General features: G+C 38.7%; 1 protein-coding gene across 2 annotated transcripts; it reads right to left on the reverse strand.

Annotated features, from left to right (window-relative positions):
- Nucleotides 1–14,493: 14,493 nt before the first annotated feature.
- On the reverse strand, nt 14,494–47,324 carry EMC2 (ER membrane protein complex subunit 2). Of its 2 annotated transcripts, none has more exons than XM_015856121.3 (11): nt 47,089–47,324; nt 43,110–43,223; nt 40,766–40,830; nt 39,671–39,756; nt 37,028–37,085; nt 24,958–25,043; nt 24,726–24,785; nt 22,330–22,411; nt 21,040–21,150; nt 19,390–19,494; nt 14,494–14,904 (listed from the first exon to the last, which is right to left on the reverse strand). In XM_015856121.3, the coding sequence occupies exons 2-11, from the start codon at nt 43,219–43,221 to the stop codon at nt 14,818–14,820; spliced, it is 852 nt and encodes a 283-aa protein (XP_015711607.1). In that variant the 5' UTR covers nt 43,222–43,223; nt 47,089–47,324; the 3' UTR covers nt 14,494–14,817. The 2 variants fall into 2 exon arrangements, with proteins under 2 accessions (XP_015711607.1, XP_015711606.1); XM_015856120.3 differs by having other exon boundaries at nt 47,262–47,311.
- Nucleotides 47,325–72,089: the final 24,765 nt, after the last annotated feature.

The raw sequence follows: 72,089 nt of genomic DNA on the forward strand, positions 1-72,089 counted from the left end.
TTATGATTTCAAAAACAGCCAATAATTTTTAACTTCAAATTTCTGGTGAGGAAAAGATCTTCTGAGGACAAAGATTATGGCAAGAAAAGGTCATAAACAAATAAATAGAATTGAATCCCATCATTAAAACCATAGATTTGCCTTAAAAATAAGCTATTCATTTGGAGCATTTCAAGTTGATGTATGGTCACTTTTACCATTCCTCAAGGATGTCAGTCATTCTTGAGCATCACAGTACGGGTAATGGTATCGTAGTAGTATGAGATGGCCTCAACCTCAGCCTTCCACACTTACTTCCATTCAGCAAATACTCACGTGGAAACCTCAGAGCACAACTGCCATGTGGTAGGTTGTGGTTTTCCCTTTTGTGTTTTTAAGATAGAGACAGTTGAGATGTCCATTAATGAAATTCAAACCAAATTCTCCTTGTCTGTACCTGGCCAATCTGAAATCACTGAAAAACCAACAGTGGTCTCTAAGGGGGAGTTCTCACCCTGCTGAGCTTATGTGTCAGTCACTTCATGGCTATGATGCAGTGAGTGAGCAAAGCACAGGGACGTGCAGGTACGGCACTTCATGTTCAGCCATAACCTACAACTTGTTCAGATACCCCAGGACAAAGTACCTGCAAGCAACACTTCAGAAATATATATATTTACATATATGAATATATTTTCAACAGCATGTGAAACCATTAAGACAGTAAATAAAACAGAAAAAAAAATAAGCCAAACCGTTTTCCTTCTCAAGTTTGAAACACAGTTCCTAGGTTGTGAACATCACTGATTTTTATCCCACAATTACATTTTGGCTGGTTTTAAATCTAGACCTATTGCAACCTGTGACTTGGTTTTCTCAGTGTGTCAACTCCACATTGAAACTCAGTCACTAAGTGCAGTATGGCAGGTTGGTTATACCAGCAGTGGTTTATGTTAAGGAAGATCTTAAGAAGAGTTGAGGAACTTTTTACAATAGAAATGCTCACTGCAAAAGTTGAGCAGAGAAAATTTCACGGAATCATAGAAAAACGTAGAATATCCCAAGTTGGAAGGGACCCATAAAGATAATCAAGTCCAACTCCTGGCTCCACACAAGATCACCCAAAAATCTGAGCACATCTGAGAGCACTGTCCAAACACCACCTGAACACTAGCAGCTCAGTGCTATGTCCACTGCCTTGGAGAGCCTGTTCCATGCCTGATCACTCTCTGGTGAAGAACCTTTTCCTGATATTCAACCTGACCTTCCCCTGATGCAGCTCCACATTGTTTCCTCAGCCCCTGTTGCTGCCACCAGAGAGATCAGATCAGTGCTGTCCCTCCGCTCCCCTCATGAGGAACTGGAGGCTGCAATGTCCAGCTAGCTGAGAGCAGTTGAAGAGAGAGAGAGATGCACTCCTATCCCTTTCAAAACTCCTTCTACATGATGTCATATGATACGGAATATCACTTTGGCCAGTTTAAGTCAGCTGTCCTAATTCTATTCCCTCCCAGCTCCTTGGGTGCTATGCTGCAAAAGGCCTTGGCTCTGCACAACACTGCTTAGCAGCAACTATAATTATTGGTGTGTTATCAACATTGTTTTTCTCCTAGAAGCAAATCATAGCATCATACTGGATACTCTGAAGAGAACAATTCCATCCCAGCTGAAACTAAGACAGTGCTTTAAGTTGTTCCTCTCTAAGCCTTCTCAGTGATAGGATCCTGCCTAAGGGAAAAAAATTCACCCCTCCCTCTGTGGCCCTCTGTGTACACCATCTTTTAGAAGGTCAGGCTTTAAAATACTAACAGCTTATTACTTTCACTTCTTTTTCACTTCTACATGGAAAATACTATTTCAAGCAAAGTATTCACAGCTTTTCTTTCCCATCTGAAAACATTCTTCCTGATCTGAGACACAAGGAGCATGGAAAAGATCCAGCCACAGCCTGAAATACAGACCAGCTCCTAAGTAATACCACAGCCAGGGATGGCTTTACACTGACCTGTAATTCCAGAAAAGATTGATCAATTTTCATAACGCCTAAATATTTAGAAGGTCAAGAAAAAGGCAAACGTGCTTTCTATAATAAAATCTGAAAGGAATAAAATTGACATAAAACCACATCACCTATAAAAGCATTCACTCAACAGCTTACAAATGCAGAACTACAGTAAGGAACTGAGGTAATAGTAAGATACAGAGAAGACCCTCCTGGTGCAGAAGGCTTCTGGAGAGCAAAATGCACAACCTGTTTCCATAGGACACTTCCAAGGCATGCCCAAATCCACTCACAAACCTAAACTTAATTGAATATCCTGTGTTGGAAGGGACCTATAAGGATCATCAAGTCCAACTTCTGGCTCCACACAAGACCACCCAAAAATCAGACCATAAATCTGAGAGCTTTGTCCAGATGCTTCTTGAACTCTGGCAGCTTGGGGCTGTGACCACTTGCCCTGGGGAGCCTCTTCTAGTGGCTGATCATCCTCTGGTGAAGAAGTCTTTCTTGACACCCTGAAACTTCCTTCACAATCACGCTGGGTGAGCCCAAGCAAGCTCGTGCTCAGATATAAGGCAACTCATTTTTGTGAACAAATGCTAGGGAGAAAACCTGGGCTCTTGGTGGTGTGGGTCAAAGCATCTATCAGCATATACATGACACATACAATGCAGCATTACCAACCAGCAGTTCTTCAATGCATTTAGGATCTCCTCATCTTTTGTTTGTGTGTGTTTTAGATCATATCTCTAACCAGCCTGCATAGAGTAAATGTTTGCAAGTCTTGGTATCTCTCCTGGCTAACGTCCCGCTGTCGCATCCCATTTGTGCCCCTTCTGGCCAACAAACTGTATTGCAGCTGCAGTTATCCATGCAGTGGTTTCAAGTCAACGTAGACAGAATGGAAATTCATACAGTAGTTTACCCAGTGTAATTACACTGGATTAGGTTTAATAACCCATTTAGCTTACACTGGTGAGCTCAGCAGTGCCACGATGACCTCCATCCATGCATGTGGCATATCACTGTGGGATCTCCTCCTTGGAGGTCTTCAAACAAAGCAGTCTGGTTTTCCTTGGCTACTTGGAGTGGTTGATTTCCTTGGCTAATTTCCTGGGTTGGCTACTACATGAACAATCTGACTGGATAACCAGGACAATGACTTTCCTAGCTTCACCTCTCTAAACGTTCATATATACAGTTAATAATTAAAATATGACTAAATAGAAGCCCTCCATATGGGTTGAAAAAAGCAACTACTCTATGCAAACTTGGCTACTATGCTCTCTCACCAACTACATGGAAAAAAAAGACAGCAGGTAATAGACACAATGAAAAACCAGCAACGTCTTTGAATGACTTTTGCAGAAGTATATGGTTGCAGCCATAACTGCTCAAACTTGACAAGTAGAATCACAGAATCATGGAATTACCCAGGTTGGAAAAGACCTCGAAGATCATCAAGTCCAGCCACAGACATGACAAGTAGATGAAGAGGCTTAGCTCATTCTTAGACTAAAAGGAATAAAACTCTCTGTCACACTTAGGTTGAAATCTTCCAGTTTCCAGCACATCCTCTGAGATCCCACAAGCAGGCACAGAGACATTTCCAGCCCAATATGCAGTGTACAGCTTATACACACTCCATGTGCTCTCCTGGGCACTTCTGGGGCATGTTTCACTGGTTTCACTTCTGAAGGTGGAAAAAACCTGGCATCCAAAAGCTTCTTGGTCTCAGATCTTCAGAAGCTCATGAGGAATCCATCCCCATGGCAGAAAACTCCTCCAAGCTCAGAATCAGGGAAGGCTACCTCACAGTGAACGAGCGCAGAGAGTTCTGATATATTATACCTCATCAAGTAGATGGTCAGGACTTAAACCTCATTATACTCCATAAACATGTCCTTTAAAAGAGCCACTCATGAACTGGAAACAACACATCCTGCTAGAGGAAAGTGTGGCCTACAGTTAACTTCTTTATTCCTATCTAACATAATACAGGCGTCCTGATTTTTACAGCATTACATGTTTTGAACCTTCTCACTAAAGTGGAGGTTTCTCATTTCAGCCTAACTGCTGTTAATCTGTTCCAAATGCTAACATTGTGAGTAAGGTCTGGTTACCATCTCTGCCCCAAGTCGATAATAGGAACAGAACTGATCAGCATCTGGTTTAGTTCAGAGTACAACTTGCTGCCTAATATTGCAGAACTTGGGTTGGAAGATTGTTGCATTTCATGAACACCGCACACAAAAAAAAGTTAAACTAACAACACTCACATACAGTCGTGTGTCATTATTTATTGCTCTATAGGCTTGCTAAAGATGGAATATCGCGTCACTAATTTTGGCAAATTCCAGCACACATAAACAGGCCAGAATTGCCTAATGTTAATAATAATAATTAAAAAATAAATAAATCAGTTGCTGATTTTCCAGACATGAGATGGAAAAAATAGTTTAAAAATAAGAGAAAATTTTAGATCAGTTTCTTTGAAGATGTGAACTGTTCTGTGTCTTATTCATTGCAAGCTATTTGGTGACACCGAACTATGAACACACAGAAAACCATTGTTATGATTGAAAACGGCCTGAAATGGATTGATAAAATACAAATTAATGTTTTAAGGGAATGCAGTCACTGCCCTGAAGTCCCAATACCAAGCTCACAGCTAGATCAAAATAGAAACTCCTGCTGTGTTTAATCAGAGCAGGGTCTGACTCCCAGTGTACAGAATAATCCATCTCAAGATTAGCTGTGAGCCTTCTAATACTCAGGAACACTTCTTCTTTCTCCTCGTTCTACCATTCTACCAGCTGAACATCTAAAGAATGCTGCATAAGGCATATTTCAACGACATTTCTTTTGTTGATCTAGATGGCAGACTAACCTGTATAAACTCAATTAAGACTACAGGGTCAAGAGCTCTTGACATGCATAGAAAATAATCCATGAATAATTAATTAAAGTTTGAGGTTAGCAAGACATGCTAATTTACATCTACCATCTCTTCATAATGAAGCTCAGTTTGAGCAAAAAAAAAAAAAAAAAAAATTAGCAACCACCTGAAATATTAAGATTTAAAAAACAAAACAAAAACCAACCAACCAAACAAACAAAAAAACCCGCAACACAAATGCCTAGAATAAATGTTTAAAACACCTGGAGACTGTATAAACTGCACACGAATTCTGCTGAGGTTACCCTACACTTTCCTGTCACTGTAAGTACTGACTTTGGTGACCCACATGACATTCATTTCTTGTTACCTGTGAGAAGTGGCTGTACACAGAAATTACTTCATTCCCAGAGATGCAACTGGTTGGTTAGCCAACAAGTAATATGATATTTATTATGTTAAGCAGGACAAAACTGATAAGAACTGTATTAATTTCATGGTAACACCTACAAGCAATGACTTCTTGAGCACAACGGATTTCATTGATCCTATTCTACAGCTGAGAAACCTGAAGCAGAAAAGCCTGAGTTACAAAATTGCTTTCAGTTGCAGAGCTAAGTCAACAACGTATCTCACAAAGCAGTGGTTCTCACAAACAGTACCGCCTCCCTCATATTTGTGAAATTTCTCTCATCTTAACAGGTTTACTGACTCCTCTGCCACTCTGCAAGGGGGAGAACGGTTCATCAAAGACCATTTCCAGCAACCTTACCCCTTTTCTGAACTTGGATTTCATGAGAAAGATTTTGATAACCTCACAGGCTGAATGACTCAGGAGGAAAGTCAACTTCCCAGAACAGCATTTACAGCTGTCTTGTACAGAAAGATGGGTGTAATAAGGAAATGTATCATCTCAAACCAGCTAAAATTATATATAAAAAACAAAACCCACTGGCCGTGAGCAGTTAAGAGAGCCCAACTCTTTTATCAGTGGATAAAAGCCATTATCCAAGCTCTGAAGAGGCAGCGAGGAGGTTTTTTTTCACCTAGTCATGGTACTGGTACCTCTCATATTTTCACTTAGAGCTGTTTCCTCCATCACTTGATCTTTAAGACTGTGAGGGAGAAGGTGATGGCCAGGACCATTAGCTGGGTGCTGCATTTATAGTGAGCTAAAGAATGGAAAAGCATATAGGAACCAGAGCTGCCCAGATCCACACACCAAACCTGATCCCTAGCTACTGGAGGAATGGAAAACTGCGCACAGCGGAGGCATACAGGCTGTTCAGGATAAAACAGACCACCTCTGCCACTTCAGACACCCGCAGAGCTCCATAAAAATTTCTATCCCTGGCAGCCTCCAGCTCTCCCTGCTGTCTGGAGCTGCCTCAAAGCCCAGCAGACCCATTCACATCCATACCACACCAAGTGCATTACCAAGCAAAGAAAGGGTGCAAGCACAGACAACCTATTTTCACTTTTTCTTCCTCCGTGTAGTTCCAGATTTGTTAGCTGAAAAAGATGTAAATTACATGACTGTTTTTAATGCCACAGAGCCACTGTAAATTAAAGACATGGTAAAGTCCATGTTCCGGTCATGAAAGATCACAATTTAATAGTGCTGTCATTAGAATTCATGAAAGCCAGATGCTTTTCACAAAAAAGCATTTGTTTCACCGAAGTTTTCTCAAAGTCATGTTTATTTTTGAAAATTCTAGCGAGAGGGAAACACAACTATCAAAAACCCATCTCTCCTATTGAGTTCTTCCATTTTTCCAACCACCAGCGGGACAGAAACTGACTCAGCAACATGACGGTCTCTTGCCGGGAATAAGAGAAATTCAAGTTCAAAGACTCTCTTAATCAGGTGGACAACTAAAAGTAAATCTCCATCCCCTACAGCCCAGGGAAATGACTCAGCCATTAGGTTACTGGTAGTCCTGCGTAGATTTCAGCCTTGTGGGTATGGCTCTTTTTGCAGTGAAAATGCTTCTGTCAGACCTCAGTTTTGTTGTAAAACAAAATTCCTGCATTCTGGCCAGCCCTTGATAATATCATTTAAATAGTCTTCTTTATTCAGGGAGGTCAAAGAGAGATGATATCCTCTCCATTCCAGCCCTGTGGTAGGACTGACGAGTCAGCTCCAGTACCTTCTGCAGACCACTTGGGATCGGACAGCAGACAGGCATCCTCCCAATGCCTTAGTTCCCTTTGTTCCATTTACTTGAAGTGATCAGAAATAGGTGAAGATAGCCAACATCTGGCAGCCTTCTGACATTTTTTTGTTCACTGCCAAAGAATACGCCTGAGTCCTCACCCACCCTTGAAATGGAAACAAAACAACAGGGAAAACAATTACCCTGGAGTGGCTAGATGTCATCTCTCAGTTCCTGGGTCTGTCATGGATGGTTACAGCATAATAACAGAAATCCTGCCCCCAAAAAACACAGCAAAAGATGTCACCAGTGGGAGACAGCAGGAAGGAGACTGCAGCAATGGAAGGAGCATGAAGAAATGACCACGTGGCTCCAGAACCTGTCATAGCACAAACTTTGTTACTTCCGTATTTCAAGCAGAATTTTTACCTCATTAAAATCTATCAATCCAGTCTTCACAACTGTCCTTGCATTAATTTGGTCCAAGTGTTGTTCTTACTGCATCAATCACCAATCACAACCACCACTTTCTTCCTGTGATTCAATGTATAGATGCATATGTCCATATACAAAAAGGTATTTTTCAATAGCTTAAAAATACACAGCTAGGGACTCTTAGAAAACCATCCTGCTTCCATTTAAGAGTCTGGCAAATGAAAGATTAGGAGAAAAACAAAAACAAAACAAACAAAAAAACACCAAAAAGCTGGTGCCTAAATTTAAGAATCAAATCCATGACTAAGCACTTAAGCACTTAAATATGTGGTCTGATTCTCAAAACAATTTGGAATAAAAAATATGCAATAGAGGCCAAATGGAAGCTGATGACTTTGAGAATTCAATCCATTACTTTGTTGTCTAAAAGCTAAGAAATAGGGCTTCTGAGCTCACAAAAATAAATAAATAAATAAATAAACATGTTTCTATGTACATTGGCTAGAGCTGGTTTGAATAAATCATATTATTGATCCCTTCTGAACTGGCAAATCACTATGTGTATATATATATTTATATTTGAAGCACTGTTCATGTTATAAAGGCATTCAGAAGGTTGTACAGCACAAGCAGGCACTGACAGGACACGTAAAAGGTTGCTCATGTCCTTAAAGCAGATGTTAGAGCTGGGTGGCAAGCCCCACCACTCAGCTACAGATGGTCCAGGTGCTCTCAGTCTAGAACCCAAACAGGATCCTGATCCTGCACTATCAGCTGCTCATCAGTCTGCCGGACTGGCACTTGTCAAAATTCACTTTACATTAAGTAGTTAAATAGCTGAAACGCAGCCAATCTAAATGAACCTTCTCTGCAGAGGGCTTTTCCTCCAGCAGACTTTACAAAAAGGGGCCTGAGGGGAAATACATAAATCTCTCAGCAGACTTCTTCATCCGATTCCCTTACAGTGATGGCATCATCCATCGATTTCCTCCCTGAAATTTGTTCCCAAATGACCACATCTACATCTCTGCTTTACTAAGAAGATGGCCTGCATTTGGAAGATCCTTGATGTTCCTTGAAACTACTCTGATATTAGCTGCACTCATATCTTTCATATGCTCAATATTACTTGAATACGGGAGCTTCCCAAGAAGAGTAAAATATCCATATTAACAAAAGCTTCTTCCTTAGTCTGGGTGTGGCCTACACTTAACTAAATCAATGTTTACTTAAAAGCTTATTAGAGTTTTTGGCTCTGTACAGACATCACATTTCTGGGAAGTTTTGATCAAAAAGCTTGGCCTGACTACAATTAGAACACTGTTACAATTCACTGAATGTTCTTAGTATGCTCAGAACAGAAATTCTGTGTTCATTTTACAAACAATTCATCTCAATTTCAGTCATCAAGTCCAAGTTTTTACATTATTTTCAGATATTTCAATTCTCACTCTCAGCCATTCAAATACATTGCCAGCTTACAATAAAGCATGCCAGTAAATAACACCCAAACAATCCATAATTGTTCAATGAAGAAAATGTAAATGAGTAAAAAGGACACAGCATTTACTGACTTTTAATAGACCCATTAATATTTTTTTCACGTTTTTCATTCCTGATTCTAAGAAACAAAACATACTCCAACAGCTGTCCAGGGAAAGAGACAGCGTTCTGATTGTGCTGCTGCCCACATGGCGATCTATTCACATTTACTGATTTCCAAAGTCCAAACTGAAACAATCTGTCTCAGCTGGCCAATGACAGCTTTGAGTGTCATATCTGTATTTAATGGAATAAGAAACACAAACCAACTTGTCAGACACACCACTGTGTCAAGCTCAATTACCTAAATAAACAAGAGTAATGGTTAATTTTACTTGCTGCTCACTTTTCTGAAATTGCTTCAGTGCTGATTTTTGCAGCCTCTTCCCTGGAGGACTACATCTGCCTGGTTTAAAGTTTCACTTCCAAACACCATGTCCAAAAGCTAAAATCCTGCTACAGAAAACAGCCATTTACATCTGAGGAAAAGATCCTTCATTCTTTAGGGAAAACTGGGCCTTAATCCTAAAAGGAATCTTATTTAAGCAAGTACTGACTGTGGGGCAAGCAGTGTTTCTACTGCCAATGCAAATAGGTCATGACCTGAAATGGTGGAAGCCCATCAATAACTTTTCCCCAGGGAGCAGTCACTCTAAACGTGTCTTTCTGCACTGGCAGCCCTGAGGCAGATGCCTATGTGCCAGCCAAACGGCATGACAAATCCTAACATCAACAAGGTCACACTGAAAACAGCTAAAGTAAGATGAGTACAATGATTTTTTTCCAGGATTTTTATTATTTTTTTTAATAGTCTTATATCTTCCATTATTTACACCGCACATAAATGTAGCATTCTTTGTGATCTTTGACAGGAGAGAACCACTGCACCTATGCTGACTCATGCAAACTGAAAAGGTGCCACTTTATCCATCCCTCTGACCTTGGACAAAGGGCTTCCCATCTGGTAAGTTTTCACTCCATGCTCTCACATCCAGCGATCGCAAAAACTAAATTACAGACACCGCAGATAACAGATCTTGCTATAGGACTGCACATGGTTCAGCATGATAAAACCCACTGACATTCTTTATCAAGCGTCCATAACAACCTAAGCAGACTGCAGATGTTTAACAGAACAGGTCTTGTTCCTTGATGTCCTTTCAGTCCAAGGTAAATGGTTCTTTTCTGACCCTTAGGTGTGTACTACTAACTCAGTGCACTGAAGTTAACAAAGTGCAAAAGCTTTGGAAACCCAGGATCTATTCAGCTAAATGATTCACCTCTACCCTCACACCTTGGTACCTTCCGGAGAAAATGGTAGGGTTGCACATCAGCATAAATCATCTGCAAGAATCCTACCAAGAAGAGGCCAAGGGGGATAGAAGTAAAATGCCCATGAAAGTCTCTAGAAGGGCAGAAACCTGCAGGCAGATTGATGGTGATGTGCAAGCCTGCCAAAGGCTGGGTGGAGAATCAGGAGCTGGGGCTCTGGCCACCCACCCTGCTGACTCTGGGCTGTACTGGTCTGGTCTTATTCAGCTCTTTTCAGCTCGCACGGTGCCTGCACACCAGGAATACTAACCTGCACGATCCTAAATGCAGACAAATGGCATTTCATTTCAGACCTGCCACAGAGTTCTAGTATGACATATAGGCTGAACAGGTCTTTGCACTGCTCTCTAGACCTTCTGCATTCCAGGTGAGCATTCAAAGGTTGGCACTGCTTTGTACTGAAAGGAGGGCTTCCCAATCACAGAACAAATTATATTAAAATAACCTATTAAATTTACTGATAAAGGTCTTCCATTTCATATACAGCACCTGAAAAACAACTCTTTACCAGATGTAGATTACTGTCCATTTTAGAAAACAAGCTTCCGGGTTGTTTTACTAACTTCCAGCTGGTGCCTATCAAGAAGATACAGGTCCCTCTGGGTCCAGTCTCATTCCAGATAAGACTAATATCAAGTACTTTATTCTCCACAAAGACTCAAATACCTGTAATTAAATAATAGTTAGTCCTAAAGTTCTGTTCAAGCAGTCGGCAACATGAGAAATGTTATGTCTTGAAACACTCTTTAGAGCAGTATTAATTTCCTAGAGGAAAAAGGTCCCAACATTAAACAACTGTTCTGATGCTCCCCTACTCCAACACCAACATGAGTGAAGGTGGGAGAGTTGTTATACTCTGTCTCCGAGTTCCAGTATAAGTGCACATTGCACAGCACTGTTTAACTGAAATTGGTATATTTTAGATTTTAATGGAGTGTTGGTTTTACAGCTAAATATATGGAAGCTCTTGAGTTACAAGAAGGATTATTATTGCAAACCTGACTACAGCTACAGTTGGTGTTCTTGGAAGATGAGGCTGCAAGTAACAAGAAGCTAACAATTCCATGCCAGTAAGTCAAGTTTAATTTGCTTTCCTTTCCCCCTCCCTTCTAAAGCTGGCTGAAATGCAAGTTCCACTGTAAATGCAGTGACTAGCGAACACGGATGCCATCACAAATACAACGCTGCCAAGAGGAAGTCCTCCGTTGACTAATAACAGTTTCCAATAGCAACTGCAAGATATTCTGGGCTCCAAATCTCAGAGATTTAGGGATATGTTCTGAAGAAGTACTTCTGCAACTAGAGAATATGAACTGTATAACATTTAGACAAAAAGATTTTTAAAAAGTCGCTGGAAATTTGCAAACTGAACCAAAGCTTTTGCTAGCTCTTCCTTCAACAGATAAGACTTCGCCCCCCACATCGAGCCTACTATTAAAAGATGGATGCCCAATATAAAGACTCAAATCATTACTACATACTGATAATTGCAAAGGCCTCAATTTTTTTTTTCTGTTAACTGGAACAATGCACAGCGTTTTATTCTGGAGAGAGGAGATGGCATACTTGATATAATATTTTTATGTAGCATTTGTTGCTGTCAGAGCACAATAGGGAATATAATCAAATTCATTTGTTAACTAAGTAACCTATTCTTTGGAGACATTCTTTAACGCAAGACAGCGCCAGCGACCAATTACAAAATCACTGAGTTGGACTGGAAACTGAATTCTATAAAGATCACATTCTATCAGTTTCATTTCTGTACCCCTTGCTTGCTGAAAGTGCAGGGCATTTCACACAGTTCTTTCCTCTGTGGACAAATACAGTCAGATGCTTTTCATTTAAATACAGAAACAAAACAGTATTTCCATTGCTGCAACTCAATAGTTGCATGAAAGACTGCCCATGCATTTTTTTTATAGGAGTAATTTATTTTTGAAGTAAATATAAATACATCATAAATATTTGCTAGGCTAATTTGTAAATGCTACTACGTAGGAGTTGTGCCAAAACATAAGCGCAAACCAGAGTGCATGGGAAAGGTCCTTAGCAGTAATCAAGACTAGAAGTTTTGAAGTGGTCAACAAGATAATATTTGCCAATAAACCTCTGAAACATCTTTACAGAATGTCATAAGTCTTGCATTTAAATTCCCTGTTATATGTTGCCTCCGAACAAAGCATTAGACACAACGCTTTCCAGCACCACAGTTGCCTGCTGCACAATAATTAGGCACTACCATTTTTTTTCTTTTTCAGTACCTTAAAGTCTCATAAATCCCAGCTGCATAATTCAAATTCATTGCATAAGTGACAAATATATGTGAGCTGTTCATCATTATAAATTCCACACAGTGAAATACTTTGACAGCATTAATCACTTTATACAGATCAGTTTGATAACTCTCAATGTGAAGCTTTACAATACGACCTTCTACTGTACTTAAAACTCAAAAGATCAATTTAGGCTTCTCTACAGCATCTACTATAACACTTTCAGTACAAACCACAGATAGATTTACATTTAGGAAGAGAATATAATATGAGGCTAAATACCAACTACACTGAATAAACTCAGGTTATTGAACTGCTCCTCAGGCTGAGTGATTTCTACAGTACTGCTTCCCATCATTTTTCATTTTAGAATGCAATGAAATTACTGGAGATGTAGGTAAAATAAAAACTACTGAGGATTTAAAACTCTAGATGGCACACTCATACAGTAAAAGAGGAGAAATCTGAAACCTAACGTAGGTTCATGTATGAGATTCGCTTGGTTTTCCACCTGAAATATACATAATTTATCTGCAAACATTAATTCAATAACTGACCTGAAAATAACATTACAAAAGGATCTGTACCATTTCTGCATGTTAAAACTAGGTAATTTGATAATAATACAGCACAGTATTAGCAGTTTTGTAATTCCTAAGGACTGAAACAAGTTAATGTAAGATTCTAGACACAATTTACTCTCAGGGCACAGCACCCATCCTGTCACACCATTATTATTCACTGCTTATCTATTTCATAGATACTAAAAATGAGATCCTATGTTTCTTAAAGGCATAAAGTCATAAAACCACCATTTTCAAGTTTTGAAACCACCAGGTAAGTTTTTGTTCACACTTTGTTTTTAAGCAAGAGCTCAGCTTTATTACTCCAGTCCCAAGGCTATAAAATGGACATTTCAGTGTACAGACTTTAACCTACACACCTATATAGAGAAGGCAGTGTAAACTTGGAGATCTGATCAGCCTGGGTGCTAGCAACAATCAGGAAAATTACACTGTAATTATTTTTATTAGAATCTGTCAGGCCTACACATTACTGTTATGTAACCTGACTGAAGCTGTGATAAATGAATGGTAGCTGTGTTGGCAGCAGGAGCACATGTCAAAATTACCAGAACTGCAAAATCTATGGATTAAGGTGGCTGGTTAATCACCTGAGTAAAGAAACAAGATCCCAAAAGATAAATACGGCACACGTTTACAGTGCATTAGATCTTTCATGCTTATGGCTGTAAAAATACTTGCATTCTCCAGTTAAGTACAAGGCAGTAGAACAAACTGTCTCATCCTTACAGCGCAGGAACACCTGTTTACTGTGGAGAAACTCATATGCCATAGCTTACAGCAGTACTGTAGGTCCAAAATTAGAACAGACCAGCAGGCATTCCCTGTGTTCAGATGGTTTTTAAATTCATGATGTGGAACATATGTACAACAAAGGACACAGAAGGAGTTAAAAAGAAAGAAAGAAAAAAGAAAAGCACATGTATTTACTGATTGGAGAACTCGGTAGACATGGAAGCACTTGCCCAGAAAGCCACGGAGACAAATGTCTTTGGCCATAAGCCAGTATAGGAGACACTCTAAAGAAAAGTACACAAAACAGTTTTCTCCATTTCTACAATACCAGATTATCAATCGATTCATAAAATCATTAATGTTTTCCTCTAATAAATTGTATTCATGCAAAATAATCTCTTCTTGTATAGTAAATAGTTAACAAAGTATACATCCATAGCATGCTTTAGCTCTTAAATATTCTAGTAAGATAAAATTTTCTAACATATGTTATTAATCTCCATATATAAATTTGTAGCTTCCATTGACAAGTCCAATAAATCACTGTAATTCCTTTTAGTCATTTAACAAGTTTATTTCTACAAATTATGGCTTAAAAGCAGGTACTGTACATACAAAATCTAAAGGGACTGTTGTGCAACTCATTATATTTCTTTATGTCATCTGCTTTGACAAGTTACTCATTTCAGGGGGTATTCATCACATTTCAGATAGCAGCAATAAATAGGCATTTTAATTACCAGAAAACATAATTTTAGATAGCCACATTAATCAATAGAAAATTAATTTTTAACAGCACTGGAGTAACATAACCCATAAGTTATTAAAGTTTGATCAAAAAATCTGAAAATTTAATATTGGATCTCTTTGTGCCAACCTAAGACTGAGTGATTTGCAGGGTCTCCAACATGTCTTCCACTGCTTTCAGGGAGTATTTAGTTTCTTTCTTACTGCGACCTGCAAACTAAAAAATAAACAAATAAATATATATTCTTCACTTATAAGAAAATATTCTGTGCAAGCAAAGGTTCTAAGCATCAAGTATGACAGAAAAAGCCCTAAAAATTATTACCTGTATTTACTACAAAGTCAAAAGAACAGCCTCTTTAACGCTGCACTAAAACTCATCACTCTTACTACTACAAAAGTTATATAATCCTTCCTCCAGTAAGCAATGAAAAAACAATAGAAACCTTAATTTCAATCACTTGCTCCGAAGTTACATACTGAGTACTAACAAACAGTCCACTTCGAAAATTAACATTTCCCTAATGACAGAGATCTTCATCTTCAACCAAAAATACAGCTTTTTAGATACTACTTTCCAGTGTTATGGCTTTAGATTCTCTGAGATATGTACAGCCAAGTTTGGGAAAGTAAAGCTAAGAAGGGGAGGAGCTGCTGATTACCCCATGCTAACTTCAAACGGAGTATTCCAACTGTAGTGATGGCTCCCATCACTCATCAGTCACATCAAGAACAGTGGATTTATTGACTATGCTGGTCTTCAGTCAAACAAAACTCTCAGTCATTTCTAATATACCTTCGTTTTAAAAGTTTTGCATTTGGGGCTGGAGTGGTAACAAAACTATGGAAGCAGTAACTGTAACTTCCTGTTAGTAAAATAGTCTATTATTTGCCTAATTGTTAACATCTAAAATCGAAAATTTATTGAGTGTTTATGTTTCTTATTTCAAATACCACTGCTGTCTTGCATAGTTTACCCTTGATTTATAACGTGCCCCTTCTCTCTTGTAATTAACTTAATTTAGCAAACTCTTCATGACCTGCTAAGAAAGATTAAGTCATCAGACCCAGGTAAAATCACACCAGCAACAAGCTGCACGACCTGTTAACCTGCTTTTGACCCCTCACATACAATTTAACAGCGGGAATCCGCATCAGTGCTGATCTTGAAGAAACAGATTCAGTACAGTAAATGAAAAGATATTTCACATTAAACAGGAGAATTAAATTTAGTTATTGTGACAATACTTCATAGGAAACATACTGAAAACTCCATATTTTCATATTTTCAGAAGATGAACTGGCATACTGCTAGAGTAAAAACAGAAACAACACAAAGAAACACGGGAGCCTGAATACACTGGTCAAACATCACGTTTGGCAGGACATACGGAGAGCAGGCAGAGGAAAGCTTGCAAATAAGAATTGTATTTACTTCTCTTTAGAGACGCTGAAAACAAAACTGACACAAGATATTAGCTTAAAAACACTACTTGTTAGTTTCAGGAGTGCCTGCCTTCATGATATTGACGTGCACTTTAAACTGAACAAGTAAAATCAAACTCTGCATCATAACAAACACAAGTATACTTGGACATCCAATCACTTCAAATTTACCCCGACGAACAATTATTTTGTCTATTCTGCCATTACACAGCAATTTGACTGATTGAGCCGGAATCCATTTCTTAAAATCAAGATTTAATTTTCTGTTTCCCAAATGGTTTGTAACAAAATCACTTCTCCAACCATAAATACCACATGGATTGCTAACACAGAAGGATTAAGCAATGTACCAAGAAGCACTGTATATCTGAAAATCTACTACAAGTAGAATCACATTTAAGATTTTTGTGAGCGTTAATCAACCTTCCCTGCCTCTGCTGAAATGCTTCTAGCAGTGGACATGTTAAACTAATTACTTAATTGAAGAGCACCAGAGGTAGCCACAATTTGTTCCAATGTTAAAGTAACAGTGGGACTTGTTCTCAGTCACAAGAATGACAGACTTCTTCACAGGATCAGCAGAAACGGAATAATTCGGAGTTTTCCAGTGATAAATCAATGCAAAAAAAATGGGGGGTTGGACTCGATGATCTCTAGAGGTCCATTCCAACCCCTGCAATTCTGTGATTCTGTGAAAACTAAGCTTGAATTTATAACAGTTCCTCAAATAATCAGTATTTCTGTATTTTTTTTTCTTTTCACTCAGTCAATTAAACTTAAGCGGCCTAGAGAATGACGGTGTTAGCAGCCAGCAGTTCCAGCTGCAAGCGGCAGCCCTAGCTACAAAACCTTTTCTGTCTTCTTCATCTCTCAAGTTAAGCACAGATGAGAAGTAATAGTCAACATGCAAGGTTAGACATATAACACCAAATTCTAACCACATAAAGCACAGCTATTCGATACTCATAAGAAACCAAAAAGTTAACACCACAACCCCAAACCAAACCAAACTACCCTTAACTATTTTTATGATTTTTTTTTTTTTTTTCCCCCCATAAAAACACTGTTTTACAGTCTGGCAAAGGCAAAAATATGTTCTTTTTACTCACAAATATTGATTTTTAAAAAGACAATAAACTAAGGCATTCCTCGGATTTCAAACAAGAATGCACAGGAAAAGCAAAAATCAAGTGCCAAAGGAAACTACCTGTTACAGAATAAACTAAACTGAAAGGAGCAGTAAAAATATATCAAGTAAATGGCAAGAAAAACAAAACAAACAATAAAAAAACCCCACACTACTATGGCCAGTAGGTTTTCAAAATAACTATGTGTACTGCTGGTGCTTCAAATACAAAATCCAGACTCAAAATGGGAAAAAAATCTCACTGCAAGACAATTGCTTGACAGCAACTTTCTGAATAGCATCGGATTTTAAAGTCACAAATGCATATAATTTGACTTGGCAGCCATGTCAGGATTCTAAATGTATCTCATTCTCTAGAACATGACTCAAGGAAAAACTGCATACAACAGCATAGTAAGGTCCAACTAATAAAACAAGTTGATGCCAAGCTCAACAGGCTCGTAATGGTCTAATTTCACTTTGCAGAACGCTTTGGATAATGCATGGAAAAGTGAGGAGAATTTATAGAGACAATATAAGTAACTAGCGTATAACCTGGCTAGACAATTCTCCACTAATGGAGGGAGCCTGTGAGGGTTTTCACAGGCAAACGCCACAGAGGTTTCATCCTTATGTCTGAAAGATGATGTCATGGTGACAGATGACAATTTACAACCACTCAACAAATCAGGGGAGCAACACATCAGTACTGGCTCGTAGAGGAAACTGCCACCCACCTACCACATCACCAAACACTATGTGGTGTAGCAGTTGGGTGCTGTAAGTCCATGACATAAAAGCTGGAGTGGCCAAGCCCTCTGCAGTCATGCCAGAGCAACAAGCTGAGCAGTGGTCACTACAGCTTCTGGTGGTACTCTGAAGATGAAGGGTGTGTCCACATGAGTTACTCACCAAAATCTAGGCTGAATAGATATGATTTTCTACATAGCTACACTCCCTCTGTAAATATAGTTGGATATGGTGTTTGTCACTTGATGTTCCAAACAGCTAAAATGAGCAGTTAAACTATGCAATGCATCACAAAAGCATGAAGTCAAAGAACTCATGACATGTGTTTTAATGTGTGAGTTGTCTTAATGTGACCCGTGCTGCTAAGCATCAACGAAATATTCTTCACATAAATTCCTAAGTAATTTCACAGAAACACTGAAAATATGCTTCCCAGTAAAAAATTCTAAGAACAACACAAGTACTTAGATTTCCTTAGAGATTGTGATGCTAACAGAAAGCCACAGGGAGGAATAATAAAAAAATGATTATTCCACTCTGATTCAAGTAACTACAAGCTATCATTTACACATTCATTATAATAGGAATATGGAGAAAAGACCTAAAAGATCATCCAGTCCAGCTGTGCACGCATCACCAATAGTTCTAACTAAACCACAGAATCATCAAGGTTGGAAAAGACCTCTAAGATCATCCAGACCAACCATCTGCCTATCTCCAATATTTCCCACCATGTCCTTCCATACACCATCTAAACACTTCTCGAACACCTCCAGGGACAGTGACTTCACCACCTCCCTGGGCAGCTCATTCCAGCACCTGACCACCCTGTGGGAAAAGTAATATTTCCTAACGCCCAACTTGAATCAAGAGGCAGTGCCCTCACAAATGTGCTTTAACATGTGATTAAGCTGTTGAACTGGATGACCTTCGAAAGCCCATTTCAATTGAACTATTCTATTATTTAAAACATGATTTTAATAATAATATTCCTTAAGTTTAAATTGAAAGGAAACAAAATTCTAAAATTTTAATTTGATTTCTAGCGATAAGTAGTAATTTTAAAAATTGAGACATACAAAATTTTATTTAAAAACTTAACTTTAGAACTCAGTCTTGCAAGTCAGCATTACAAGAATGTACATACAGTAACCATTTAATTTAAAAAGAAAAGTATAAAGCTTATAAGTAATACAAATTAATAAATGTAAAGTATCAACCTTTTATCAATTAAGGCTTCCAGGAAGACAAACAAGTAAAATGCAAGAAACTCAAACAAATTACACCAATCACATCTAACCCACTGAACAGCAGTTGATTAAAGTGCAAGAAAGAATAATGGAAAATATTAACAGCATCAGAAAATAATGAGATACTAACCTGGTAGGCTCTATTTATTTGATTCGCTGCCCAACTGGCATATTTTATATTATCCTTTTTCATTTTTGCACTTGCTTTTGGATTGGAGGCAATATGGCTCGCAGACTAGCAAAAAAAAAGCAGAAAAGCAGTATAATTAAGAAATCTATGTGCATGAAAATAAATAAGTAAAAACTACTAATTCGTAGACAGCATCCAATTAAGCATTACCTAAACTATTTAAACTACTTTTTGTTCTAACGCACTAAATCAGACTTAAGTCCAGTTAGGTACTGAGTTAAGAACAGAATCTGGACATAATCAGCTAATTTTTGGTGTACTGAAAGATGATGGACAGTCAGCTGAATACAGGCCAGCAGTGTGCACAGGTGGCCAAGAAGGCCAATGGCATCCTGGTACCAGCAGGTTCACCATCCTGCAGAGAAGTGTATGATTTTAAATCCCTTTCAAGAAGTTACCTTCATGCATTAATATTTGTAATTCCGTGGAAAAATGGGTTACACTTACAGCTTAAGAGCACTTCAACTAAGAAAACAGACAAAAAATGCACGGATCAGCTTCTTCAATTTGCATAAAATGCCTACTCTCAATGCATTTCTAAATTAATGTAATGCTCCAGTGATTGGTCCAAGAGTTACTCAATGTAAAATAAGCATAGAAATCAGAAAGGTTAACTCCTGAGGAGACTGCTAAGGAGGAAAGGGGTAAGAAAACACGCATAGCTCTAATAAACTTAAAAAATATAAAAATATGCACAGATGTGTATTTATCTCCAGCAAGGGCACGGAAAGTAATGCAGATTTTATTGTCTGACACTGTGTGAGCAGACTTTGCTGAGGAAATTTTGCTGCAAACTAGTGATCCTCTCTGTTAAGTATAAAAGAACTAGCATATGCTACGCTTGTCACTAAGACATTACACTATATAGATAACAAAAGTGAGTTGGGATCTGGTGTTGAAATTACATTGGGGCACAACTGAATTCAGAAACATGGGGATTTACAGCCATCTAAAGTGGATGAAGATGGATTAGCCTAAGTCACCTACCAGCACTGCACAGCTGAAGCCTCTGGGACCACTACAGCCCAAAAGGGCTTGACATAAAGGAAAATTCTTACAAATAATAAAGATGGTAAATATTTTAAAAATGAACCGATATTTGAGGAAATCGACTTGAAGGATGGTTTGATAGTTTAAGATAGTTAAACTTGGAAGATGGCTATATCAATCAATGATCAAATGATGTGAAGACACATAGAACAAAAAGTAAAAACAAAAAAGTCTGAATATATATATATGGAAAGCACAGGAAGCCGAGACTTTGCTTCCAAAGGAAAGCATCTTCAAAAGCAACTGAAAACCACAATTTAAACTTCTTAATGAAATGCTTTGAAAACTGATTTAATGAAGTATCATTACCCCACTTGGGATTGGGAATCAAGATACACATACTGGAATACAGAAACCAGCTTTAATATCTTTTTATCACTTTTGGTCACTGGCATAATGCTGTTCCTACTCCATAGTTTGGATTATTAAACACAACGTTAAATCAAAAAGAATCAAATACAGCAAACACCAAAGGATGATATTATGCATTAAAGCACACAAAATGTTAACATGGGGGAAAAAAAAAATAATCAGACTCACCATGTAAAGCCCAAACAAAGCTCTCATATTTCTGTTGTTAAGTTTCAGTGCTTGTGCAAAATATTTTCTTGATAGCTCTAGGTTTTCAAGCCCCCCTTGAGTATATTTAACCTGTAAAAACAATAGGCTCCTGAAAGTTGCACATCATCCATATTTTCAGGCATTCACTCTTGATTCAAAGATATTATGAAACTTCTTGTCAGGTTTGTTTGACATGATATTCCAGGTGAGTTCTACCAAAGGCCAAAGACTGGCTTGGGAAAAACCTGAATGCTTTTTAGTGAATTAATGTAAAAATATTTAACTGTGGGGAAAAGCCGGTATTAATTTAAATCAGCTGCTACACAAATAGAAAGTGATTATCTTGCACTTTCAAATATTGGGATAGTCTCTTATGAAACTGCAACGGACTTTCAATCTCAACCTATATTCTGACTGTTACAAATCTGTACTAACTCTAAATTCCTTTAGCACAGCATTACAGCAGTACATAGCACACTGTTTTTCATTAGCTATTTAACTGAAAAATAGTACACAAAGTTTAAAGATCGCTCCATTATTTTTCTATTAATTTTGACTGCTATTAAAGCAACATAAAGAGTGAACCATTAGAAGACATGCTTCATATTTTTTCTACCACAAGGCTATCTAGAAGTTCAAGTTTTGACGTTAACTCAATTTTATCCTTGCTAACAAAACAAATCAAATCCATTCCAAGTAGTTAAAGCATAATTTAGGAAAAAAATATCACACATCTACAAAATGGTTTCAAATGGCCAAAATGCAAGACATATGATTTCACAGGATCCTCTCTTCACACAGAGAGTGCTCCTTCACACAAAATTTCCTATGTGAAGGATTCCAAGATCTGGCTCCACAATAATAGATAATATATCACAGTTTCGTAGTTATGACATATCGTTTTCCAGTATTGTGGAAAAGTTTAATTTCTAATACAATTAATTTGAAAAGTGTATAAACACTTCAACAAGAACAGCCTATTTAAAAGGAATTTTTTATCTTCAGTAATTCCTTCCACTATTATTTATAGTTAAGTCACAATGAGGAACAAAACGGCTTTCTTAACGTGCAAGTTCTTTGAGAAGTTAACATTCACCACGCACTGTCTTAAATCTCCTAGAAAAAAATTAAGTAAACAATTTTTTATTCCATTTTCACAGCCTCAGTAACCTACACACACACACACACACACACAAAAACAAAAACAAACAAACAAAAAAAACCAGAATATCTATTCAAACATAACTGATTTTTCAGAAAAATACTCACTTCAGCATATTGCTGACAATATAAGTGGTTGTGTGGATTAGTCATCATAAGCTCTTCTAAGCAGAAGGCGGCTTTTGCATAGCTGAGGAATATAATAACAGCAACATAAAAATGAAAGAGTACACAGCTTACTTTTGTTTCTTTACAGTACAATAAAAGGATTCTGACTTGTTTTGCAACTCCTCATGACTCACAGTGTAAAGAAACATTTTATTTTTAAGTGATGTTTGAAACCACAATTTTTTTACATTAAAAACAGTGAAAAATATACAAAATGTCTTAGTATATATGGAAAGCATAAATATTTAGCCTTTTTTATTAATAAGTGTCATTTCTTATTAATAAAAGTAATATGTAGAAACAGGCATTATGTAACAGAAAACATAACACAAAGTAGTTCTTTTTTTTTTGTACAAGATTTTGCAGCTACATGGTGATTCATACACCACACTATATATCAGATCATGGTTAACATCATCAGACAGCTACCAACTCAGACCCAACCACAGAAGTGTGGTCAAAAAGCCCTCAGAACAGTAGTAAAAGTCAGACAGCCTAAATATATGTATACGAAAACAGCACTACCCCAGTCCAAATAGCAGTGTGTTATCACTGTAAAAGAAATTCTAGTACTCATTCTTTAGATGAAGGCCCTCCAAAGCAAATTACAAAGACAGTCTTATGTTTGTTTGTGTTAATAAAAAATCTAGCTTCGCAATCTTTCAACTAACAGGGATTTCTTTTGAATTTGTAGGATAGTACAGATATGATAGCATATATGCTCATAGCTTAAATGACATGATACTAAAATTCACAAAGTTTATAACACCAGTGTTGACAGATATCAGAGTGAAAGCAATTCAGCAACAATATTAAACCACACAATCAGTAAAATCTTATTTCCTACAATAAGCAAATAGTGTTGTTTTGTTTTGTTTTTTTTGTAACTGACAGGTATATATCTCAAATGTTTATTTTGAGGTAAAAGGATAACCATCTGACTCTCTCAAAGCAGAAACTACCCTCCTTACATCAGAACAAAATGTGGAACTGAGGATTACACACATCTTGTTAATTTAGGCATGTTTATGAACAATAGTAACACCATGATGAATTAACCAGTAAGACAGAATTTGTGATACTGCTTTTTCTCAATTAGCAATTAGTTGCTTTTCTAGCCAAGATTCATTTTCTTTTATCTTTATCAAAATGATTATAAAAATAAATGATGCCCATCAAAGTAATAGTGAGCACAGTCAGTTTTTTCAATGAAATGGGGCAAGTTCAGCTTTTTTATTTCTGAATTACAGCCCAAGGCAAATATAAGCAAAAACAATTTCTTTCTCAAGTTTTATTATACGATTTTGTAATAAATTCTATAGCAAAAAACTAAAGAAAACAAAACAATCTGTAATGGAATATGGATGTTTGCTCCATTGCATCATGCACAAAGAGATTTCACTGCTTAAATATATTTCTAACCATATACATATATTCAACATTCAATTATTCCTTAAGTCAGCATTTGAAAGAGTTTAGGAGATGCTTTCTTTAAGAATGGGTTAGAAGGAGAGGCAATGAGGGATAATTTTTTCATCATTGTGAGAAAGGCGATTTCTTTCTGGAGAATCTGATTCTTTCACTACTAGAAAGGAAGGAAGGAAACAATGTGGTATAATTCAGGCTGGGCCAAAGAACTAAAGAAGTGAGGGAAAAAGATACGCCTTTGGGTGGAGGTTAGAATTAATACTGTGATATTAGAAAACTTGCACTAAGGCTTTGAGCTAATCCTCTCACACTGGGATTTCCTCCTGTCACTGCAGCAATAAAAAAAGCTAACAAAAACATTAAATATCCAATAAGCAAGTTACAACAACATCCAACATTCTTGATTGCACTGGGTTTTGTACCCAGGCGACCAAATTCCTCCGACTTTGGATCCGTGCTTTATTTATTTATTTCTTAAAGGTTACTGAAAGTTCCTGCAGAGATAGTCTAATTGAAAATATGAGTATTGCACACAGTTTTGTCTGATCAGTGGCTTTTAGAGACAAAGAATTTAAAATCTATACCCAGTAAAAAACATCACTTGAAAAAAAACTAGAGAAAATGTGCTGTTCCTTGCTATGCTTAGAACATTAATTAAAAATAATGGATTTAATGAATGCCTGAAACATACAAGTAATTATTTAAATTCTGTTTTAAAATCAAATACCTTGTTAATGTCTTAGCAGTCTGACAAGGCTGTTAATTATTTCCTGACAAAGTTTGTTATATTGCAAATGAGACTTCATGCTTTCTAACATCAGTTCTTCAAAATAATCACTGAGGTTTTTCACTTGCACAGAACATATTTCTATTTAACATTTTTTATGAAGACTTTGCAAACGACTTACTCATGTTCATTGATGTAAAGTTCTGCAAGTTCATGCCAAGCTTCCTGGTCTCCAACAAATCTGTACAGAAAAGACAAGAGAGAAAAAAAAGGCAAAAAAGAAAGAATGTGTAGAGGGATTCTGTAAATGACCAGCATGGAAGGAAAAGCATAAATCAAATGCAAATTCCATTTTAATTAAAAAGATTTATCAGAATAGCAAAACACAATCTGTATTCTTGTGAGACACTCACTGTTCCAGATACTCATTCAGCTCTCGGATGGCCTCAAGATTTTTCCCCTGGGCTTTTCGAATGGCAATCTTACGCTTCCTTGCTGCCTATGGGTTGACATTAATAAAGGATTAGGGTCTCATAATTCCCTGGGTTTTTGTAAAGAAAGCAATTTGACTGTGCAAATTATTATCTCAATACCAGTGGAATTCCACTGCAGAACAACTGCTAGGTTGGAGTTTATAAACATACCCTATGACATCCCACTGAGAGACTGAAAACCTTTTCTTACAATCACATTATGTATGCTTTTATTCAGAGGCACAAACTGTATGCATTACTTCATTCAAATAAGTGACTGTCCAGATTCTAATAATTACAAAACAGCAGGAGATGCTAATCTTCAGCCATTCCAGAGACCCCCACCTTGTCATTCATGAGGTCCAAGACTACAGAGGAGACGTGGTGACTGAGTTTTGGAGAATCCCACAGATACGTCTGGGTCACCACTGTATAAATATGGCTTTCAGCCATTCTGAAAGATTCTCATCGAAGCGCTAAATGCCATCTTTAATTACTGTTGAACATACACCAACTGCACAAACAAGCTTCTCATCACTTTTGGAGCACAAAGTAGGCTTTTCAGTGTAAACAGAATATAAAAAAAGCTGTTTTTATGGCAAAAGCAAACAGTACTTCAATATGTGGGCAGAATATGTATTTCAGTGCTAACAATGTTAAAACAAAGACTTAATAATTATAATGTACTGAAATGTTGAACCCCATTAGACTTGTTATGAACCACCAGGAGAAAATATACACAGCATTTTAATAGCTAATTATTATAGTCCAGTCTCCAAAACACATTAGTTACAGTTCTCTAAACAGTCTCCTGACCTCTAGGAGTTTAAATTTAAGGTGCACTTAAGGTGTAATTCAAACCAACAGACATCTTCCCAGTAGTCTGACAGAGTTTGGAGCAAATAGCAATACACCTCCACCAGTCTGAAAGTCATCAGATCTGGAATCTGACAGAATAATAGTTCCAAACTCCAGCATAACGTGCCTCAAAGCGCACTATGGGCCAAATACTGTGCTTGTAAGCCGTGCTCCCTGGGTGATCACAACTGCTGTGGTCAGACATGAGAAGACAGATGGTCTGTTTTGCATGATGTATCTGCATGAAAACACACACTTCGATGTCTTTTCTTCGTGAGATAATAATATTCATGAAAAACTTGTACACCGTTCCTGTATTACAGTCCCATTGCTTATTACCCTCATAACTCTCAGCCCACTTCATTCCTTACAGAGAGGTTATTAAGTTGGGTATAGTCTTACAGAAGCCTTGACTGCACAAAAGCAGATAGTTCTCACTTTAGTTTCTTCACGATTAACCTTACTAAGATTACACTCGCATATACCCTGAAAGAGTTTGTGTATTTTTACAGTGTTTTAAACGTCTGTTCTTTTAAACAGTTCCTTATCCTTAAATGTCATTTGACAAAATTCATTTCTCTTGGAAGAACACTGCAGTGCATACATCATTTATGTAAACTACTTCAAGCTGGTCAGTAACATAAGAAACCAGAATAACCAGACATGTTTTTAATGCTAACTGTAGGTTTATTCTTTACTTTGAGTTTGTCCTCTTCACCTCCCTCAAGCACGTATACTCATTGCAAATCCAGTGAAAATAATTCAAGGAAAAAATATCTCACTCTTCAGTTTAAACACAAAGCAGAGGTAAAGAGAATCCCTAAAAATGATAAGAATTAGGATACAGGCAGCAGGGTGGTTTTACCCACAGTCACTTTGTTAGCCATTGTGTCTTTGTCAGACTGCAACCTGTGAAATGACATTCATCTTTCTACTTTTACTGGGAGACATCTGGCTAAAATCCAGAACCGACTCTCAAAGTTTTAACTGCTGACCGCGTTTATCACTACAGCAATAATACACAGTTTATTTTATTAGAGAGCTTTTAAAAGAAAGATAACAGCATAGTTAAACCTTCTTAAAGTTTTTTATTTTTTTTTTTTAATTTTTTTTTTTTAGTGTAACAAGAATCAGATAACATGTTTATCAACTGCTACTATTACTAAACCAAAACCACAAAGCCCAGATCCCGAAACACCAACTCGATGGTTCCCTATCACATTTTATGAAGAGTGTTTCGTGAAGCAGATCATTACCTCTGCCATGGGGGAAGCGCTGCAGCAGTGTCAAACTGCCCGCCCAGGGCTGGGATTACCCACAGCTCACTGAGCAAGAAGCCTCAAAGAAGAGGGAGTGGGATAACCACCTAGGAAGCCAAAGGAGCGCAGCCTGCAATTATGGCTTACAAAGACAGAAGGTTTTTTCCAGGTGACAGACTACCTACTTTCAAATGTAAGTTTTGGGCTGAAAATTCAATTGGTATCTTCAAAATTTTAAGTGCAAAAAGAGCCATCAAGAGACCGATCAAAAATAAGCTGCCTGAGAACTTGAATAATCTGTTTAATATATAAAATCAATCAACACATCTGACAACTTAATTGGCAATGACAAACAGGAACACTCTATAAATGAGCCATCTTCCTATTTCATTCCTAATGCATTCAATTGCATGCAAAGGAAGTCCTCTAAAAGCGACTGCAAACAGATCCTCTCCATGGCTGTTTTATTTCCTAACCACAATAGTCCCAAATAACATAAATCACTGTAACGAGATGCAAATTTAGGACAAGCTACAACTACTCCTCGTCAAAGATTTCAGCTGATGTTTACTTATAACAAACATGTCATGTGATGTGATCAGACATCAAGGGTAAAGGGGTAAAGCACCAAGTTTTGATGGTAACACTTCAGAATAAGACAAATTATAAGTACACTTGATGGAGTTTGTTTCTAAACCACACATAAAATTCCTTCAAAATAACACATTTTGTTTTGTATTCAAGAAAAGTAGTGCTTAGAACTTCCTATTTCAAGCCCCTCATTGAAACTAAAACAGCTTCTGGGCTTGAAATCTGCACTCTCCTCACCCTCATACACACCCTCAAAACAGCTGGGGTAATTTAGTTTATTTACAGAGAACTCTTCTTTGACCAAGGTGCACAGACATTCAAACAAGTGCTAACATTCAAAGGAGAATCTGGCAACTGGAAGCACAAAATGTTTTGAACTGGCTCAGAATTTTTATAAGTATTGAAAGTAGCAGGGAATTAAAACATAATTTTTGTTGTTTTTTTTTTTTTTACTTTTTTTTTTTTTTTTAAAGGAAATTCATATCATTTTTCAATCACAAAATTGTAACAACAACGTTCTGAACACAGAGCCAAAAGACATATATGCAGGCAGGTGCTCAGCAGAAGAGATCCAGATTATTCAGATCTGTGATCCCAAGGAATCTTAGGATTGAGTGAAAAATAAAGACCTGGAAGCAAAACAGCCCTGCTTTAGCTGCATTCACAGACTGCTCTCCCTTCACACTTTCTAGCTCTTCTTTAAATATCGTTAACACTATTAGTTTGTTTGGTTTTTATTGTTTATAAACAAAGACTGAAATTCAATATGACTCCAGGAGTGTCTGCTTTAAGAAAATCAGGTATGAGAAGACCTGCACTAAAATCAGATGTGGGCAATTTTGTACACTGTAAACTTCTAATCCTTCCTCTGATTTATGCTCTGAGTCCCTGTGTGCAACAGCTTCCTCCTCAGTGAACTGGGACTCACGTCCAGGCAGCTTCCTGAGGTGGGTGGGGTAAGTAATGGCGCACAGTGTCATCTTCTCTACTTCCACCAAATTAAACAATTTTACTGTGCAGAACCATCACCAATGCTAACAGTCACTCTGTCAGACAAAAAATGGTTACTTGGCAGAGAAAAGGAAGTCTCATCCATACTATAGGTTTACCTGGTATATTTTATACGTGCAACTCATTACCTCTTTTAATATCAGTAAAGCTTTATTTTTAACAACTCAAGCTGAGATTGTTTTGGAATTTACAGAGCACAGCAAATAGTCGTAACAATTATGTTAAAAAAGATAGAAAAATGACATTCACACCTCCCTTCCCAGCTCTTCAAAAAAGTAAGATTTCTAAGAAATATCTGACACAAAAACAAACGGAATCTATTTCCACCTTAAAGCAAAAAATAACAACAAAAGACAAAACTTACTGTGTTGCAATAAGACATACAGCGCCTGGCTGCATAGAACATACAATATGGAATTCCCCCTGCCTGTTTTCCAGGGTTTAAAACAAAATATTGGAATGGTTATTGGCTGATTCTGTAAATCCAGCATTCTTAATGGAAAGATATATGCCATCTTAAAGAAACACTTATACCCTAATCAGTATCATCTGAACTGAGGTACTTTAGTATGTCACATTTATTAAACCACAAACCTTCCCAAGCTATTTCTTTTTAAGACTAATAATCCCCAATCTGGCACAAGTACTCATCTCCCATTTGTCATGATTCCTTTTAATTGGCATTAAGTAGACTCAAAGTGAAGATTTGAACGTTTATCAACTTCTGCATTTGATTAGTAAACCATACCATAAGTTGTCTTTTTTTATGATTTAACAACACAGAAAAGGTGCATTAGTCTAAGAGACACGTTAAAATACTTTCCTTCGAATTGTAAAGTGCAAATTAAAACTAAGGTGTAAACAATTACAACGGAGTTAAAGGAATTACACAGACGTCAAAAAACGCCACATAATCTGAATACAACCACAATAACAAATGCAGTTACCAGACCTACTTTTTCTTTTTCTTTTTTTTTTTTTTTTTTTTTTTAAAAGTTAACTGCGGAAGAGAGTTGTAATCAGGCCAAATCATGCAGGTGATTCCATGCAGGACCACAGATTCTGACTAGAAGCAACTATGTTCTGAATAGTCAAAGCACAAGTAGCAATATCAAATACAGTTGTTTAATAGGGTTCCAGAAGCAAATCTAGCAAACAGTAGCACATTGTGGCTGCAACCAGCACACAGCAAATTGGTAGAAGCTACAAAGGTTGAAAAGCTCAGGCCTAGAGCTGGAAAACATAACAAATGTTATTTATAAAAGGAGAGTAAGAACAGTCTATGTAAATGAAAAGTACGGCTACCCAGATTTACTGGAGCTCTTCAAAATAGTTGCTAATGGTTTGGATCAATGAAGACCCATTTAAAAGCGAGCTTTGATTTCAAAAAGAATTTCAACAGGATCTCTCAGACAGTTCTACAGGAAACTGCCCTGGAGTAATAAGGGCAGTTCTTTGTGTGGTATATAAGTAGCTAAAAGATATAAAACACAGAAAAGTCAGTTCTCTGCACAGAGAATCCCACGGTCACATGTTCAGCATCATTTTAAGAGATCTAGCACAGACTGGCTCTAGTTGACTGATGATAATGAGTAACTCAAGTCTAAAGAAAAAAAGTCAATTGCAAAGAATAACATCCACAAGAACAAATGCTAGCGTGAATAAACAGCCCTTGAAATTTGATCCAAATGAAGGGAAGCATGCATAAAGGGTGAAACAATACTAACTTAATGTACTCAGCAAAGCTCTGTGAGTTTGGCCAGTTGGGAATGATGCTGGAGTTGCAATAAACAGTTCTATAAAATGCCAGTTCAGTGTTTAGAAGATGTCTTAAAAGAAAACAAAACAGAAAATCTTCCCTTAAAAACCAAACCCCCAGTGATGCTGGGATTATCAGGAAAGAATACAGTGCAACAATTTTCTATGGTAGAATTCCATAATGCTCTTGCATTTTAATACTAACTGTGTCATGGTTTTATAATTTTGTAATTTTGCTATCAGTATTCCACATCATAACATCATATAAAGCATGAATAATTTTACCGAATGTACAACTCACAGAAGACTACATATCCCAGAGAACATCACGGTCAAAGTCACGGGACCTGGATGCTATATTATCTCACTCCCAGGCTGGACTGACATCTTTTGAGTTCTGGCGTTCAGGAGAGCCTGCGGGAGCCTTCCAGTTGTTTTCGCCTAGAGTTACAGTAGGCCTCTCGGTTTTGGGACTTATTCTCTCTCCTATTTTGCTTGATTCGTTAGCCTTAATTTCAATTATATTGTATTATATTTTGTTATCCTGTATTTCGCTATAGTATTTAGTAAATAAGTGTGCCTCCTTATAGCATTGCCGCTGTTTTCTTTGCTAATTAACTTTTTCCTTCCTTTTGGGCTAGCGGCCCCCTGTCACGGACGCAGGTAGATTTTCTGTTAACCCGTGATAAACTGCAGATGTGCCCTCCCGTTCCTCATGTAAAGAATAAATAAAAGTAAAAAGGATACTTGGAGAGAAGCAGGATTTCAGGGCACAGAAAGGTAACAAGAACTGCTCGACAGATTAGGACTTCTCAGTTTAGAGGAAAGAAAAGCACAAAAGATCCATAAAATCATGAATAAAAACGAACCAAGTGAACAGAAAACAACTGCTGATCATAGCAGACAAGGGTAAGAAGAAAAGAAAGAAATTTGCTCCATCAGCAAATAAATGATGAAATTTCATTGCTGAATGATACTGTGGACACATGCACACTGAATTTATTACAAATTTATACAAGTTCAAAAGGCAGGTAAAAAAAAATATCTATGCAAAAACTTCATGAAGAGCTATAAAATATATAGTTACCACTTCTGGCACAGGAAAACCATAACATGAAGATTAATAGAAACTGGCAGAGCAGAGTAGAGCATAATGTATGATTGCCCAGTTCCTATACACTTCTTCCAGTATCTGCTATTGGTCACTGTCAAAATAGGACAAGCTAAATGCACTTTTGGCACAAATTCAGGATAGCTGTTCTTATGTCTTCAAATACTTTATTTCAAGAAACAAAATCTCCACTAAGGTTAAAAAAATAAAACAAAAAAATGCAACACCCACAAAAGGAAAACATGGGAAAAATGCTGGAATGCACTCCCCTATCTCAGCTCACTGTGATTTAAACAAGAAGGAAAGCAAGTTTCACAGAGGCAGACGATGCTCCAACTGTCAGAAGATGAAAACTTTTCTTCAGGATCCCTGTTCTGCACCCCCCAGTTTAATCACCAGACCTCCTTGGGGACTATCCAAAGAAGCAGCTGCAGCTCTTCATATCTCTCACTAACTCCATCCTGTGTCAGGCATAGTGCCAAACTTTCTTCTTCAACTCCCCTTAAACCTACCACCATACAAACCTAAACCTGGGACTAGCTACAACTTTCCCAGCAGGGCCATCAACATCTATAATGAAACATACATGTGACCTCACAAAACTCCCTCTATTAGCAGGTATTTCATCTGGTAAGCAATTCTCCTTTTTCAAACTTAAAAGCCTCCAGTAGACAAACATACAAATCTGCAAGAACTTCAATGGAGGTCTCTTCAAAACGAATGCATTGTTACTGCAGGAACTGTAAAGAATTATCACTGTTCACACTATAAATAAGTATCACTGTTCAGACAGTTCTCATTACTCTCACCTTGATTGATGAACACAAGCAGTTGGAAAAGTTACCTATAAGGTCAAGGTGGTAGTAATACACAATGATAAAAAAAGAAAGCTAGGAAGCTATTTATGATATCTAATTCCTGCCTTTTTAGATGATATACAATCCTAAGATTTTAGTCTGACTTTTTTCCTACTATCTGGACTCCAACATGTCTCCAGCCATCTCAAGATAGCTTGGCTAGTAGAAGAATCTCAAAATACTACAGAATTGTGTTAATTAGTGTGAAATACATTTATTTGTTGTTGATCATTCCTGGAAACAGAGCCGTTAGTGTTCAGGGTGAAGCCATGGTCTTTCCAGGTTCTTAGGTAATTTACTGTCTTTTTCTTTAAACTCTGTTTTTAATTCTTCATTCAGCGAGCCACAATTATTTTACTAGACCATGAAGGTAATGAGATTATCCACATACCCTAAGCTAAGCAAGCATATACAGTGTCCTCTTGAATTAAAAGCTTAGCTGAAAAAGTGGCAAGAATCATGCCAATAAAGACATCAGATTTTCTGGGGATTAGAATTAAGGGAGAACTGTCTTATCTCACTTTCCCTTTTTCTAGACTAAGTGCTCTGCTACCTTCTTGATGGGTGAGCTGAAGTATTGTGACAAACTACAGCTGTACTAGGATGACAGTGGAGTGGTTTAGACAACAGCCCAAGACTTGGACATTTGATCTCAGTTTCCTTTTCACCATTAGTCTTCCTTGCTCTTCTGAACAAGCCATCTAAGGAAGGGCTTAATTCACAAAAATACTTAGCTGTTTTATCAAAATAGATGGATGTTTGTGCAAATTATTCCCCAAAAGCAGAAACCTTTGCCAGGATACACTAATGCAAAAATGCATTCAACTTAATTTGATACACACGGTTTAAGAATTATATTGTCATTTAAAATCCATTACAAGATCACTGGCAAAACTGGAGAGCCATCTACTCTGAAACTGAGTCCTAAACAATTCAGCATAGCTGTGTTTTCATCTGCTCTCCACATGTAAAATGGCAGTACTGTTTCAAGTGACGTGGATGCTGTGGACAAGCAAGAAATAGAAAATCACTCAAGATACTATTTTAATTTGCAAAATTCTTATATAAAAACCTCATCCCAAAAAATTAGGTCTTAGTATCAAATAGAAAAATATGGATATGTCAATTTCCGAGCAGATTTCTCATTACATTTTACAAAACTAATCCAAAATATAACTGCTGCTGTAGTATGAAGACCGCTAATGAAGGCACCGAAAACACTGCAAAAACCAGCATACAAATCAAAAATAACTCGGTATTAATTGTGCCATTAAATTTCATATTACAAAGTTATATATAATTTTAGCCTTTATTGACTTAATCAATACAGCTCAATATTACCTAATAACTCAAAAGACAACTGGTCATTTTTAGAGTTTGCATTTTCAGGCATTTTTAAAGCAGCATACCTTAGTCTTCAGCAATATCCTCAGGAGATACAAAGTAAACCTGTGTTCTCTTTAGTGAAATAACAGAACTGCAGAACTGCTTGCTTGGTATATGCCTTCATTATTCAAGCCTAAACAGTTACTGACAGAACTAGTATGTACCAGGTGCTACAGGGAATGAGACAACTTCCAACAGTAGGTCTCAAAGCTGTTTATTGATAGAGAAAAACAAGTGCTTCAAAGTAAAGTGTTATTTTTATTAGAAATAAATAAATAAATAATAACGGGGGGGGGGGGGGGGGGGGGGGGGGGAGACAAAACTAGACTAAAATGTTAATATAAATAGCTCCTTTCTGATCTCCCACCTACCCTTCAAACCTGTTCCACTATATCTGACATCTGTTAACTAACCACCTAACTTTTCTGTACCTGTCCCTCTCTCTCTGGCCCTCACGATTCTGCTTTCTTCCCTTTTCACTCTTTTCCTTCGGGATGTTCCTTCCTTCCCATACTCACCACCTGGATGCAACTCAAAAGAAAGGAGCCTCCCTGCCTTCTGACCCTTTCCCACAACACTACAGCCATGAGGAACAACAGCTAGAAGTTGTGTTTTCTCTCCGTAGCCTGAGATATATTATGCTCAATACATTTAGTTGATGTATTTAATAAAAAAGTCTAGCAGTCTCTACTGAGATCACAAAATGAACACTTTCAAATACCTGTAATTTAGCCAATTTGGGTGTTTTTCCTCATAGTATACTAAAAGTTGCATTCTACTAAGACTTGTTTTCCTGTTGGTATCCAAGGCTTTGGAGTGAAGTAGAGCAGGATGAGGTCTTCCCAATAAAATAAATTAACGGCAAAAACAAACAATCAAGTCTTTTCTTCCAATCCTTCTGAAAAACAATGTCCCCCTTATTTCATTCTGAGAAACAGGATAAGTATATGCTGGTCTACAAATAACTCGGCCACTGTTTGGCATTAGTTTAAAGACTTTCAAATGGATACAAAATTAAATTTTAATTAATAAAAAAGGACCTGCAATGGAAAATATTATGCTGCCTTAACAACAGAGTAACCTGCCAATTACAGCTCTAATTTGCTTGTATTTCAACTGAAATGGACAAGAAAGAAAAAGGTTGCCATGATGATTGCATTTAAATGCAGAGAAGTTGTGCATTTCATTCAATGATGTTAACCATCTCAGAGAAGAGGCTGACTCCTAACACCTACAAGCTTTGGAAAATGAAATATGGTTTCCAAAATGACCAAACTAACTTTGCTCCACTGTTATATGAATAAACCTTTTCAAAAAGTAAGTCTAGAGTGAAGTTTGATGGCTGAGAGATACTGAGAATTGAGAAGGTTGAGAAATACTGAAAGATTATCGTATTTTAAGAAAACTACTTCAGATTATATCTTTAAAAATGAAATATAACAATTAGCATTAACTTAAATTTCAAAATTTGCAGCAAAACCTCATCCAAAACCATAAGTGCCCATTACATAATTCAATTTCAAGGTTCACTTATAATTTTTTTTCTCCTCCTATGCTTCTTCACCAGTTGAAACTGTCAATTGATGCAATGTATGATTTTTACATGATCTGGGTGAACAAATGTCTATGTTTCATTCACAGCACTTGCCAAACAGTTTAATATAGATAACCAACTCCATGTGTCCACACATCAGAAGAAACTGTTATAAAGTAAGGTGGCTGCCAACACAAACTGAGCAACAGCTTCTTTTTAAAAATCTCTATTATTTTCCTACAGCAGTCACATGTGCGCGTGGAAATAATTAACAGATAAAAGACACAAAGAAACCTACATATGTCAATTTATCCAAACTTTATATTTAATTTTCACTTTTCACAGGCAAGACTGAGTTATATAGCAAGAAACTTCTGCTCTGAATTTTATACTCTTTGCTTCAAGTCTCAGATTTTCAGAAATACAATAAGTGGTGGAACTACTACTAAATTTACATCTTATGCTTCTAAATATTAATGTTTTATGGCTTGTAATGATTTCCGCACACAGAACATCTAAATAAGGCACTGTTCTAACTATATTGTTCTAGAAAACTATCCAACAAGCACCTTACTCAGATGACATTAGCTACATTGAGAACTGAAAAAATAAACAGTAAAAAATGTACTCTTCAAAGACCCGTGGTCTACAGATGTCACTGTATATGGTGCTCCATTTTCCAAAGGCTTTAGCAGAAAGCCATAAATGTGCACCTAAGTGACCTACTCTTGTTGCTTCACTTTAGATGGTTTCCTTCTCATTTTAATATGACTTGGAAGACTTAATGTATTTTTGGTTGTGCATTGCTAAGACACATGAAAATTTATGTCAGTAATCCATACATCTTGTGTTAAAACTTTTTGCTGTAAACATTACAGACTTACTAAGATCAGCTACATTTGTCTTGCAAACAAAGTTCAAGACAAACTAGTTGAGGGAAAGTGAAAACCAGGAGTGAAGAACTGAAATAGCTCTTTTTACCTACACACCAAAAACCTGCTGACTTAAATCAATGCTAAATGACTGACTTTATCACTGTTGTCTGAGAGATCAACTTGGTATTATTTCAAGATGCGTCGCCTTGAAATAATTTGTCATCATCCTCTTTCCAGTAATGGTTTACTTAATGCAAGTGCTTGCACTTGATATACCAATTAGCCTTGCTAACCCCATAATCTGTTTTGACTCCTAAATAACAGAACACATCAAACAAGACAAGTGCAGAAAGGCAGAGGTTTAAAATGTACCAGTGAGGGTTTACAAGAGACTGCCAAATGTCCACAACAGACAAAGTATTTTATTTGCACAGAAGTCTAACCAACAGAGACCCAATTCCTCAAAATCAAGTAACAGACAAACATATACTTCAAACAAACAATTGATAATAATCATTGTTAAGTGACATCAACCTATGTCTCACTAAGGATTACTGGAAAAATTAACAGCTATAATACTTGCTTAAGTTCAGGAGACATAGTATTAAGCCACATCATCTCAAAGAGAATCTTATTTGTTACAACAAAGGTAACACACACATTGATAATACTAGGAAGCTAAAGGAAACAAATACAGTAACACTGACAAACCCACAAAATGTCAGTTTCAAATAAATTGCTGAAGTTAAAAATAAACTTTTTAAACTTACCGTATTGGTCGCATCCTCTTGTAAAATTCTATCATATAACTGGATGGCATCATCATACCTGTTTAAAGAAATCATTCACATTTATTTTTTGCTAAAACAGAACTCTTGGCTATATGACTGTCCTTGCAATAGTTAATAACACTCCTGTACTTTTCATATGGAATATAATTATGCAAACAAAATTGTGCAGGCAAAGTTATATAAAATAAATGGCAATTCATTCATGGAATACAATTTCAGGAACTCATACATTTTACACCAAGCTTTTCATACTCCCTCTTTCTGTTCTTCTGTATCCCACAGATCCAATCACCACAACCCAAGTCTCTCTTCTTTCCTAAGTAGCAGAAACCCCAAAATCTGATAGGCTATTCAAAATAATGACATTTTCACTTCATTACTGCAATTGAGAACTTCTCGTATGTCTGTTCTGTTATGATTTTATAAATTTAAACTGCAATCAGTAAACTACAGGGACTTGTAACACTACAGCAACTGTGACCGTTAACACAAATCGTGAAAGGAAACTGTTTTCCGCCACCACTACATAGGTTTTATTAATTAATTCTGCTATTTGAAGTCTGCTCGAAATAGGTTACTCCAGCTGCTATAAACACTGTACGTCTTCTGGGAAACAGGTTTATCCATTTAGACAGCCACGTGCAGAACACAAACTGGACAAATTAAACAATTTAACTCAAAATACATTGGACTACACAGCTACCAAGCTATCACCACACAACCAGGGCATGCTCTGTTTCTTATCAAATATTTTGACAAGCAGTTTTTCCAAGGTACTGCTGATTTTGTTGCTGCACATCCCCTTCTCACCTCAGACACCCATTACATACTCGCACTGCTTCCTGAACGCTGCTCTAACATGCATAGCTCAGCTTTCCAGTCCCAGTTACCATAAGGTGTAAGCACAAATGTGAAAAGCAGCACAAGAGCAGTAATGAGTAGAAGGTGACTGCTACCAGCTAGTTGAGCAGAAATACCATTAAATGCCATATCTGTGTTCCCCATTAGCTGTTACCTTTATCCTATGTATTTCACAAGGCTGAACACAATGCTCATAACCTCAGGTTAACTAAGTCAAGTTCCAGAAGAGTATTCTCTTGATCAGTAAGTGTATATGAGGATGTTCCTCATTATCTCCCCTTTCTGGTGAGAAAGGCAGAATTTTAACAATTCTCACAGGCACTCAGAATTTAATGAGAACTTCACTTCTACAGAGCATGTGATCACCCCAGACACGGTATCCTTAGGCTTCATTTATAAGCAGTGGAAAGAGGCAGGACTTCCTAGGGCACAGTTCAGAATAATCATAGATGGGCTTCTCTACACAACGACCCACACCCAAAGCCCCTCTTTCTCCTCCAGTTTCCAGTGAAAACCTGTTCACAAGTAACCTTGGCTCCCATTACTCTGCTCCCCTCATAGCTCAGTCTCAAGGATTTAAACTGGCCAAAACAACTTTAAAAAATGCTTGTGAAAAGGTGAAGCTCAGTCCCACTTCATTGCTGAAACAACACACAGTGTCTGGGGGGACATTATCCCCTACAGAGATCTGCTTCCATGCAGTACCATCCTTCAGTGTAGACAAACACACCTGAACAGAATTATGATCATCTGCACTTTTGGTTTTGGGAAAAAGGGGGGGAAAACACACTGCTAAGCTCTCTCAGTATACTCCTACCCTACACCACAAGGAGACTGGTAAGCTTAATGGAAATTTTTCGGGTACACGTAGAGAAACCTGGAACTTCTAATTGCACCAAGACTGCTCCTGTGCTAATGAAACTCAGTTATCCTCCCTTTTTGTTTCAAGCAAATGACTTTCACTCATGGATCATATCAAGCCATACTTTCAATTTTAATTTTGCAAGGAAACGGATAAAGAACATCTGCTTAATAAATATATTATTTAAAAGTATTTAGACATTCATTTCTAAATTCCGATTCCTTTATTAAAGATGGGCCAAAAGCTCGAAATCCCATTAACTCTGTATGGCACAAAATGAAGTTTATTCCTTTGGAAAAGTAAGTTCTCAACTGTTCATTATTTTAATAATTCATATTAAATTTGGTATGTTATAAACATTTTATAAGATATTTTACAATGTTTCCTCTTTTAGTTTCTGCCATTCTTGAATTGCTTCTACAAAGAACTCTACAGTGATTCATATTAAGTTCTACTGGACTTATAAACACTTGGAAAACAAAGAAAAAGAGCTCCATTTTGAAGCAATCAGGAGCACAGAAGTACAGTGAAGCAAAAATGTCTGTCAGTCATTTTCATATTCTGCCCTAGGTCTGCAAGATGAAATGTATACCTCACAGACCCTGCCAAAAAAGTGCCTCATGTTTTACTGTATAATAACTTAGACTGTCAAGTAATAGATCTTTCCAATCTACCAAGTCTGATGGAACACTGCAAAAATGTAACACTGTATAGTACAAGCAAAAACACAATAAAAAATGACTAAACATAACATGATCATGCACACCGTTATTTTCTTTATAGAAACTGGATAGCACTGCTTTGCCATGCTTTTATTATGCCTGAATTCCTTCTTAGGAAACAGCATGCACTTTTCCACATAGAAAATATATTTTTTTTTTGTTAAATAAAGGTTTTACCTTTCCATAGCTTCAAATCTCATTCCAGTTAATCGCTTCACCCTATGGCTCCCAGGAAACTGCCTCCTTAGTTCCTGAAGACAAAACTGTACAAATAAAATCAAAAATACTACAGTGAACGCAGAAGCAGGGGAAAAGAGAAGCTGATGAATTCAACAGCCTGAAACGTGACCTCTGATTAAAAATAAACAACCATTTATTAAATAAGCAATAAAATATATTGATAGATAGAAGTTCAGAAACTGAAACTTTGCGAGAAGACTCATTTTAAGAAATATTTTCCATTTAGTTTTTTAGATCATCGAGGCTTCCTGGAAATAGTTATTTGCCCTCAAAAGTAAACTCATTTACTAAGAGTTCTGATGCTATGAAACATTGAAGTCTACTTAGTTTCCTCATAATAACACAAGACAGTTAAGAAAAATAAAGACAGTAAGAACTTACGTGATACTTCCTTAATAAATGGATATCTTATAATGGAACAAACGATGCTAATTCTGTGCTCTGTGTTTATTTTTTAAATAAAACTTTGAAATCCAAAGAAAATGTTTGTCAGTGGCTTGACTAGAGCCTGTTGGAAGAGGAGGTATAACTTCTAACTCCTGAAATCAATGAGACATCTGGGCTGGATAAAAGGAATTCAACATAGACAGATTGCTCTAGATTAGCAAAAAAACCAAAAATGGCATGTTTGGTAGAGGGACTGAGTTACAACTTCCCCAGAGCGAACTGAGGAATCATATCATAGCTGTGGCTACACAGCAGTGCAAGGTTTGTAGCTCACTTGTTTTAATTTTAATTAAAACACATTTTGGACAACATGGCAGCATCAGTATTTGTGAAATTTAGCCCGTATCAGAGAAGCTGTGAAGATTTTAATAGATTTTGGAAGAGACATAATCTACTTAAATGCATTAAAGAAGGAGGGTGGAGGCAGTTTCTTCTCAGCAGTCTATTTCTTGATATCCTACAAGGCCAAGTTATGGAGTTCAGAATATCCTACAACTGTCCAAACTGCTATCCTGAAGATAGGAAGATATCCTGACTAAGGAAGAAAACGTAAAGGTTGAGAGAAAAGTCAGCTTAAAAACTTACCAGTGCCAAATCATCTCGACTGCAGTCCAGGGCAGCAATCATCACCTGTTCGTATATTATCCAAACTGGACACAAAAGAGACATAAATTGAGATAACTGATTTCATCATTTTTATTTTTTTTTTTTTAACATAAAGGGAAACACCTAGGATGAAAATCAGATCAATGAACTATGTCCATATATTTTTCCCCTCATACTTCTGTGGATCACTACAGAACAATGGACGTTTCAAGAAACTGATGGAATCAATTAAAAATGCATTTAAGTAGTTTTATTGCTTTCAGTAAAAAAGTACCTCCTGACACACCAAAAGGTAAAAAGCTCAAATACTCTGGTATTCCTAACATCATAGCTGCAAACTTTTAAACAGATCCCCATTAGGACACGCTCTCTGAACAGACCTAGAAAACAGCCACAGGTTAGAATGGAAACAAATTTCCCTTAACTGTTTCCTGCCAGAAGTTTTATATTGTTTTCTTCCTGGAATAGAGCAATTTTTCTAAATCAGTGACAGATTATATTAGTTCTATTCTAGGTCCACTATGTTCTTGAATTTGAAGAACTTAACAGAGCAGCTATACAAGCTATATAAAAAACATGTATTAATGTTTCCTTCTGCCATTACATGTACTGCAAGTGCTCTAAACTTACTAGGAACACCTGATTTGATTTACATATGTTTCAGAACAGAAACAGAAGCTAATGTCTTCCAAACTCAGAGGAACAAGATCCTCAACAACTCCTTACTAAAATGTAACTCATAAATTGCAAACAACATTGTAACTTGAGAATAAAACCAAGCTTAGTTTACAAAGGGTTCTTTTTCTAAGTAAGAAGGAAACAGTGACAATTCTTTTGTAGGTATCTGTATAAAGCCCATACTGCAGCCTACCAACCACATTCCTTACAGCTACACTGTAATATCCCTCAGAGTAGAGAACAGTGCCTTCAGGTATTGAATCTCTAGAGGCCCTTCATGACTATGCTCTTCTGAAATAGCCATGTGAATTCTGGAACACCAGATACAGTCAGACACTCAAGATAAAAGTTAACTTACTAAAAGGAAACAAAATTATTAGAATACTGTAAGGTATTAGTAAATACAATGCATTAATATGACTGCAAAAATCCACTTGTTTCCACTCAACATCAATTAATAAAAATTCAAGGACTAGAAGAAATACAATAAGTTTATATTAAATTATCTGAACTATAAAAAAGGGAAATGAAGAAAAAAAATCTATCATTAAAATAAAAACCTGCTTGTGCAAGATTAATACTCAAGCCTGCAAGTACACAAGTAATATTTTCTAATACTTTGTTTTATATCATGCTTATAGTAGTGTGCTACTGTATGGTTCTGACCAAAACAACTTTTTTTCAATATGAAACACTGTATGACAAACTTCTGTCTACTGAAATTAGTATAAGTCAGTTAAACTTACATGAAAATAATTGCATGAATAGTGAAAATGTAGATTTAAGCTTCATCTATAATATCACTAGCGTAACGCTATAAAGAAAACAGCTTTAATATTAATTTCTGCAGGATATATGACTTCATTCTGGAAAATCTTTCTCTGTTTTATAAAATTACAATGATCAGAGGGCAGGAGCAAATGTGAGGAAAAGTTGAAGGAACTGGGCTTGTTTAGCTTGGAGTAGAGGAGGCTCTGGGGAGAGCTCATCATGGCCTTCCAGTACACGAAGGGAGCACATAAGCAGGAGGGGGAATGGGTGGACAGTGATAAGACAAGGGAGAATGGTTTTAAACTGAGACCATTTAATTTACGTTAAATATTAGGAGGATGTTTTTCACTTAGAGGATGGTGACACTGGAACGGGTTGCCCAAGGAGGCTGTGGATGCCCCACCCCTGGAGGCATCCAAGGCCAGACTGGATGCAGCTCTGGGCAGCCTGGTCTTGTGGCTGGCGACCCTGCACATAGCAGGAGTTGAAACCAGATGACCATTGTGGTCCTTTTCAGCCCAGGCCATTCTATGATTACCTTTTTTAATATTTCAGTGCTGCTGAAGAACAGAAAATCAGTCAAATGAAAGCTAAATGAAATATATATGCTGTTTTCACATCATGGTCTAATTAATAATATACTAAACTAACTATTCTGGTGAGTAATTTTTACATCTGTCTTTACTGCAGCCTGTATTCAGGAAAGAAATAAAACCTGGGAATTCTGGCAACATATTCAGACTAAAAAAAGTCCTATTTTACCAATCAGATACACAAAGGCAACAGAGAAGTATAAAAAAGGAGTCAAAAAGTGAAAACCAAAATCAGACAAAGGAAATAAAAGCAATGGATACTTTGACAAACATTTCCTTACTGTCATCTCCAAGCTTAGATGCATATTCATTAATTAACTCTTCTCCAACATCCACTATCTGCTCACTGTTTCGGTAGTTTTCTTCCCTCCATTTCCTCATTTTATCACGCATATCTAAAGGAAAAAGTGAAAAGAAATGAAAAGATTCAGATTTCCAGATAGGAATGGAATTTAACCTTTATTTCCTAAAATATGCATACAAAACACGGTTTAGAAAGCAACAGAATTGAAAAAGCAACTTCTACTAATAGAAGGGAACTACTATAGAACAGATGCGTGTATGTACTGGACCTCTGGAGCTGCATCACTCAAGCCTCGTTCATGCTGTAATATAAATAATTCAACTTCTAGGTTTGCAGGCCAGTGGTTACACAGCAAGCAATAAAATTTAATGGATGTTGCCCTGGTTTTAAGAAAAACAGGCTTCAAGGGTTTTCTTTCACATAGTTTTACACTTATATTTACAAACAACATCAAAACTATTTCTGCTCCACATTAATACATTTTCACTTACAGAAAACATTAGAATAACTATGAGAACTCAAAAGCGGTTCACTTTTTTTGCACCTTCAAACACACACAGTTAACATGACCAACAGGTAAAAACTAAGCACTGAACTTCGTTCTATCTACCTGAAGCCATCTGGGATCACCCGTAAAACTGCCTTTGTGCTACATTTTGCTTTTTGAAATTCAACCAAATGTAATACAAGGGTAACCACTCTGATTATTAACTGCCTGGCTTTAGATGCAATTACTCTTCTGTCATGAATGCAGGTTGGTCTTGATGCATCTTTTTAGTCTTAGGCTCTCCTGCCCATACAAATCAAAACATGTCAAGTGCAAAGGAACGAGGATACTTGCCACAGTGCTTGTTGTTCCCTAAAGACACACAGCAGTTTACAGGAAGCCAAAGGAAACAGAGCCTATTTTGTTCTTGTTTCTGTTAAAGTATCAGGTAATATGGGCTGAGCAAGCAGATACTATGCAGCCTTTTTATAATAACTCATATGTATTCAGGTGAACCACAGGTTTAAAGTCTTCTGTATCTAAAAGCACCTCATGAGATGAAGGTAGTTAGTTCTGTTAGCAGAGGCATACAAAGAGAAACACACAAGACATACAAGACAAAATGTCACCCTGACACATAAAATCCACCACCCTGGCCATTCCCTAGCTGTTACATTTCTGGAGCTCATTTTTATATTGCCCTTCTCTTATAGATACCAAATCTCCCACCACACCTCAGCTCAACTCTCTCCTCTTAAAATACCAAGCAAACAAACCCCCACAGCCACACTGCCACTGGCAGAACAGTCTCACCTCCACCCGCACGGTCTGTATGGCCCTGGCTCCTGCTCTAGGCAGGTCTCCAACCCCAGACCTTACCCTAGCCTGACCGGCACTCTGTGCTTGCAGGAAGAAGAAAAGGAAATTCAACTGGAAGTGCTGGTGCTGCCTTTGGCTGCATCAACTCCGCTTTCAAAGCAGCCTCAACTCAAATCTCAGGATCTCACCTTTGCCTGCTGTAATCACATCCATTCATACATAAAATCCAGAGTAAACTGGTCTGTCCTTTGGTTTTGGCAGAAAACAGAAATACAAAGAAGCAAGCAAACACAGTATGGAACACAACAAAAACATTTCATCATCATTTAATTGCAAACAGATGATGACAGAGACAAAATGTGAGACCGTTTGCTATTTTTGAGTCTTCCCGTACATAGTAAATGTGAATTCAGCATCTAAGTCAGAGGAAGGAAGCAATTTTGTCATCTAAAGTGGATGTCTTTAATGAGTAGAGATGCTGAAGTCAGTGTTCAGCTTTACAATTCATTTGGGCTTTTCTCTTTGTTGTATACAGTGTTCACCAACACACATCCTTGCAAAAAAATATGGCCTCACATGCACAGACTAATCCTATGCAGCTAATCCTGCACACACAGGCTAACTTCTGTGCTACAAAATCGGTCTTTAAAATAACTTTATATAGACTGTATCTTTTCCAAAGAAACCACTCATGGGCCAAATTCATCCTTAATGTGCCACTGAAATAACATTAAATATTTATGAGCGTTCTCCAAGTCCTTTTCAGCCTATGAGGTTCCTGCAGGAGGATGCACATGGCCAGTTGGTACTGACAGGCTGATCTACAGCACTGCACTGCTTCGCCAGACCAGCAATTCCGGGCTCCCTGTCACTGCACAGTTTCTAATTCTTATACGTATTTTAATTCACACCTGTGCAGCTCATTTACCTAAACTACAATTTTATCACAGTTTAACATCTAGCTTTGTCACAGGAAAAAAAAACAAGTGAAAAATAGAGTACAAAATGTACTTCGCATGCCTCACGTTTGTAATTCTTCCATAACCCCTGGTCCCCTTTTGATATTCGAGCAATATTTAAGTAAGTCATCCTGTTTATCAAGAACCCGGTACACAAAGGACACTTTTAAGATAAATACCAACCAGTTACAAAAACAAGCATTATAGACAAATTCAAGATACGCTACAATCACTTCTCAGAGCCGTGTTCAAGTTCTCCCTTAGGGACCAGTTCACAACCCTCCTGGATTGACCCTGTAATAAATATATAATATATAAATATCCCCCCTCATTGTGCTGGGGACCAGCAGAATTAGAGAGAAATGTCTTTTTCTCTGTGAAGAGTATTTCCACAGTGTGTTCAAGAATTTCACTTATCCTATTACACATTTCATAATGACAGAGAAAAGAAATATTATTTTCAGACGTGCATTAGACTTGGGAAAGCCTAACAATACTGCTAGCAGTGCCCAACACAACTTTCCTTCCCATGCAACAGCCTACTCGCTACTACTTCATAGAATCATTAAGGTTGGAAAAGACCACTAAGATCATCTAGTCCAACCATCAAACTGTGCCTGCGACTGCTCCAGACCACATCATTCAATTCCATATCTACTCTTCTTCTTGAAAGCCTCAACCACCTCACTGGGCAGCCTGTTCCAAAACCTCATCACTCCTTCATTAAAGAAATTTTTCCTAACATCCAACCTGAACCTCTCCTGAGGCAACTTAAGGCCATCACCTATCATTGTTACCTGTGTGAAAAGGCTGACAACTACTTCACCACAACCTATAAGGCAGCTGCAGAGAACAATAAGGTCTGCCCTGAGCCTTCTCTTTAGGCTGGACAATCCCAGTTCCCTCAGCTATTCCTCCTAAGACTTGTGTTTCAGATTCTATGCAGTTTCATTGCTCTCCCCTGGATACGCATCTTGACCTCGCTGTCTTTTTTTTAGTGATAGGCCCAAAAATGAACTCAGCACTCAAGGAGTGACAAGAGCTGGGTACAGAGGGACGATCACCCCCTGCTCCTGCTCACTGTGCTATTTTTGATATAAATCTGGATGTCACCAGCCTTTTCAGCTGGCTGTCAATCAACACTCTTTTCCACCCTGCAACTTCCCAGCCAAAGCTTCACAACTGTTGAAGTACCTTCTCGCCGCATACATAAAAGAACTTGCAGAAATAACACTTTACTGAACTGCCCTATATCTACCAAATAGATAATGGCATGAAAGACAGTATAAAGTATGATAAGGAAAGATGCTTTTTTCTAGTCTTTACCCAAATTCTGAATGAAAACAGTAAGAAGCCCACTCCGGAAGATGGCATCAAGAAGCAGCTGAGTAAAAATCCCCCCAGGGACTGCTGTGTCTTCATCAGGGACCCATCAAACTACCACCAGCCTGACATCCAAGCTGTTATTTGGTGTCTCCTTGGCTAGTACGGCTTAAACACAAATCTGAATGCCTGCTCAAACCTTGTTACAGCCCCCAGCAGAGAGGGAACTGATGCAAACTGCCGATTAATCCAGGAGGTGAGCCGAGAGCTATTTGCTCTTAAAGAGCAGCACTGGGACTTTGGGTGAGCCGAGAGCTATTTGCTCCCGTGAGAGCGGGTGAGAGGTGAGAGCGGGTGCGGTCACTCACATCCCGAGCTCCCGGCAGGAGCCGCCGTCACCTCTCCTCACCGCCCGGCCACAGTACGCCAGCTCCGGCCCGCTCGAACACCGAGCAGACCGCGAAGGCAGGACCGCCTCCGCTCCGCACCGAGGCCCTCCCGGTCCGTCCCTAAGCAGGCCAGCGGCCGGCCGCGGCGTTACCTTCCCAGGTCACGTCGTACATCTCCGAGACCTTCGCCATCTTGGCGGCTGCCCGCGTGACGCGGAGCCGTGACGGTCCCGGCCGTCATTGGCCTCCAGCCGCGGGGCACCGCCCGCAGCCCGCACCGCTCCGCCCCGACGTGGGGATGCCGGCGGTCCGCCCTCACCAGCGGGTGGGCCGCGAATGCCAGCCTTCCTATGTACTGAAAACTCGGATCTGTGTTGAGTGGACTGAAGGCCCATACATCTTGTTTCCTGCAATGGTCGAAGCTGGTGCTAAGGGAAAATACGAGACAGGGCAAACATTAACATCCTTTTCGCTAAATTGGAGAGATACAAGTGCAAATAGTAGACTGTACAGTGGATAAGGAATTGGTTGGAAGGTTGCAACCAGAGGGTTGTGGTAAATGACTCTGTGTCCAGGTGAAGGTCAGACACTAGAGGTGTAGCCCACGAGTCTATCTTGGGACCGCTACTCTGTAACATCTTTACCAGTGATGTGGGTGGTGGGTTTGAGAGCAGCCTCAGTGAGTTTGAAGACCACAACAAGCTGAGTAGGGCAATTGATAGAGCAGAAGGAAGAGATGCCATTCAGGGAGACCTGGTCAGGCTTGAAAAGTGAGCCTTTGTAAGGTTTAACAAGGCCAAGAGTGGATGCTGCAGTTGAGTTAGGGAAATCCCAGACTGGGACAAGAACTCCTTGAGAGTAGCCCTGCAGAGAAGGATTTCACTGCCCTGGAGGATGAATGACTTAATATGAACCATCAGTGTGTACTTGAAGCACAGAAGACCAACAGTATCCTGGGCTACAACCAAAGGGATTGCCAGCAGGGACAAGGAGGGAATTGTCCCCCTCTGCTCTGCCCTAGTAAGGCCCAGTCTGGAATACTCCACTTGTGTGTGGGGCCCCCAGCATGAGTAAGATGTGGAGCTGTTGAAGAGGATACAGATGAGGATCATAAAGATGTTCAGGGGACTGGAGCACCTCCTTTGTGGAGACAGACTGAGACAACTGGGCTTGTTCAGCCTGGAGAAGGCTCCAGGGAGACCTCATTGTGTCTTTCCAATACTTAAAGGGAGCTTATAAACAGGATGGAAATCAACAGTTTTAAACTAAAAGAGGGAAAAGAAAAAAGAAAAAAAAAAAAGTCTTAATAAAATCTACAGTGTAATTAAGTTTAATGACTTTGACAGCTGTAAGACCTAAACTGCAATTCAAACAATGGTCTAGAAAGACTGCATTTACCTTATTTCTCCTTTCTCAAGGATCATTTGTAATATTCTTCTAAGTCAGACTATTTAGTCTTTGTGCAGCAACACTCAACTTCCAACTAATTCTACAGCATCTATTACCTTCATGTATTTCTTCTCATAGTATTCCTAGGGAGTAGGTAAGTTTTGCTCCTGCTTTATAGATAAAGTAATGAATACAAAATGGTTAAGCACCAGAACCATAAAGGATTTAGTACACACCTGCTCCACACATTACAATATAACACATATATAATGGAGGTAAAATGAGAAATCTGCTTGCGGAGCGCAGCGCTGCTGGATTGCTGAGCTGGCCGTATTGCCTAATGTGGAGACAGACAAAACTTTATAGGACAGAAATCCAAACTTTGGATCCTTCTAAAAACCCTGTCAGCTGTCACCTGATGCTGAATACACGGAAATTTGAGAAATGTGTGTTTGAAGTGTTTGGGAGGGGTACTGACTTTCAGTTCCCTGGACACTGAGCTTTGTGCTTCTGTACCTGCCCAAAACTTTCTGTCTCAGCAGGACTTACGAAATCGTGTCTCACAAGCATGTGGTCCAGTTACAGTTCTCAGAGATAATTCTGATCTCTCTGTTAGTTACGTTTAGGCAGCTCTCCAGTTACTTTTGATCGCTTCCTAAGACACGCAGCACTTCACCTGCACTAGAAGAGTCTTAAACACTGTAAGTGTTGCCTACTGACTTTTTGGATCTAGTGGTGAGCTACTTGCCTAAAATCACACATGTTGCGTTCTGCTGAGCTCAAAACTGACCCTTCCATTGCATTCCTCTCTTTGTACTGTGGAAGAGAAAACCTTCCTCACTCACTAAGAGCAGGGAATTATTATTACAATATCCATTTATGCCAGATAACTGTTATAGTTGGAAACAGAAACGTTTTTGGTATTAAGCTTTTTCTTCTTGGAAATGAAAGCAGTGGTTTTGAAAACTGTTTTATAGTGCCAGAGAGCTCCATCATTTAATTCAAAGTTGAAAGTGTTTTGCTAATAAAGCTTAAAAGGCTCTAAAAAGGCAATAGTCATGTGAAATCTGTTTTCTGAATCTGTCATGTTTTGCTCTTGGGCTGCTTCTGCAGGAACCAACAGGAAAGGTAGAGATCCAGATTCCACTTAATAGTGTCAATTGCAAGGTTTTTTGAGGGGAATGATTATAAAAGGTAGAAAAGTCACTCTAAGCATTTCATTGTTGTCATAGATGATTTTACATGTAAAAAATAGTAAAAAGCAACAAATGCTTTTTGTTGTTGTTGTTTGCTCCGTTTCTTATTACAAGAAAAACCTTTCTGTTTTATTATGAAACCTATCAGTCAAGTCAATGACAATTCAGCCAGAATTACAGCTCAGAGAAGCGACACAGATTGAGGAGATGATGGTAATGTAATATACAGCTTATCTATCTATCTATCTATCTATCTATCTATCTATCTATCTATCTATATATCTATCTATCATAGAATCATAGAATCACCAAGGTTGGAAAAGACCTAAAAGATCATCCAGTCCAACCGTTCACCTATTACCAATAGCTCCCACTAAACCATGTCCCTCAACACAACATACAGTCTTTCCTTGAACACCCCCAGGGTCGATGACTCCACCACCTCCCTGGGCAGTCCATTCCACTGCCTGACCACCCTTTCTAAGAAGTAATGCCTCCTAATGTCCAGCCTGAATCTCCCCTGCCGTAGCTTGAAACCATTCCCTCTGGTCCTATATATATATGTATATATATAAACATGGAAATCTTTGTCCAGTGTATGAGATATAAGGCATACAGAGATACTTGGGCTCATCACCTAATCAGGTCTAAAAGCTGTTTTAGTTCAGTAATGTTGAGGGTATTTAATGTAATGTAAGAAGGGTAGCATCCTTGAGGCAGATAGCAAGCAAGCAAAATCAACTCTGAGATATTTGTGTTGCAAGAATGAATGTAGATGTGTAGTATCAACGGAAGCTGGGGATTAATAAAGTACTCATTCCACTTTCTCTTCCGTGTTAACCAATTATTCATGTGCCTATTCAGAGGCGTTTCTTGACAAGTAGTTCAAGATTATAGACACGTTTCTCAAACAGAGAATTTAAAGATATGAATAACTTGTGTAATGATGGTAAATATGGGTCACAGAAGATAAATCAGTGGATGAAAAACACAAGAAATTCAAGATACTTTAATTATATGAATTAAGGACTTGGCATTAAGGACTTTTTCATGTAGCTGCCTTTGAACCCAACCCTACCGGACACTCATATATTACATTTGAAACTACACACTACCACGCATCTAGTTATGAATTTCCTAACATGAAAGAAAAATAAGTAAAAAAATCAATTAGTAAACTTGCTGCAGTTTTACAAGTGCAATAGAGAGGGAAGAACATTTTTGCTTGCTTCTGTGTTTTACCACAGCATCACCACGAACAGAAGATTGAGTAAAATTTTTATAAGTCATCTTGTCATAAGTCATCAGATTTTGCATCTTTTTCTTATTTTGATCAGCATAAACAAGTTTAGAAAGCAGCAAAACTGTAACATTTGGAATTTCTAATTCATCACTTGTGTTTGTAGTCAATTTAATTCTTCCTAACTCCTGAGGTAAAGGACAAGAGGAGGTAATAGCCACAGGGGGGTTTTATACATGAGAGATAAATCTTCCTAGCTATTGACACTCATAAATAGAGAGCACTCCCAGAATTACATCATTCAGCATGCCAGGAAAAAAGGCAAAGAGGAGGCAGCTTGGGAGCACTGGGGAAAACAAGAAATATCTATCAACTTGATGAATTGACAGCACTAACAATTCTAAGCATGTCAAATAGTATTTCCTCCATGATGTGATACTCTAAATGATATCCTGGAAGCCTCCTGAGACCGATTTTAAAATGGCAGAGAACATTGTAGATCCAGGTTTCTGTGCTGAGACGATAAGGCAGTACGTGTTTAAATCTTAGCATTTGCTAGCTCAGTGCACACAAGCTTGGGATAGCAAAGACTGCTCTCTCCATGCTTAATTAAGAATTTTTGTACAGTCTTAACTAGATCCTGTGGGCATTAATTAAGTATAGGAATCCATTAATAATAATAAGTTGAGGAAGCTTAAATTAGGTTGGGCAGTGTTGGGAGCTGTGATTTCCTCTAACTAGAATTAACAAAATTTTGCAATAATGAGTAGCTGCTGGAGGGAGCTCTCTGGAAGACAAGCCCGGTGCCCACCCCCCCATGGGACAGCTGCCCTAGTTTTGGTCCTAACGAACACAAGGAATGGGGCCAGCCCAAATGGGAGATGGGCAGAGCCACCCCAAGCTTCCCCATGAAAGATGCTGGGAGGGAACGGTGCACTGCAGTTACAAAAGGACACAGCGCTATCAGTGGCAAAGGATACATGCTAGACTTTCCTTATCTGCTTATGGAGAGTGCTCCCCCTGGAGCAGGGAATATTCCTGCACCCTGGGGCTGCTGGCTGTGGTGGGAGCAGGTGGGGAAGGGCCCAGAGGATCTTGTTTGGGGGATATGCAGCTGGGTGTGTCCTACGGACCTTGTCCAGGCTGGTGGGGCCTTCAGCAGCTGTATGCCTGTAGGTCTGTGGCTGCAAAGAGTCATTTGGTCCCTCCTGCATTCGTCTCTCCAGCTCCCAGCCCAGTTACTCATATCCTCATAGCTGCAATAGTGTGTCATGTACATTTGGAGTCTTCTTTGTCTGACTTGAAATAAATTGTACTGAAGTTAAGGGAATTACAGCGTTCTCCCTGGGCTGAAGTCTGCTTCAGAATGTTTTTTTAACACCCTTCTGACATCCTGACCGTTTAAAACATCTTCTCATTTCTGAACCTCGTGTCTGTCTAACAAGGAATTCTCCTGTGTTTCCCCCAATCCTTAGTTATTAATTCTGTTCCTTCTTCCAAGTTTTCTCCTTGCGTTCAGCTACGTCTCATTATTTCTGCAATGTTTCTGAGACTCTGTTGTCAGGACAATCATTGGCCTTGGAGGGGAAATGATCTCTTTGTAGGGCAGCATGTTTTATTCATGGATGCTCTGGTTTCTGTTTCTACCCTTAAAAAGAAAAGTAATGCAGAGTGGAAAGAAGGGCTGGTTGTCATAGGTGCCTAGATAAATGATGGTGATAACTAATCTATTCTGACTTCAGCAGAAGCAGAAATGACATCCATGCCATACCATGAATGAGGCACCTCCTCACACTGAGAGAAATTATACTTCTCTGTGTGTTTCAGAGCACCCCAGAACGGCATGTTTCATACAGCCACTATAAAGGCCGTTCAATATTTAGACACATTTGTGTTAAGTTCAGCTCAGTGCCAGGTTCTGCTGTGAGCAGTGTAGGCTTGTGAGGTGAAAAATGTCCATGTTATTTTTTCTAGATGTTCCAATCCTGCTCCACCCTTTACGTCCTAGAAATTTAGTGGCACAATGTATCTTGTTATCCATCATTTACCTCTTCATTTTCCTAACAAACTGTTCTGGGCTGCTTGTCCCACATATGTGAATTTCTACACCATCACTGCTTGACCAGCTCATCTGCTTGCTGTTACACTCTGAGTCGATAGTTAGAAGTATGTGGTACCTGGTACCTGAAGCACAGGGAGTGAAGGAGGAGGTATAGTGACCACCACTGTTGCAGTCAAGGCAGAAATAATGCATTTAGTATTTGCAGCAGCCTCCCCTGCTGCGTTTTTACTCTACCAAGCTGAGGAGCACCAAACATATGAAACAGCTCCACAGAAAATCAAAGGAAATCCATTAGAGGGCTAAGAATGCCTTGACTACACACACTGCGACGGAGAGCTGTGTGAGATACTTGCCAGTTCTCCAAATGCTACCCTGCTGCTTTCTTCATCCAGTTCTTCTTCAGCTTCAGGCTTCTTTTTGAGGATACAAACAGTGCACTGAAAAACAATACTACAACATGGAGACTGCAATGGCAGAGCACTGTGGCTCTCACATACTCAGAATGCATGCTCTGAAACAGCCGCATTAGTTGGTTTTGTACAAATCCTTCCAGCACTGCAGCTTCAGCTGCATCCTTGGCTACAGAGCCATCTCATATTGGAAGAAACAGAGTCCTCTGATTTTGGAAGAAAAATGTCTGGAAGTTTTCTCACGAATTGATAATGAAAAAAAAAAGTTAAGGAGGATTCTGGTTTTCATGGGATGTCACTAGATTTGATTTGGGATAGAAACTTCCACAGATGATTTACACATCCTTCCCACTGCCCTAACAGCTCCCCCCTGCTTTGCCACATCCTTGGCAGTATGGCTGCCAAATGAGAGAAATAGTTTAAAAGCACAAGGCAGGCAGAAAACGCCTCATAGTAATCTAAACCGTGATTCTAATTACCATGACATTGTTACACATTGGAGCTGTTATATAAGATTTAAGAAAGAATATACAATACATCATTACTATCTAGTGAGTGAGTGTTAATAGACTGCAGCTTCAGAAAATAAATATATAAACGAAATAAATCAAAACAAGGCTGTAATTTTGCCTGCAAATCAAATGAGTTCTTTTATGGAAAATATTCACATTAAAAGTCAGCAGCAGTAGAATTCATCTCACTTCACTTTATGTTTGTGGGGAGCATCGCATCCTACAGTACATATGCAAGGCCAAAGCTAAATCACAGCGTAAAAGCAACTCTTTCCATTAACTATAAAGGGAATAGAGAGGACTAGCGAAATGCAGATGTCTTCATTGTAAATGCCCATGCTTAGTTAGATGAATTCTCCCTAGAGGAGTATCTCTTTTCCTTGCTTGAGCCTTGCTACAGCCATTGAAAATGAGAAAGACAAAACAATGCTATTAGCATCTCTCTCTCTCAGGGAATGAGTCATTAAAGTTCTTAACACAGAGTTCCTGTGAGTTTTCTCTCTTCTCCAGTGGTGATGGTCTTCCTTTCTTTCACCACTGTTAAGAGGCAACATTTGCAAGCTTTTGTGTATCTAATTTGTGAGGTACAGCAATAACTGTAGAAACACAATATGACTTGGATTGGAAGTGATCATCTAATATCATACCTTCTGCCACAGGCGTAGACCCACTGAACCGCGTGTCTCAGAGCCCCATACAATTGTTCCAGGGATGGGGAATTTGCAGTTTCTCTGGGCAAAACAATCCAGTCATTCCCCATTATTCAGATTTATATTTTGCAGTCATCAGACTTGCAAAAGGGCATTTTTGAAGGAAGTTCTTCACTGGCATAAAGTGGCACCATGCTTTTTCAGACAGGAAACCCATGAAGTATTTTTGTTCTTATCAAGGTTATCAGCTTGGATACTGTGGACTGTGGAGTGTGTCACTGAAGGGGATGAAGAGCAGACAAAATAGGAATGATCACATTACGAGGTAGATTTCGTGTTTCTGAGACTCTGGATTCTATCTGTATGAAAACTAAGAATTTGATATAATTGCAGTTGCTTTGCCTTCCACTGTTAAGCCCTGAAATCAGCCATCATGGATACGTGCGGACATGATAAAACTATAAAATGCAAACTGTGGATTTGTGACGTTAAAGATGGGATGTAAGGGAGAAGGAGGAGAAATATATGCAATAATTATAAAAATAAAATGAAAACACAGGATGGGGTATTTTTCACTGGAAGCACCTGGTGTTTTGTGGAGTGAGCCACCTGCTGCTCAATATGAATATGCCATTGCTGCTGCAGATGACTAGAGGATTAATATTGGTGCTCATTGCTTGAGACCTGAATCTCAGCAGCTACAAGACTAAAGACTAAGGCTGCCTTTTCTTCTTTTGCAATTGTTTGCTGCAGAAATTGGGAAGGGAAAGCAGAAAGCAAAGGGGAACTACAGTACAGGGCATCACTTTGAGGAGAGCATATTCATGCTGTGGATCACAACTAGGATGCAATGCTGATGTAGGTAATTGCCTGCCTACATCCAGATCTATTGACTCATTCCTGAGAACACAGCCTCACTTCAGTTGTGCTGGTGCAACTGCCTGCTGGTTCTCAAGCAGTTACTATAGTCAGGTGAAAAACAACCCAACAAGTGCTTTAAAAGAGGAATATCTGGTTCAGGGCAAAGTGTTCTGGTCCATCTGATATGTGAAACACACTGAATGAGCAATGCACTGTGGGCAAAGATAGGAAAAAATGGCTTAGGATTTTCTTAATCGTGAAATGATGAATCCATTCTGTTTTGGAAATGGAGCCTGATGGTGTGACCATTCTCCTCTTAAACTTTAATTTTATACATACATTTCAGCTGTGCTGAATCTCATTTGCACATTATTTTAGCATTTAAAAGCAAACACTTGTTTGCTTTTGGCGCAGCTGACTGTGGGCTTGTTTAGCTTTCTTTATCACGTGCATTTGCCAGTTTAATAAAATTCAGTGTTTGTTGAACTATTTATTGCTGCAAATGCATTTGCAATGAAACAGAAAGCCTCAAGACATTACTGAAATATTACAAACCACCAAGCAATACGTGCAAGGCCCAGAAATCATGTTTCATGATCTCAAAACTGCAGGCAGAAAGCTGCAATTAAATCAGAATCAGTTCAGCAGAAGAATCAATGTTTTATGCATTTTGAGAATTAGAACTTAGCTGAGATAACATCTGCCTGCAGACCAGTATCTTCTTCAGTGCAGTATTGCCGTGGCAGGAGTACTTAGAATCTGTGGAATAGCACTGAAGTTAGCAGGTGACTTCTTGAAAGAATAACTATGTGTGGCATGAATGTGAACACATACATACTCAGAATGCCATATGGGCTGTATTTATTTGGTGTATATATGCAGAAGAGAAAGAACTGTATGTGTTACATTTCATGTAATAAAGCAGGTGTTGTTGCTTTTTGTAAAACACGTTTTGTCCTTCGCGTGCTTTTCTGTGAAGGCAGAAAAAGTAAGCAGAAAAAAAAAGAAAAAAGGGAAAGAATTTCAATAACAAACGTGCTATAAAAATGCTATTGACCATGAAGTGATCCTGAAAAGTTTGTAAGCATTATACACTAATAAATTTCCAGCATGACTTTCCTAATTTCCCTTGTCTGCTGAACTTGGACCTGCATTGCTTAGGGGAGCCCTTTCCAGATTTTCAGATCAGCTAATGAGTTCATCAGCATCCAGGTATTATCCCAATAAAAAAATTACCTCCACTTTCCCATATGTTGCAACAGATAAAGCAAGTCACCATTGTATATAGTGTTTGGAATACTGGCATCCAAATAACTCCGGAGACCATGTCTTCTTGCCTCCAGACTTCCCCATAAATAATCCACCACCATCCAGCAGCTGTTACAGGCTGTAATGCTATGCAGCGAGTAGATGCACTTTCTGTATATTTGATTTCTTAAGTCCTGGCAGGAAAAACTTGATGAAATTCCTCAAAATAACAGGAGGCACATGTACCCTACTGTGAATGTTATTAGGGAGAGAGAATAAAGAAGATCTCAACTTGTCCAAAGGTCTGTGTGTCTTATCTTTAAACATGTACGCATATCTTGCCAGCGCTCATAAGCTTGCTCCATGCTCGTCAGGGCTCTTAGAGAACCTCTTACATTCACTTATTCACTGCTTATTTTGTTCAGCTTCTCTGACCATCTGCCTGCCTCATAGACATTTGGTCCACACTCTGGGAGTTTCTTCTGATGGATCTGTGGTTGTTTGCTTCATACCACATGACTCGTTTTTTCCTTTGATTTACAGCACTTCTGTGTTATTTCTATTTAAGGTGATAAGAGCTATTTAACATCTATTGTAGCAGGAACTGTGCCATGGCACTTAACCACAAGTGAAGAATGGCTTTTGGACTTTTTCTGGTCCCATAGGAATACTATTGCTTGCTGACCTACTTTTTCCAGGCTTGAAATTAGCATTGTGTTTATATGTTAATCCTACTCCTCTGTTCTTTTCCATTGCACGTATAATAATCTATAACAAACAAGGGCTACTCTGTAAAACAGTCCTGCTTTTCCTCAATATGGCTCTTACGTTGCATTTTTTATATTCTCCCAATTTTCTGGTTATCATAATACCTTTTGATGATCTCCTAAATATCACCACAGTTCCCCATTAAGCAGTTGTCACTGCCTATCTCCACCATATTTATTCTCTTCATCTTGAGCCAGATTCTCCTTTCAGTTTCATCTTTTGTTTCTCCTTTTCAAACTACCACACAGCAAACATGTTAATAATTCTTCTTTTCTTCTGTGTTGTCCCCATGACTATATGATAGGTAACTTTTCCCATTCAGATACCAGTTTTTCAGGTCTTCTCATCACTGTGTATCTGTGTCTGCAAGTCTTATGTTTTTCTTCTCCGCTTTTCCATTATTTCCCTCTCTGAAATTCACAGAAAACTCCAGACGTTTCTGGATCTTCTCTCTGCATCACCCACGGCCGCGTGGACTCCTGTTGAATATTCAAGGATTACATTCACAGAATCACAGAATCACAGAATTGTATGGGTTGGAAGTGACCTCCAGAGATCATTGAGTCCAACACCCCTGCCAATGCAGGTTCCCTACACCAGGTCTCACAGGTAGGCATCCAGACAGGTCTTGAATATCTCCAGAGAAGGAGACTCCACCACCTCCCTGGGCAGCCTGTTCCAGTGCTCCATCACTCTCACCATAAAGAAGTTCTTGCGCACATTCGTGTGGAATTTCCTATGCTGAAGTTTCAGCCCATTACCCCTAGTCCTGTTTCCACGCACTACTGAAGAGACCAGCCTCACCACTATGGCCCCCACACCTCAGGTATTTGTAGATCTGGATCAAATTCCCAACATTCAACCTACAACTGCTGTATGCAGGTATTGTCATTATCTGCCATTTGTCAGATTTCCTCCATGTTTTTAGCAGTTGTTGTCTTTTCCCTGTCTTACTTTTCCCAGAAAAACAATAGCAAAAACAGACCCTTTCCCCTTCTCACCTTTCCCTCTTTCTGCTATCTGCTTACTGTTCTCCCAGTCGAAGGATTCTCACCAAATTAAAGTTTCCCGCTTTCAAAATAGATGTGTTATTTGGAAATGAAATGTTTGACATTTGGCAAATCTAAAGTCTCAGAGCTTTTATTCCCGGAAAAACACGAACAGCGATAATCATACCATTGATTATGAAAATGGATCACAGAATCTGAATTCCCTGCCTCTTCTGCAGTGAGGCCCTGTCATTACAATGAAACAATTTCCTGTCATTTCCAATGAAGCATTTTCCAGTTTCTACCGAGGTCCGTTCAAGCATCCAACAGAGTTACCCTGCATTAACCCTGAGTGCAGCTGATGAATTACCTGTGCGCTTATGGAGGAGATCATATATGCTTCCCACATATGGCATGATTAACCTCTGCATAGCTTACCTTGTGTGCACAGCCAGAAACCAGGGGGGCATCTGCCCTTTGTACCTTTCTCACTAGCCTGTAAGTGGCCCCAACTTTCTAACAGCTTACTTGCAAATATTAACAAATTGTGTGAGGTTGATTGTGTGGTGCTGATTTAGTGCGCTTTAGTATATGCTTCCTTGCAAGCTACTGTACAAATGGGAAAGGCCAGTGGCACAAAGTTAAAGTTAATACTACTGGGAGTAGATGAAGCAAGTACACAATCAAAACTTCCCTCTGCTCTAATGAGATTGTGTTGTAAGTATAAGTTAAAAATGCATTTCTGTTCCTTTAAGTCTGGTGATAAGTTCTGTTGTCTTTTTTTAATTAAATAGTTCCTCTGTACTTATTTCTTATCACTCATTTGCTGTTCCTTGAAACTGCAAGTTTTGGAAAAGGCAACATTGAATGTAAAAATGTGTGGTGTGTCCTTAGAGGTGGGTAATAAATACATCTCTCGTGTAAGATCTGTAAAAATTAACATATTTGAAGGACACAAATATGAATTGCATATGGTCATTTTTTTCATTTCTTCTTTCCTCATATTCAGATCTTAAATCTTAAAATCTCCAGATGACTGCCAGTGACTACGCAATCAGACTTACTAGGGAATCCAAACACTTCTATAACCACATAAAATGATCAACTGTCTTTTTTTCGAACTACAACTTTTCTCAAAGGACCAAAGTATATGGGAAGTTATAATCTCAAGCTGCACACCAGATCTGTCTCAGACATAGCTTTGACGTCAGCAGTCCTTCCTTGCAACACAACTGCTTGTCTTCCAGCTCCTGAAAGTACGCTGCAGATGGAAACTTTGACCAGAGAGGAACACAGATTATGTGCTGAAATTGTTTTCTGTGGAAACTCAAGGAAATTGTGCATATGTCTTTAGCATAGTTTCACAGGCAAAAAATCGGTGAATATATACATTCTTACAGTCCCTGTCAAGTGGAAGTAACTACACTTGCTTTGCCATTTAATGCATTTCTCACAGTATCCTTCTTGACAAAATGTCCAGGAATAGCTAGACAAAAACGTAACACAATGAGTGAATAATTGGCCAATGGGTTGGACTCATGGGGTTATAGCAAATGGGGTCACATCGAGCTGGCATCCAGTCAAAGTTCCATTTTAGGGCCAGTTCTCTTTAGTATTTTCATCAGTGGCTTGGACACAGAACTTGAAGGCATACAAAGTTTGTAGGTGACACTGAATTAGGAGATGTCACTTCTCTTGAGGACTGAGAGGCCTTGCTGAGAGAACTTGACAAATCACCAAGTGATTTGTCGGTGTTTCGGTGTTCAAAAAGACTTCATAAAGTTGAACAAGAGCAACTGCTGGATTCTGCCCCTGGAATGGGGCAAACTTGGATAAATGTACAGGATGGGGGATGAGAGGCTGGGAGTAGCCTCATGGAAAGGAACTGGTTGACATCAAGATAAACATGAGTCAGATGCGGCCGCCAAAATAGCCAGCCATACTCTGGGGAGCACCAGGCCCTGCAATGTCACTGGGAGTGGGAAGGGATTGTCCCACTCTGCTCTGTGCTGGCATGGCCTTATCTCAAGTATTGTGTGAAGTTTTGGACACCACAATATAGAAAGGACATAAGAATATCATTTGTTAAGACCCAAGGAGCCAAAGGGAGGCCTCATGGCGGCTGCAGCTCCTCACAGGGAGCAGAGGTACTGCACTGAGATCTGCTCTCTGGTGACAACTACAGGATCTGATGGAACGACATGGAGAGAGTGTTTGGCATTTGGAAGAGTTTCTTCACCACAGGGTGGTCAGGCTCTGGAACAGGCTCCCAGGGCAGTGGTTGCAGCACCAAGCCTGACAAAGTTTAAGAAGCATTTGAATGGTGCTCTCAGAAATACTGAGTGTTGGGTGGTTCTGTGTGTAGAGTTGGACTCAATGATCCTTGTTGGTCCCTTCTACCTCAGGATATTCTGTGATTCTATGATTTATGCTCCGAACACCTTTTCAAGAAGTGGCATCACAGTGACCGAAGTGACAGGTAATGTCTGCATAACACCTAGATGTAATAACAACAATAAGGATATTGGAAGAGCAAAATCTTCATTATACTTCTGCAGTGGAGTTTCCTCTAGTGAATGAATAATGGGTGAATTCAAACCCATTTGCCATGGTGTGAACCTCCTCAGTTGAAGACTTGTGAGAATTTAGAGGGTTATATGTACATCTCTGGCAATGTAAAACAAGCTGATACCTGTGGGTTCTGACACTCAAATGCTCACTTTCTGAGAGCTGATTATTTTTATTCTGTGACAATCCTACATGTAATTGCCAGTGTTCATACATTCATACTCAGCGGGTAGAAAAGTACTCATTTCTAGAAAAATAGAAAAAACTTGGCCTTCAGTGTTTGGGGAATGAGTTGGCTATGCTTGTAGTCTCAGTTGAAGAGATATCAAGGAGAGCCTTGATTGCAAAAGACAAGCAGAATCTGGATCAGAACATGTGCAACAAATTATTTAGTCATCAGCACTTTCCTTTGCAAATAGATGACTGCTAAAATAATAGTTGTTACTGTCTTTCCCTCAATTGCACAGTAGTTCTTCAATGAGTACCAGAGATGGATTAGTACAGCAACTGAAAATTTCAACCACAACATTCTTCTCAAAGGTATCACTGGTAAAAACCCAAGGGTCATTATGTGGAAAAAGAATAAGAGCTTATTCCACTATTTCTGAAATGAAGATGTGCAAAGTTGTCAAAAAAGTAGCTACTGAGAACCTGACCATATATAAAGCATTGTAACTGGATCGCTTCTTTTCTGAGTAGTTCAGGCTGTTAATTGAAAATATTTTACTTCTGAAAATCAGAATGAAAGGGAAAGTTTCAACTGAAGAATGGAATTTATCATTACCTTCAGCAACATCTTTCATTTTAGTCAGCTTAGTATTTATTTTGGTTTATACTTACAGTCAGCTTAGTTAAAATATTTTGCTATCAAATGACAAACAAGAAAGCATGGCCTCATGAAACAGTTGATGTTCACTGGTTTACTAATGAGATCACACCTTCCTGCTAATAGGTGAGAAGGTTAACATTTTCAGAGCTTTAAAATGAAGGAATCTCTACATTCCTTAAAAAATGTATGGCTTAGGCTGCTGGAAGTGGTAAATAAAACATTTATTGCTCTTGTTTTGCAATGACTGGATTTCCTGCTTGTGTTTTCATACACGGTTAATGATAGCAACTGGAATCTAACATTTTGTACTAAAAGTTTAGTAATCTGGATTGTATGCAGTGTGCATTTAGATTCCATTAATATCTTCTTATTCTTCTCATTTTTCATCTTTCTTCAGTAACACAAATGTCTTTTGTTTCTGCAGGAGAGGAATCTGGGATGCCAAAAGAAGATGTACTTAAATTCCTGCAGTAATTCTAGGCAAAGATCTTAGGATTTATGCTGTACTTAAATGTGAATTTACCTTCATTTTACATTCTTCTTTTCAGACTATCAAAACTTCTTGACTTCTTTTCCTTCTCATGTGGTGGCATAGATTTTGCGTTTTCTGAAAGCAAAAAAAAAAAAAAAATTGTGTTGGAGTGATTCTAAGTAGAGAAAAAGAGCTCTTATATCCTTCCACGCTGTTCTAACTGAACTTGTTTAGTCACAGCTATGGGGAAACTTGGCTGAAGTTTGAAAACTGAGATGCCACTGCTAAATTGACTAGACAGCTGTAACAGCTACATTTGACTGAAAAATCCCTTCTGAAAATACTTGCTGGACATCTGTCAAAAAGCACCTCCTCACTCATCATCTCACATAGGAAATGGGAAGGGCAAACATTATTTATCTGCTGAGACTGATAAAGCTGAAACTGAAAAAGCACTTGTATAAAAAATAACGCAAAAGTCTTATTACAATGCTCAGAACAAGTTTATCTGAAAAACTGCTACCTTTTCCTGTGGGAGAGGGTGGAAAATCCTATCGAGGATATGTGCACACAGGGAGCATTTTGAGAGGTGGTTCTGTGCAGGTGAGATACAGCGCAGTTACAGCATCACCCTGTCCTTCTCATTCTGCACACACATTCCAGGAGAGCAACACGTTCAAAATCTATGACACTGCAGGAGAAGTGTGTGGCAGCAGGTTTAATGTCGTTTTTCAGTTTCAGTTGTTCCACTTGGACAGTGTGCTTTTGCAATATTTCACTTTCAGAGAAATAATGGGAAACTCATTATCTCTCATTGTATGACATTTCTCTTTGACAGCAGTTTAGGTGGGTTTTGCATTTACTTCACTGCTTAGGCATCTTTGAACTCTATGAGCCAGTAATTCACTACAGAAATTAAGTATTGCAATTACTCTATACATTCAGGAGTTCTCATTTCCAAAATTAACTTGTCAGCTATACAACCATTAAACCCCAGTCAAAGAAGCCACTGTCGCAGGTACAATCCAACTACATGTTGTGAGCTTTAGGTTCCTAGGTTTGAAATCCTTGATTAAGTGCACCAGTCTGCTTTATAAAGATGGGGTTTGTAAAACCACGTGGCCCACCGAAAGCTAAAGTAGCAGGCATGTCTCGTTTTCAGTGGGAATTGTTATGAATTTGTGATTGCAGTGTACGTGCTGTGCGTGTACTTGGATGAACACTGTGTGCTACCAAAGGAAAGAAATCACTTGTAGCCACTGATAGCTTTCACCATCATCTAGAAGTAGGCAAAGATCTGTTGTGGGAAAACCCTAAGGGTAATCCTCCCTGCCTTCCATAGCTGCTGTTCTGAAGGAAATGAGTGCATCCCAAAGGTACTACGAATTACAAAGATAAACTTGGGCAACCACAAAAAATCATTAAAAATTAAATGCAGCCTGACTCCTGTTTCATTTTCCTCTTGGAGGTACACAGCTCATTGTCTGTGTTGGTGTTACCTAACCACAAGCAGCTTTCTCATCTTCTGCGAGCTGCACTTCTGTCAAATGATAGCGATGACCCAGACCCTCTGTCTAAAGATGTCAGGAGAGGAGAAAAAGCAGACTGCTATAAGTGACACAGTGAATACTCCTTTCCTGTTACAAATTCCACATTAAATCTAGGTAATTACTTGGCTGCAGTGACACTCAGTCTACAGGACAATACGTTTACAGACATTTAGGAACAGCAGTTTACAATAATGTTTGCATATGGGTTTGATATCTCATGTTGTTAAAACAAATCAGCAAGTCTAGACTGTAATTTGCTGAAGCAATTTATGGTTATTTCATGCTTCTTTTCTCTAAGAAGAGGTGAATATATTTGACTGTCCTAAGAGGAAGGATGGTAGTGCACATTCTTTTCATTTTAACTGGCAGGCTGATTAGAAGCAGAAGCATTAACATGCTCATTTTCATACCACAGGAATACTGCCCATGACTATTAGTGCTTTATTCCACTATGATGTTCGAATATTTTACCAATTGCTGCTTAGTCCTGAAAGCAGCAGTGCAAGGTGGTCAACACAGCTGCAGCCATTTCTTCATAAATTAATAAATTGAGAATGTCAGTACTCACTGACAATACTCAAAATCAGTAGCAGAGCAGGGCAGAAGGCCCATCTGGGAACCTCAGCTGCCTTATATTTGTGCTGAAATCACAGAAGCAGAGCAGCCTGCTGGAGCTGAAGATTCTTCTTAGTTCCTCACTTGTAGTCTCCGGTTTCAATTGCAAGGTGAAACAAATGCTGTTGTATTTAGAGGTACATTGCTTTCCAACAAACTTGCTGATACTTTTCTTCTGTGTAAGTGTTTGCAGGTGTCATTGCGTTGCCTTATTTTTCCAATCCATCCCACACAGCATCCAGGTCTGCAAAACCCTAAAAGAGACCGTGCTAATTCTGCTTATATGTGACTGTATTTCTGAAGAATATACAGCTATACAAGGAACAGACTCCCCAGAACTATGGAATACTTTCCCAGTGAGTTTCCCTCATACCATTCAGACAGGAAGATGGCCCAAGCACCCTAGTGTTGAGACCTCACGTGGGTAAAGCTGCCACAGACCCAGACAGCCCTGGGATTTGCAGCACACCTTCACAGGGACTTTTCCCACATAGGAGCTGCCTGTCTTCCACAGAGCAGCCTCCGTGAATAAGGTGGGCTGTAGTTTCAGGTACTACCCAGCAGAGGAGGACACTTGGCACAGGCAAAACAGAAACTGGATTTATACGAACTAGTCTACTAATCAGAATAGTCAGGCTGTATCTTTTTAATAAAATTCTGCAACAAAAATTGCAATAACAGCCTATGGATACCTTTACATCTGCAAGGACTGCAGTGCTTTCTGGAGCTAATCAGTTATAATGCAGATCCTCCTGGATTTCATGGAGCTTCGTACACTTTTTTCTTTATTTCCCTATTTCTCATGGAGATCTGTATGCTTTACATTCTCAGTAACAATCTAACGTCTAGGTCAAGTGCTTTGTGTACTTTGGTTGTCGTGCTACTGACAAAAAGACTTTGAAAAAACAAATCACAGGATGCATTTATTTTTCCTAGCAATTGTCAGATTAAGAATTCACAAGGAAATGTGTCATTTTAGTAAGAAGATAAAATGGGCATAATTCTCTATTGTCACGGGGAAGTTCTTTACCAAGAGAGTGGTGAGGTGCTGGCACAGGCTGCCCAGAGAGGTTGTGGATGCCCCATCCCTGGAGGTGTTCAAGACCAGGTTAGAGGGGACCCTGGCCAGCCTGGTCTAGTGTTAAGTGGGGAAGCTGGTGGCCCTGCCTTGGCTGGAGTTTGGAGCTTCATGATCCTTGAGGTCCTTCCCAACCCAAGTCATTCTGTGATTCTGTGATATGGTACGAAGTGGTGCAACTCTGCTAATTTTAATTACTTGATTTGGTACTTTATTTTCATTGAAAGTCAAAACCTTTATGAAAGACACAACTCATTGCAACTAATACCCAAGCTCCTAAGTGGCCCTATTAGCTTTGCCATTGGTTATTCATTTGCATCCTTCAGATATATGATTTTGTGATGAAAGATGAGATCAACTTGTCACTTTCCAGAGCTCTATGTGGAGAACTCACAGCGCTGTACAAACTGTAACCAATGGAACCCTTGAACCTCCCAGAGCTGAGGAAAAAGAGCTGGGTTGGAGTTCTTCTCCTAACAGACTGCAGTTTGTAACAAGCCACCTCATTTCAAATTATTGCTTTTCTGATATTATTACAGTCCTGGCTGTGTTTGGCTTTGCATACTTCGTACAGCACATACGGACAGCAGTTTCTCTGTAACTTAATCCTAAAAACATCAGTTCTGAGAAAGGATCCTCCTTCAGGTAAAGAGATGAGTACGTTTATCAAGGTATCAAGAAACAGCCTGGCACTCAGAATTATTTGACAAGGGCAAAAAGAAAAAAGCCTGTTTTGATAGCTTAAGAAAGCTGTAGTAAGACATGAAACTACACAATAGTATAGATGTGATCTACACGTAATAGCTGAGTACTTATCTCTAATAGCTCTGAGAGATGTGCTGGGTTATTAAATCAGTGATCGGAAGTGAGAAATGTCCAAGGGCTCACACTGGTGTCTGTGGAGCCTCAGTCCATGTCAGATGTTTTCGCAATTTCAGCGCGACATTCCAGGATATGTGTCATGGCCTCTTCTGAGAAGAGTGAAGTCACTTGGCCTTTGGCCTTGTGACTTCCAGCACACTCCAGGAAAGGAGTAACTCCATCAGCATCCACAGCCAAACTGTCCTCATCTGCAGTTACCACTCTGACTGTGCCAAACTGTATTAACCCTTATATGGTGGCACATGTTGCTGCACCCCCTGATATGCCTGTGCTTAAGCAATTCTTAAAAAAGCTTCTGCAATGTCTTTACCCGTTAAAAGAGCTGATTCCAGCATGAGTGAATGAAATCTGTCCAGTTCCATAGGGTCTGATTTGTTCTTTTACTTTTCAGTGTTCTTCAACTAACACGTAGTTTTCAGATGAAATAGAAACCAACAAAATATCAGGAGAAACGAAGCCCTGCAATCAAATCACTACCTGCTCATGGTGCTTTCTGCCATGACTTCTGTGAACAGTTCACTGTTGTGTGCAGGATGATGACACTGAATGTGACCATGACACCACAATCTCCATCAGGGTCATCAGACCAGAGCCATCACAGGCCAGGTCACTCAGAGCGTGGCACAGAGACACACTTAATCCTTCTGTCACCTCTGCCAGATGGCAGAAGTACTTGTTCTGTGTCATCTTCCCAGCTTCCTCCAAGCAAGTATTTATGTTTATGTGTATGTGACAGTCACTGTATCAGGCAAGAAGCATTGCAATTAATTGTTTCTGACTAGACTCATGTCACCCACCACTTTATTAAAGAGTTAAAGATAGATAGCCAAAAATTACTTGTGTGCTCAAGCAAATCCTCTACCTGGTGTTTTTCCATGGCTCTAACAACGTTTCTGACAGCACCTTTCACAATCTCAAGTCCAACTGTTGTTTTAGATTTCCTGCCAGCAAGAAAAGGAGAAGAGGTCCAGGTGCCATCCTTTGTCATTTTCCTGCAGCCCATGTAGAAGATCAGATGGAATTTATTTTCTAAGCATTAGAAAAGCTTGCTAGTATGAAAACAGAAATATTGATTAATGAAATGTCCCCCATGGGCTTCCCTTATTTCACGTTGGCTAATTAGCGTGCAAAATTAATTTCATCCTGATTATCACTGACACAAAAACATGACTGGTTCGTCCTTTTTACCAGAGTCCTCACCTTTCATCTGGCAATTCAGCCATTGTTCCGGATGAAATGAAGTTTGACTAATAACAGGAAACAAGTGTCAGAAAATGGCATGTAACATACCATGTACAATATACATAGCAATCAATCAAGACTAAGGCTTTATGGCAACTGAGCCATTTATCACTGTTTAAAACATATGTAAACCTTTTCTCAGGGGACTAAAAAGAGAAAGTAGTGCAAATTTTTCACAGTATGCCTTGCTAAGAAAGAAACTCATTACAGAAAGTGTTTTAAAGCACTTTTCTCAGTGTACACTCATTTCATCTGCTGCTACTCCCCGTTCTTTTTCTGATTTTTTGGGGATAAGGCATTTTTTGGCCCATGGCCCAAAACCACCCTCCCTTCTGTTCTCAGAAACTCTGTCAAAAATCCATCAGCCACCACAGAACTATCTTAGACATTCATCTTCTTAAGATATTTTTTCAAAGTAAATACAACCAGCAATCATAAAATAACAACTCCTACTGGCAGCTCTAACAGAACATCGTTATATATTGGATCCCAAAATAAAGTATTTGATGGGAAAGGACCAGACTGTCTTGGGCAATGAAGCCATGCTGGGTTATATTGGGCCATAAACTTGCCTATGCTGTCCAAAAATTATATTAAAGAATGTTGGAAACCAGTCAGTAGGTTATTCTGAACCTGTTGCTGTTTCCTTCAGGAGAATATTGTTGCAAAAGAGTATGTCTAGCAAGAAAGCTGGGAATCGCCATACAGGACATCTTCAACACTTGCTTATGAATATGCTTTTGTAGCTGTTCTTAAACTTGTTTTCAGTTCCTTGGTAAGGATGAGCTTGATCCCATCATTGAAAATAGCATTTTTCTTGTTTCAAAGTGTTTCCCTGGGAAACCATCCTTCAAACTATCTGCTCTCTGTGGCCACAATGAACAGCTCAGGTCCACGAGCAGATTTTGCACGTTTGGTGTGAGGCTTGGCTCTCTGTGCAGTGATCCCAAGAGCTCACACAGATAGCTCTGCCAAAATACAATTCCTGGCCTCAGTTTCTGCCTCCCAGAGCATTCAGCCAAAGGAAAGTACACTGAAACAGTGTTCCACAGAACCATGCAAACTTTACCTTGTAGCAAAGATTCAACAGGGGTAAGCAACCAAAGAGATGTGTTGGGCTGTGCCATGTCTTACAGGCTTTGTAGATAAGAATCACAGGAAAATAGAATCATAGAATCATAGAATCACAGAATCAGGAGCATCAACTGTAGTATGTGAAGGAGAAGATTTTTTTCTATTACTTTCTGTGGCTGTAAAACAAGTCTTTGAATTCTCAGGCAGAATTAAGACCAGAGAAAGGGAGCCCCTTGGTCTCTTGTAGGGAGCGCCATGTTACTCTGGTACCTGCCATAGTAACCATAGGAGAATGGGGCAGCTGACTGGCTTCTGATTGCCACAGAAAGAGGGGGAGAGGAACAGTAGACTGAAAGCAGATTACCCACAGAACATAAGAAACACAAAGCAGGAGACTAATATCAAAGAGAGCTGTATGGGTGGCTGCTCTCTGCAGGACTTCGAGCACCACCACGTTCACCACCAGACTTTTGGTTATGCTTCCACAACCTGAGCCTACAAAACAATTTTCAATTTACATAATGCAGAATTTGCAGGCTATTTGGCAAGGGATCGGAAGTCCCCTCTGTATAGGTAGGATGAAAGTGCAGCTCCTCAACATAAACTCTGTGTAGGAAGAAAGCTTGGCTCATCCACTCTGTTTGAACAAGGTAGCCCATACCCATATGCCCAACAGAAATGAATTTTAGTATGAGGATAGATTTTGCTCTTGAGGAACTACAAAGCAAATTAACATAGGAGCACAGCAAATGCACCCCAAAGGAGCTCTTTAAGTAATCTCACTGATGGTAATTCCTGTTCAGCAGCAAAATCTATTGTAGTCCTGATTCAGCTGTTTGTTTGCACTTTGTCTGGAAGGCTGTTCTGGAACTGCACACCTTGGATGGGAAATGTCTCCCTCCAGCGTGTAACAACTGAGCTAGGTGATCTCAGTGTGACTATTCTAAACAATGTGGTAAGTTTCTGGGAAGGCAGAAAGAAGCTGATTTCAGGAGATGTCTGAAGAAATAACTCCACCCTGGATACAATTTCTGCAAGTGAAATTGGAAGAATAAACATAATCTGATACCAGACCTGAGAGGAAAGGATTCTATAACCATGACAAAATTAGGATGAGAGAGGGGAAATACATTTGTGGAGGGAGGACAGTACCAGACATATGTGCTTCACTTGAGTTGGTAAATGTAAAAGAGTGCCACTGAAGATGCCTGAGTTCTGGTTTATTCTTCCATCAATCCATCAGATATTTTTGGAGCACTGTCTGCCATTATCCCTTTAATTTGATGTTGCCACTTGTATGTCACATGAAATATAATTTCCATGCCAGGGCATGGAGATTCTCTAACACACTGCTGACAGCTGTTTTGAAACTAGGGATATGATGGATGTTACATCTGGTGGTGTTGGAGTACAGACAGTGGAAAAGTACAAATTCTCTTTTGGTAACATTGGGAAGGACTTACAGTATCTAAGTCCCTTATTCAGGAAAGGGACTACATAATGACCTACCCAGAGAGATAGCCTTATGAAATCAGAGCCAGAGACTGGTATGAGTATTTCTGCCATGCTGGTTCACTCTGTGTAATCAGGGAAAATGACACAGCACACGAAAGATGAAGGAAGCTTAAATGTGTGAATAAGTTAAGTAAGTGAATCAATAAATGATCTAAAAATACTTTTTCATTAATTTTCACTATACAGATGTGTCTACTCCAAGCCAGGTATCATGTGAACTCAAGCCTAATAAAGTCCAATATCTATGACTCAGTGGCAGAAATGGCAGCTGGCTCCCTGGAAGCTGCAGTGAAGGGATTAATTGGGAGATTGTTAGTTTTGGGTTTGCACTGCAGACAACACTGAGTAAAAGAGAATAAAACCATAAATACTTTACGGTGCTATACAGTGTTTGGAGTGGAACAGCCAGGTGAGCAGCTTTCTCTGTGCCAGCTGCAGATGTATTTTTCACAATTGATTTTGGTGTGTGTAAGTTTGTAAATACTGGGTGTATGTACTGCTCCACTCTCCTGCCAATGTTGTTTTTACAAAAAAAAAGCTCTCACTAGACAGAAAGACATAAGCAGCATCAGGAGAATGTCTGAGAGAGGATATGTTTTTCCATTTTTTACAGACATAGAGGTGTCGTGTAGTGGTGCATGAATGTCAGACATAGTGAAGGTATTCTTGGCTTCTGAATTGATTCAGGATGATCATTCAAGTATGCAAACTTCAATGCAGGTGAGTGCTCAGCACTTGCAAGACAGCCCGTTCAGTACTAGAGTGAGTGAGCTGACTGACAAACCATGAGGTTATCTGTTTAATCAGACACACATTTTCCTTTAAATTAAGGTTAAAATGATAGAGGTCTGACAAGCTTTGTAACTCTGCTTGACTTAATTTTGGTAAGGGCCATGAAAGCTACTGAGAGCTGAATATAGTTCAAACAAGAGAACTAAGGAATTTTCAGGTTCTGAGTAGACTTCTGTCCATCCAACTGTCACTTGGCCATTGGTCCTTCAAGTAAAACCTCTCTAGCTTCCAGAAGTTCTGAAGGGGTCTTAGCCTTTCTGTTTTGATGAGATAAAGCAGAAAATGAACATTTCATAGAGGTAAAATGGTAACTATGGAACTTCCATGACATTTCTGATGTTACGGAGTAACACTTAAAAATAACATGCCAGGAACACACTGGGTTCTCATGTAATGCATAATATCAAATTTATGATAAACAAGGCTTTTCTACTTAAGATGTGCTGTGAGTGAAGCTGACTGAGCAGCTTTGAGATTTTCTCATCTTTCTTTTCCTACCAGCAGCTTTCACTTAATGTAAAATCACTCTGTGGCTGATACTCAAATCCTTTAAATATGCAATTTTAAAATACACAAAACTAAACTCAAGTTCTTTTGCCATTTCTTTAATATGGATTGATTAGACAGAGTGTCAGAATCCAATTAAAACCACATGAAGATGGAGCTTGCCTGGGGAAACTGAGTACATCAACAGCAACGCTAGTATTTTATTTCAAATGGAGAAAGTCTTTCTGTTGAGGTTGCACGTTTCTCTGGCCTGGAATGACTTGGATAGAATCTTGCCCAGAAAATACAAACATATTTTGTACTTCTATGTGTTATAGGGTCTTCAACAAAGAGCTGTAGTGTTGTAAGGCTGTCATAGGCCCTACTGAATGTTTTGAAACACAACCAGAGTGGAAGTTTATGTGGATGACTACCTTATTCTCAGTTGACTGATTCTGGCAAAGATTTCTGAATTTCCAATGCCAGTGACATCAAATGAAAACATAGCCTTGAAACTGGAAGTGAACAACAAGCATGAGGCAATGCTTGAAC

Source organism: Coturnix japonica, chromosome 2 (genome assembly GCF_054131305.1).
Source record: "Coturnix japonica strain WE chromosome 2, WE-NBRP24, whole genome shotgun sequence".
Lineage (NCBI taxonomy): Eukaryota > Metazoa > Chordata > Aves > Galliformes > Phasianidae > Coturnix > Coturnix japonica.

What these genes read in the sequence shown, in the direction of transcription:
- EMC2 (XM_015856120.3), bottom strand. Translation starts at nt 47,301, where the DNA reads ATGGCGAAGGTCTCGGAGATGTACGACGTGACCTGGGAAG. An exon ending in AGATTTGAAGCTATGGAAAG is followed by an intron (nt 37,086 to 39,670) that starts GTAAAACCTTTA and finishes TTCTTTAAACAG; the next exon opens with GTATGATGATGCCATCCAGT. An exon ending in AAGAGGATGCGACCAATACG is followed by an intron (nt 25,044 to 37,027) that starts GTAAGTTTAAAA and finishes GTCAACCCATAG; the next exon opens with GCAGCAAGGAAGCGTAAGAT.